The sequence below is a fragment of the Numida meleagris genome, chromosome 3 (assembly GCF_002078875.1).
Source record: "Numida meleagris isolate 19003 breed g44 Domestic line chromosome 3, NumMel1.0, whole genome shotgun sequence".
NCBI classification, from domain to species: Eukaryota; Metazoa; Chordata; class Aves; order Galliformes; family Numididae; genus Numida; species Numida meleagris.
Genome location: NC_034411.1, coordinates 60,614,991 through 60,687,079, shown reverse-complemented (window position 1 = coordinate 60,687,079; position 72,089 = coordinate 60,614,991). Strand labels below are relative to the sequence as shown.

At 35.6% G+C, this 72,089-nt stretch overlaps 1 protein-coding gene and 1 long non-coding RNA gene across 2 annotated transcripts; both read right to left on the bottom strand.

Moving 5' to 3' along the window:
• On the bottom strand, positions 47,181-51,955 carry LOC110396378 (triadin-like). Its single transcript, XM_021392001.1, has 3 exons — positions 51,931-51,955; positions 50,846-50,905; positions 47,181-47,559 (listed from the first exon to the last, which is right to left on the bottom strand). Exons 1-3 carry the CDS (start codon positions 51,953-51,955, stop codon positions 47,297-47,299), a joined length of 348 nt encoding a protein of 115 aa, XP_021247676.1. The 3' UTR covers positions 47,181-47,296.
• LOC110397090 lies at positions 52,361-67,304 on the bottom strand. Its single transcript, XR_002437535.1, has 4 exons — positions 67,255-67,304; positions 59,977-60,027; positions 54,903-54,962; positions 52,361-52,420 (listed from the first exon to the last, which is right to left on the bottom strand). It is a non-coding gene; the product is annotated as an uncharacterized LOC110397090 (long non-coding RNA).

Here is a 72,089-nt window from a genome sequence, read left to right as displayed (position 1 = left end):
TTTTAAAATAGTGCACCTCCAAAATGTGACAGCTAACACTCCCTTTGCTGCCCAGAGTAAGGCTCTTGAGAGGAAATAATGTTAGCAGGTGGCATTTGATCGTTGAGAATTTCCATCATGTGAATGATAAACATAATTAAAGTCTCTTAGAGACCAGTCTCAGTACAGTCTGCTCTCAAGCTAGCAGATGTACCAGAATTCAAAAACGACTTATTATGTAGCAAGATTTGCAGTTAATGTGATATAAGAGAAAGAAATCCAAGATGGCTGAACATTATGAAGTGAATAATAAACTGCTATTGAACATATAGTAGTTAAAGAAGCATTTTAAAGCCTTCAAATATATTGAAATGTACTATGGTCTAGCATTTCTTTTTCTTTTTTATTTACTTGAAGTTATAATTTTTTTTTTCCTGACAAGAGAGTATAAACTTCAACTTCTATCCTGACACTGAAAATTGTTTTCTTCTGAACTTCTTCTTAAAACTGTTGGCTCCATGGCTTTCTAATTTATATGTATATGTTGATATTTTAACTCAATTTTTATAGCATTAACAAAGTCAGTGTCATGTTACCATATCTTGCAGTTTTGGGGTGTATTCTTTTTTTTTAAATTTCAGCCACTTCTGAAAAAGAAGATCCCTGGTATAGTAGCAATTTTTCAGAATGCCTGATCTTTCTGTTTTAAGGTGTGCGTTTTATGATTAAACCTTTCAAAATTTCATATCACAGAGAATTAAAATAATTGTGTCTCTTCAGGGGGATTAATACCTACCAAGGCTCTATCTAAACTACACTTACTAAGATTCCTTTGTTAACATACTTTTCTGAAACCCTAAAATTTGATATAGCTATAAAAATACTGCTCAGAAATACCAATAATTCGCCCACATGGAAAATTCTGTCTTTGTACTAGAACTTGGTTTTGTTCCTTGCCTTAATCACTGGGCAAGATAACAAAGTATGTTGTATGACAATTACTGAAAAAGCTTCCCCTTGACTCTCCGAAACACTTTTGGTAAGCATGAGAAAATCTAGCATCTCAGTAGTATTCTTGGCTGCTTTGTAAATAAAAAAAATATCTGAGTAAGAGTAGTAGTAGATCTAATAGCTACCTCTTCGGCAGAGTAAATGGTCAGGAAATGTTATATGGGGAGATCAGTAAGTTTTGAGTCTCAGACTGCAGGTTTTGCATTTAAACTTCTCCAGGCAGGACAACAAGAGAGGGAAAAGTGCAGAAGACAGTATAGTTTCTGGGCAGATCTGAGAGGAAATGGAGCTTCTGTCAGGTAAATTCAAGGTCTCTCAAGCAACAGGAGACTAGATTATAAGAAAGATAACGGAAAAAAAAAAACTGGAATGTATCAGATAACCTAGAAGATGATGAATATATTATTTATAAATAGAATTTATATCTTCATTTTATCATTAGTGGCTTATTATCTAAACATAGCTTAACAGTAATTAAACAAAATAGAAAGTTTTAAATTTAATTCAGAGTAGCTGGGTACCTAAAAAAAAAAAAGTGAACACTGTTTGGAAAGAAGAAAAATATTCCAATCTTTCCACACTTCGTGGAATGTGCTCTCTCAACACCATCAACCTTCTTTACTTCTAACTTGCAGTAACAGACTTTTTGATCATTCTTCAGTTTCTTTGCCAGCCCTTCAGTTTTTTGCTTCTTCACTGCACTGTATTCTTGTACCACTATGTGTGACAGAAGAGTCCTAATAGAAAATTTCACCTCAAAAAGATTTCTCAAGATCATTTGAAAAATTTATTTCAGAGGCTCAAAAAGTGTAGAGAGAGGCATAAGCAAACAAGTGATTCAGCTGCATTTGTAGTAAGAAACATCCTGCACTTTGGGAACAGCCAACTTCCAGTGTACCAGTGACTCATGGTTCCACTAATTACTGATTTCTCCTTTCTACTTTATAATTGCTGGAATGGATTCCATCTCTCCCACTGCAGAGCAGGTGCAGACATGTTCTATTGCCTTCTGAATTCATCAGGAATGATTTAAAGAAGCATAACTCTAGAGCACGATATGAAATCACAGTCATCCGTACACAGGAAACCGTAAATGCACTTAATTACACATTGCAGTCATTTAGGGAAAAAGTAATGATTTTTCTGTAGCATATGCAGGCGATAACTTTAATTCCTAAAATTTCAGAATCAGATCCTTTCCTGGAATAAGCTGGTATTTGAATTAGTGGAAATAAAACAGCTGAAAATTTTCTTCAAAATTTTTACCTTTTCTTGAAAAAAGATGGGAATATAGTCTTTCTACACCTTTCTTAAGAAAGATCTGCACCAATACATTATGAATTATTCACAGGAGGATATTTTTACAGTCATAATAGGCTTTAAGTGTATGCATGCTATGCATCCTTCTGATGTCTCTCTTTACTTCTTAATTCATTTCAGTTTCTTCATTTCTGTTGGATAGATGGATGTGCAGATAGCATCTGTAGGCATTATCTGTAGGATAAAGATGTATTTTACTTCTGAACATGGATACAGTCAGAACCTTCAAGCTGAGGAAAGGGAAATCTTGAATTATGTAATGTCCATACATTCGTCTTTATAGGTGACAAACTACTCTAATTACACTCTCGTAAGTGAAGCAAAATCTATGAGAAAGCAACCTCATGCAAAATCTACTGCAATCAAGCTGAAAATCAATTCACTTATAACCCAAGATATGTATGGCTCTTCCACTTAAGAGCATCTGCCCAGTCTATTATACAAATCATTCAATAATACTTCTCAGAGTTACATATGGCAAAAGCACAAAGTTGGCTCTACTTCTTGAAAACCAGATAAAGAGAACAAGCAAGGCCATTGGAAACACTTATTAAAAGGTTAAACAACCTTAACTAGTAGTAAAGTACAAAGGATGCCCTATTATAAATCATGGATACTGTTGGTCTATAAACTTTCCTAAGAGAAATGCATCCAAGAGATGGAATTACACTTCGGAAAATGTGTCATGAAGACTTCATCAAATATGTATTCATTAAAACATAGTAAAATAATTTAAATCATAGAATCATCATAGAATCATAGAATGGCCTGGGTTGAAAAGGACCTCAAAGATCATTGACTTTCAACTCCCCTGCTGAGTGCATGGTCACCAACCACTAGACCAGGCTGCCCAGAGCCACATCCAGCCTGGCCTTGAACATCTCCAGGGACAGGGCATCAACACCCCCCCTGGGCAACATGTTCCAGTGTGTCACCACCAAAATCTTCATTTCAGGGTCAAAAGAATACAATTTTTCATGTAAAAAATGAAGTGAAAGAAAAGTAAAAAGTCAGCCTTGTCCAAAACACCAAAGATTTCCTCTGACTTTTTTTAGATCTTCATGAAGCCTTCAATTTTTCCTTTGAATGACAACAGAAAATTGATAGCAGTATGTAGGTATGTCATCACCACCTGCTGATGCGTCTTTGTATGGATGTTTCACGTATAATAATTATCTTAAACATTAGGCCTGCTGACTCAGATGTACATCTTATTTTAAGGGAACAGATTTGTTTCCCTACATTAAAAAGATTAACTTTTTGTTGTTTGTGGCATAGGCATATTCTAATCCTGTTATTTCTGCATGTGACTGGAAAAAAAAGCATTGCATTAATCCCCAGTCCAACATAAACAGGGTTGATGCAATAAATAAGATTCTTTAATTAAAGCTATGCCACCCAGCTACTTGCACAGCACAGGTACTTCTCTGTACATATCTGAAAGTCCAAAGGCAAAATGATTGTTTGGTTACCTGCGTGATATTTAGTTTGAATAAGTATCACCCTCAAGTTTGATATTTTATTATCTAGACTTCTAGTATTGTCTTTCTCCAAAACCTTCTTTACAAAACTGAAACTGAAGAAAAGATTGCCTGACAGACATTAAATTGACTTCTCTGCTTTACTCAAAGAATATTTTCTTGCTAGCTCATAAAAACATGAGTTTGTAATTTAAACCCAAGCTTCCTCCCCTTTGCCTTTATTTATCAAGACTCACGTATCTAATTCTTTGCCAACAAGATATTACCACCATTTTCCTTTCCTCTTTGTTCAGTTGTAGTCACAGATGGACAAGAACAAACACAGTGAAACAGTCCTGGTCTGAGCAATGTTCACCATAGCTTTGAAAGTACTTAACTCACAGGAGTTAGTAAAGGCTGAACCATTGAAAGGTGCTTAACATTTATTCATCTGCTGCTAATATTTCTTGGGCAGAACAGCTCATTTAGAATCATAGAATGGAAAAGAATAATTTGAGTTGGAAGGAACTCTTAAAGGTCATCCAATCCAACTCCCCTGCAATGAACAGGGACACCTACAGCTAGATCAGGTTGCTCAGAACCCTGTGCAGCCTGACCTTGAATATCTCCAGGGATGAGGCATTCACCACCTCTCTGGGGAACTGCCCTAGTCTCACCACTCAGTGTCTCACCACCCTTATCATAAAAAACTTCTTATATCCAGTCTAAATCTCCCCTCTTCTAATTTGAAATCGTTCACCCAGTCAATCGCAATGGAAAATCAATTATATGTTGAGCCAGTTGTCATTATAAGGTGAAGGAGAAACAAGGGAAAGGCAGGACAAAAACTTGTTCCTACCTCTTTGTCGCTGCATTTCACCTCACTTATAGCTCCTAAGTACTGGACCCTGAAGGGTGTAAGTGGTTGCTCTTAGAATAAATAACATTAGTATTAATATTCCCACCCTTTCAATATATAATAACATACAGTATTTTTGGAACCACCGCAGTGACCTTGCAGCCTCTGTACTTTTTTCAGAAGTGGTGGTGGAGGTTTTTAGGAGCTCAGTTCTCACAGAAAATCAATGGGAGTTATGTGCCTGGCCTACTTTGATGTGTTTGTAAATCCCACCATGTGCCACGCTGCATCTTTAGGCACCTGAAAATCTTTGAAATCATGTTGTCAGTCATTGCTGAAGATGGAGTTTAGGATTCAAAGTCCACCGAGGCCTTTGAACCTTTCAGCTTAGGATATACAGGACATCATCTGAGCTACCTTTTGTCTTTTTTCAGTAACAGACTTCCTTAGCATCCAGTCATGCAGAGTCCATGATGGTTGCTTTTCTGCTGTGTTTGCACTGCCCCTCACTGTGATCTTGTTTTTATTCTTCTGTCCTGAGAGATACAATTTGATTTTCACTAAGTAGTTATATCTGCCTCTTGATGTTTTCTGGAAATATCAATTAGAAAAGCAGACTTTTATTTTTAATGAAAAACTGAATATTTAGAGAATGACTATGAATTATGTGCTTCATCTTGCAAAGCATATAAAAATAAAGTAGAAGGGAATTTCCATTCTTCCAGGGAACCTGCAAGACTTGTATTCAACTGCATTTCTGCACTGACTCTCCACTGCATTCTCTGTTGGCTTGTCATGTGTATCTCTGATAGTTTGCATCTATAATGTTCAGGGCTAGAACAAGCCATCAGATTATCTAATCTGACTCCTGTATTTCAGCTAGTTACTTTTTCAGGGGATGCCTATCTTCTACTAGGTAAACAATCCTCTTCTATGGAAACCAAGGAAAGCAAAGCTGAGGTAGTTTATCACTCATAGTGTTAAGAACATGTACCTCATTTTCAGTCTGGAATCACTCAGATCAGCTTCCAGTTATTCATCCTTTGTTAAACTTTTCCTACTAGACTAAAGGAGCTGCAGCAGGAGGAATCTCTTTTCTCTGCAAGTTCTTAGTACCCACAGTAACAGTCGTCTCTTATTAAAGATATGAATACTTTATCCCTCTCTATGATGAATATCCTTACTTTATAAATCTCTTCAGTGACTTTTTTCTACTTCTTGTTCAGTTTGGACATCACATTTACATGCATGTTTCAGTCTCTCTAGTGCCCTGTGCACAGATGACATGTGGCCATGGCCATTGTTCCCTGTTGCAAGGTTCACAGTTGAAAACTGCAAATTCACAGTTGTAGCAAAAAAATATCAACCTCAGCTTTCCATTTACCTTGTCAATTTTAAAGATATTTTGCAGATGTAAATGTAAATGGTAATATAATGCATGAGACATTAAGGAATTGAGCCCCGAGGCTAGAGAGACTATATTTGGGTATCACGAGAGAATATAACTCTGACTAATGGGATAAAATTAAGCAAGGAAAAATTTAGGCAGACTAGAATGAAACACTTCTTAACTGTGAGAGATCTATTAGGTTGTAGGATAATCTGTGGGAATTGATGGAGGCCTGGCTACTTCAGACGTTTAAAACTAAACTGGATAAAGCACTTGAAGATGTTCTGCAAAGATTATCCTGCATTGCCAAAAGGAAGGATTAGATGACCCCACAGGTTATTTCCATCTCTACTTTCTGTGATTTTGTTGTACAAAGCCCCACAAATAGGAAACTGTTAGCAATATCAAGAAATGCCAGTGCACCTTGTCAGAGAAAGAAGAGTGAATAACATCACCTACTGGTAACTATGCAGAAATCCTAATCCAGCATTTCTGTGGGTTAGAGAATGCAACCAGAGCTGAAGACTGCATGCTCAGTTTGTGTCTGAAAGGAAAAACCTCTACCAATGCAAAAATGTCAGGGAACAGCAGGTGAGCTATGAATAGGAAAGTAAAAAAATCAGGATGGGCTTGAGAAGCATAATCGTGTCATGAACAAATTAGTCAGGAATGAATCAGCATGTTGTGCAAGGGTTGAAACCTGAAGCTCCAGTAAACCAGCTGGGAAAGCTAGATATTTTCATAGGCTTTGGTGTATAAGCATTGATTCATGTAATAGTAATACCTTATCAAATGACTGAGACCATAGCCAGTGTCTCCGCTGAGCTTTGTACAAACACACAGGAAGGCAAGCCATGGCCCCCACAGAAAACTGTATGTGGATGAGCAAGCTAAGAGTGAAAACTGTCAGGAGAGCTTTGGTAATAACCTAAGGAAAGATCACACACAGTTCTAAGGTCTGTGTGTGTGATTTAACATGATTTGTTCCTAAACTTGATCTTGTATCTTATTGTTTGCCCTTAATTTTTGCTGTTACAGATTCATTTTATCAGCATGAGGTATCACTAGACAACTCATTGTGTATTACTACTGTTACTTAATTTTTGCGTTTGTCTCTTCTCCCAGTCTTTCCAAACCTAGCTGCAAATGAATATGAATTACAGATACCTGTACTAGTTCTAGCTGGAATGGAGTTAATTTTCTTCGTAGTACTCCCCTATGGTGCTATATTTTGGACTTGTGGCTACAACAGTCTTTGTAGCACACCACTGTCCTTGCTATTACTGAGTGGTTGCAAAGCATCAAGGCTTTTTCTGCTGAGATGCTGACCTTTTTTCCCCATTCTGCCCTCCTGCATCAAGTTATGAAAAACCTGGGAGGGACACAGCCAGGACAGCTGACTCAAGTTTGCCAAAGTGAGATTCCACACCATACGAAGACATGCTCAGCAAGAAAACTTGAGGAAGAGGAATTAAGGGCCAGAAGCACTTCTTACAGTATGCCCATTGCTCAAAGTCTGCTTGGACACTGATCAGCTCACTGGGAGGTGTTGTATGGGTGCCTCAAAATCCCTTGTTTTGTTTTTTTTTTTTCTTTTACTTATTAAGAAGTCTCTATCTTGACCTTGGTATTTTCTCACTTATCTTTTTCTGTTGTCTCCCCTATCTCATTGTGGGGTGGGGAAATAAGCAAGTGACAGTCTGGCTGCTTAGCTGCTGTCTAGAGTCAGCCCTTTTTCATTAAAAAAAAAAAAAAAAGTAAAGAATAAATCAACAAAGTCATTTTTTTCTACGTGTTACAACTGCTGGAAAAATAGACCTAAACAGTCCAAATAGCACCTAGACATGTACCTCAGTTCCTCACCACTGCAGTTTTTCCCTTTTTCTCATACTGTTCTAGTAAGTCAGAAGAAAAGCTGTGAATAAACTTGTTTTGTTTTCTGTTCATGACCAGTTGCCTCCAAAATATCTTGGGCTATCTTGATCTGACTTCACACCTCAAATTTGCCTTTGCAAGCAGCCTAAATTGAGACAGCTGTTGCATCCCACTGGCCCTTGCAGAGCTAACACTGGGGTTCTTCTGAAAGCACCCACCACTCTCCCGTCTGCTGACGTCTGTTGTGTGAAAACTTTCTCATTAGTCAACATGAAACACATGGCAGTGCCCATGCTGGGGACAGCATGCTGAAAGCTGTCAGCACTTCAGCTAACTATGCTGCTGGGAGTGAGCAGGGCAGACTGGGGAGTTTCCAACCCTGCTCTTGAGACACAGCAAAGATATCTTCCTACAGATGTGTGCAAGTACAGCAAGTGTGAGATCAACATCTGGTTCCTGGATGAAAGCATCCAATCCACTGCAGATGGATTCACCCAAAGCACTTCAGGCAGTGTGCTGTGCATCCAGTCCTCTAAATGAGTGGGTATGCCAAGTATAAAATTGTGATATGGTATATTTTCATTGATCTGGAAGTAGTGTTCCTCTAAAATATTTCTTCTGAGAATGGTGTAAAACCCAAATGACACTATAAGACCTTTCCAGACATGACAGCAATAGGATAAGGAGCTGGGTGAAATAAATAAGAGGTGTACCATTTTATCAACGACATTTTAAAATATCCACATTTGAAAACGAATAATAAAAAACATGCAGACAGAATAAAATAAAAAGATAATTGTCCACCAGATGTCACTAGCTCTTCTCTTATGATAGAACTACTTATATCAAATCTGAAGGGATAAACTGAGCCAAGAAAGTTACAAAATTAAATGCTTTCTCTATTTCTTCTTTCTTTCTTGCAAAGGCTGGCGTTTAAAACAAAGTAAGCACAAGTGATGACAATGCATCGTGTCAACACGTAAAAAATCCCTGATTACTGAGAGGTCATATTTTCTCATGTCTGATTATCTTCCCTCTGCTCTGCCTACTTCATACCGCAACATTGCTCCTAGACTGAACATAGACTTCACCCTCAGCTATGTGATTTCACTGGACTAAAGAATAGCGGGAGTGACCTAGCTATCCCAGTTCCTTGGCCGTTACAAGGAATTATTTTCAATTTTTACATCTGAGATCAACTTTTAGTTGATTTTCTCATTGTTACCGTGTAAAACAGTGATTTGTTATAGTGACATAACTACAGTTTATCTTGGTGTCTGTAACTTTAGTCCCATGGGAGCTTTTTCTATTCAGGATGTGAAGATTTACCTAGGCAGTGAGTGAGACATCAACAGTTCCCTCCTCTCCTAACACTGTGTGGTGTGAAACATATGATATGATATCATACGTCACAGATGTGTCCACAACACTGAATGTGCAAGCACTGCAACTTAGCTCCCTGTTTTAGCTACAGATTGCAGTGGTCCTTAATAAGGGCTCAGATGAAAACCATTGATCTATTGGGAGCGCACAAGCACTCACACAATGAAATATGTCAGAGCATGCTTCCTGACCAAGGGTGAGTGGGTCTGCACAACACAGCCCTAACTTGTATTAACTCTGTTAAGGAGAGCTGCTCAAGGAGGCTAATACATGGAAGTAAAGAAGGTGTCTGGAAATTTGGGACATTTAATCCAGCTAGCACTGATTTGGTGTTCAGAACATATGTATTACAGACTCAGTGAAAATCTGGCCTGGATGACATATCTGGACCTGAATTTATGTTTGTGGAAAGTGAGGGAAAAGGCACTGACTAACCTTGCAAAGGAGTTATAGGATTTATTATTGGAAAATGCTGCACAAGACCTAGGTATTTTTACTACCATTATGATTTGAAATTTTGAAGCAATAACTCGAAGGTAAGATCATCAATGACAGCTGAGCAAAGCTTTAGTGAGGAAACAGTGTGAAGATTCAGGCTGACATTTTCTGTGTTTTATGAGCTCCCTTATTACCTATGGTATTTCTTGTGAAAACCAAAACAAAATGGGAAAGGAGTTTGCAGGAATCAAACTTAAAGGCAAAGGTTTCTCATGGACTTCATGAATTTTCAGAAGCAGCAACAAAGCTCAGGACTGTTGGGACCACTAGGAGACGTTCTGTAAGCAAACTGTGTCTAAAAAATATCAAGCTCCACATAACACTGTTTTATTAAAAAAAAGTCTGATCTGACCATACTAGCAGAATTACATTTTACAAGCTCACATAGTAAGCAGAATATAAGAATGAAAGAAGGAGACATCTCTTTTTCTTAGTCCATTTCTTCTTTGTTATTTATGAACCAGGATGCTTTGAGCAAGTTTTCTCACCTTCATAACAATACTCTGTGATATTTCATGCTTTCACAAAAACTTAGAGGCCGTGTTTACTTTCACTCCAGGCTAGTGGTGTTTCTAAAAGTCCCAATTTCCCCAGCAGGCTGAGCACCAAAGTTTTGGAGGAGAGGCTGCTGTTTCTTTCAGACTAGAGGCTGAATCCCTCTGATCCAAAACATCCCTCCTACAGGAGCTGTAGAGAGCCTGGTGAAAGCATCTCTCTGCTCAGGCTCAACATGTCCCATCACAGGGATTTGGAGATGTAACTCCCTCCTTATCCTGAATAGCTCCAGATAGATTTTCATAAAATGGTTTGAAGTGTGACTGCACCAGACCCTTGTGTCTGACAATTATGTTTGTTTAAGCAAGACCTCTGAGTTTGTAACAATGGAATTATCTATTTTTCAGGACAATTAACACAATGTTTTTGTACTAGCTGAAGGTCAGAGGATTAATGTGGTTTTATCTACAGTGCATTTTTAAAAGCTAATTAAGAATCATTCAGTTCATTTTGTACTAAAGACTGAGAACATTTCACATTAGATGACTTTTGCTCCTCTGCAGCAACAGAAGAGAAGAGAGAGAGAAATGGAGAGAGGCACTGAGAACGAGTGAACTGGTATGCAAATAAACAAATACATCACACAGATGCAGCTAATGGAGAGCAAGAAAAAAACTATAGTCTGGTAACACTATAAAGAAAATCATTTCCTGGACAAAAGGGCTTATCTAAGACATTAATCAGCAAAAATATTCAGCATTTGCAGGGGAGTGATGAAGTATTTATTGTTAGAGGAAGAAAGATGGAGAGGCATAGGGGGAAGTGCTGCTCTGAGAGCATTATTTGAGAGAAGTTTGCATCACTCATTGCTTATGAAGCTTTTCCACCCCTCTCTTGTGTTTGCATCCAACAGTCTGTACACCATGGAGATCAATTGGCTGATGGGTCCAAGTTGAGGCTTCCAAGAGTCTGTGCATAGAGGTGAGTAACAGGAGAGGGAGCATGCACCAAGAGGGCAGCTCCTGGCAGCAGCACTGCTTGCTGGCACAGGGATGGAAACTGGTAGTGGTGGGGAGGCAGCATGCTCCTCAGCTCTGTGGATATCAGTGTTTGGGGAGAGCAAAATGAGACAGAACACCGGAGACATTCAGGACAACATAGTGGCTTGAAAACCATGGGAAGGAATTTATTAGGGCCACAGAAAATGGTCCAAGGGATGGAAAACCTCCCCTGTGAGGACAGGCTGAGAGAGCTGGGGCTGTTCAGCCTGGAGAAGAGAAGGCTTTGAGGTGACCCGATAGCGGCCTTTCAGTATCCAAAGGGGGTGGGGGAGGCTATAAGAGAGAAGGGGACAGATTCTTTAGCAGGATTTTTTTGTGATAGGACAAGGGGAAATGATTTCAAACTAAAAGAGGGGAGATTTAGACTGGATATAAGGAAAAAGATTTTTTCAGTAGGGGTTGGTGAGGCACTGGAACAGGTTGCCTGGAAAGGTGGTGGATGCCCCATCCCTGGAGACATTTAAGGTCCGGCTGGACCAGACTCTGAGCAACATGATCTAGATGTAAATGTCCCTGTTAATTGCAGGAGTGCTGGACCAGATGACCTCTAAGAGACCCTTCCAATGCTAAGGATTCTATGATATTCTTTTTAATGTGGTGGCCACTGTATAGCCTTTTAATGGGAAAAATTTAGAATATGGGAAGCTGTTTCTACTCTCTTGTTTCTGGATATTTATCTGTGTTGCTGATTAAGCGCTCTGAGATTCTTTCACTGAGTCTGCCCAAAGCACATAAATTCTATCAGACATGGAAGCTTCTCTTCTCAAAACTGTGCTATGCGCCACTATTCTGTTGATCAAATGTGGCAATTATTTCAGGCTTAAAACCTTTAAGGGATAACAATAGATACTGCCAATCAAAGCTAGAAGATACACATGCATTCAAAGAGCAAACTGAATGAGGAATAACAGCAACATGTGTAGCAAGAATATATTATGGATTATCATCCTCTTACACAAAAGCTAGTAAACTCTTTAAAATGCAGCAACCTTCAGAGCTAATAAAAGGGACAGAAATGTGCAGAAGTCTCGGTTTGTCTAATTTGTGTCTTTTTAGCATTGGTAGGATGACTCACTGGATTTAGCAAACAGCTTGTGAAGATGAACGTATTAATAACTTTGTGCTGCAGCTCTGGCGTAAAATGTAATATTTTTGAATTCTGTATTCTCAAATGAAATACAAGCTTGGAACTAGAATAGAGTTAGGAGAGATATTTGAACTGTCAGCTTATTTTCTTTTTAAATCTGTGCTTATACATTTAAATATGCAACTTGTGAAAGGCTATTCCCTTTCATTGCTATCCCTCCCTCAGTGTGCCACTCCCTACTATAGCAGACTGAAGCATACTCAAATATGGGGCTGCCAGTACAGTACTTCATGGTATTCTGTGTTGTTCTGTGTATTTTTATTTTGTATGAAGCATAAATTAACATTTTTCTTCTCATCCATATATACTTCAACAGGAAAGCTTAGGTAGATCAGACATGACCAAATGGCAAACAGGTGCATATTCAGATTTGCATATGTAATCCACAGAGTTAGTAAGCAATGGCATATGTATCATTTTGCCTTTTGATAAAGTTTGATAGATTTGAATAATTAGGTAACACAGCACAAGGCTTACTTTGAGAATATAGGAACTATAGTCCTGAATCCTTCAGTATTAATTTCAACTTTTTTCCAGAATTACTCTACAGAAAGTTAGAGTTACTCTGCAGAATTAGTCTATAGAAAGACTCATCTGTGTTCTGTATGACCTGCAGAAGATTATGTAGAATGTATTTGGCAAAGTAGCAAGCAGAACCAGTGTCTTTAGGTATTAAAATGATGACCTAAACCACTAGACTGACCCTTTCATTTCTCCATGATTTTAATGAGAATTGATTTTAATGAGACAGCTTAACAGCTATGTCCCTTACTGGAGATATTTTTGTATTTGTACATTAAACCTGCTCACAAATGTATTGAAATAACAGGAAAGAAAAATTACAACAATCTTAGACCCAAATGTTAATTTCCAGTCTGACTGAAATTTGAATCTTTCAATATTAAATACTATAAAACACTATGGATCAATTTAAGGACACTCACTAACTTTATTTTTAACTTAAATATTTTGAGCGTGGATAAAGTCTCAGAAAAATAATTGCCTATTTTCTACTACAGTAAGTAATTCAATATGTAGATGTTACTATTTAATACTTAAAATGAGTTGAATTTGTGAAAAAATCATGCAAAATTCAGTGTACCTCATTCAGTTTTTCCATGCCATGCACTATTTGAAACTGCTTCTTCTCTGATTAATTTCATGTACAGAAGGTCTTTCTAATGTTTTTGTAAAAATTCCAGTCTCACAGTATTGAAAATTGTGTACATGTATATGTATATGTGTACATATATATATACATCTCTATATATATAATGTATATATGTAATATGCATAAAATACTATATATATTTTATGTAATGTAAATACAGTATACACATAGTTAAGATACACTGTGATAGACATATCTAATTCTAGCTTGGATTCTTGATAATGAATTGTGAGTATCACTATCACAAATGATTTTAAACTGAAAGTACTCAAACTAACCAGTCAGATACCTGTTGCTGAGAAAGGAAACTTCATCTTCTTACCTGCTTTTTTAATTTCAGGAGTAGCTGTCTTCTCTTGAGCTTTCTCTTTTTTTCCTTCTTTTTCTAAGATTTAATCAAAGAAAGTCATTTGATAAGCTATAACTCCGAATCATACACTCAAATATGCATTCAGCCAAACCCTGGTGAGCACATCCTGAAAAAAAGTACCTAATTTGGGAGTTTAACTTCGATTATTCCTTTCTAGCACTTGCACCCAACTTGCCACAGAGCAATCAGCCGAAAATGAAAATTAATCAGCATGCATCAACTATGAATGATTTTGACTCTCAATAATTCATCAAAGGCTAGGCGAAAATCATCAGTGCATGAACGTGGTACCTTTTAGCTTAAGTTCCAGTAGCAATGAAATCATTAATAAATAATAAATGACATAAATATTTTTTTCCATCAAATAAAACTCTTAATGGATTTTAGATGCTTCCTGGGAATAAATAATCCAAAATGTTATTTAGATGGATATTAAGGCTTTGCAGTGTGATCACTATAAGTTTTGGTTGTAATTCTGTTAAAAAAAAAATCAACAAATCCCACTATCAGAAATTGGTTCACAGTAAATCAAGTGATATACTGAGTTTAGTAACATGGCAGTACCGTTGCGTATTGTTATTTATAAGGTCTCCGTTAAATTGTCTAACAAGCTCATTTATGGCCACCGATCACGATTTTTTTACTTTTCAGGTAAAGAGTTCAGAAAATATCAGTCATTAAACTCATCAGATGTCAGGTACTGAAGAAGCAGTAACATACAAACGTTGATTAAGGAAATAAAAGAAGAGTAATATGGAGCCAGAAACATAGGACTAACTAAACCAAAACCAGCCGGATTTAAACCAGTAGTGGAAATGAAATCTGAATGAAGCCAATAAGAAACAATACCAAATCATACCTTTCTTCTTAGTTTCAGTGGTAGTCCTCTTTACATCAGTTGTTTTCTTTTCCTCCTTCCTCTCTAAAAAAGGAAAGAGAATTTTGACTATTTTCATATATATGTGTGTGCGTGTTTGTGTGTATTTGTATATACATATATAAATCTGGGATGGAAATTCTTAAGCGACCGTAATAGGTTCTAGATTTGATAAACTGGTCACTTATTTAGCAGTTTAATATCAGCATCTTAGAAATACAGCTTACTTCCCAGAGAGTATATGTGAGGTTAAGAATAGAATTGGAACCAGCACATACATCAGATACTTACTACAGTAAACAGTAATTCAAGAAATCATGTCCATTATCCTGGTATAACTAAGAGTTTATTATGGTGATTCAGTAGCCACGCACCCGTTCTGCCCAAGTGTTTCTTTATAACATCTGACTTAGTGGCAGCAAAACTGATAAATGATACTCAGGAATAGATGCATAATGCCATGAAAAACCTGCATACATAATATGTCTTTATAACTCTTTTAATGAATTGAACCTTTGAAACTGTCATTATAGGACTTGATGGAGAATTGCAGTTAAACAATCATCTACAAAAGAAAACGATTCATTCTTAGAAATCATCTGCCCCAATTTTGTCAAATAATTGGACAGAGGTAGAAATAAGGATAATGTTTTTTCATTTTCTACAAAAAGCTACAACAATTTAATTACTTATTTCATGAATGTTATTAATTAGAAAATTGTGAGTTCAGCAGAGGAAATGAGGAAGTTACAACTTTTATTTTTTCTTCCTGGAAATGAATCCCCATTTTAATGGGGAAGAATAAAAAAGTGTCAGAATAGCTAAATTAAATGCTTTTTTTTTTTTTTTTTTTTTAATTCCTTATCCACATAGAAAAAGGAAAAATTGTCATCTTCAAGTTGTGCTGCATGGCTTAGGATGTTGATTAAGTTAACAGAACTATAGTGTTATTTTTGTGATACTTCACTTTTGTGAACGTGGATAAGAAACCAAGCTTTATTATCATAAAAAAATAGCACAAACACAGGAGCATAGGCCTTTAAGTGAGAGTCTTTTCTTTACTTGAAAATTATTTAAGGTGTAGGAATATTTCCTGAAGCTGGCAGGTCGAAGAAGCAATTATACTATCATCCCTTGCATAAATTAACATGAAGATAAAGGGAAAATGGAGGAACTTACTTTTCATTTCCCTAGCTACCACAATAGACATTTATTCTTTATGAAAAAATACATACAAACAGGGAATGAAAAAAATTAATTAACATGCTGTACAGTGTGCTTCTTATGCCAAAACAAATGTATGCTTGATAGAAAGAAATGATATTTTCATAGAGTACATGAATTTCACAACATGTCCATGACGGTTTCATAAATAGTTTTTTTGCCTACCATGGAATGGGTTTACCAATATCCAGGTTTTCTTCTAACCATACTTGTGCTGAATTTCTGACTGTGATGTTTAAATTAAGCATCATCTTACTGTGTTTCATTTCTTTCTTGTTTGAAACATGATTTTTCAAAGCATTTCTCATGTCATTGTTGTGACAAAATGAAGCAGAAAATCATTGCATGTGTTTTTCAGAATAGTTCTCCCCATGTTTTGTGTTTAAATCTATGTGCTAAATCTGTGAGCATACTGGACTTCAGGCTTCAGATTCCTATGTGTCATGAGTGCACTTCAAGATACTCATGTTTCTTAAGTACATACAGAGTGTCAGAAGACTCTTTTGTTTTGTATATTTTAATATTCTTGTTACTGTCTAGCTGTAGGGTTCCCAAGAGTTTCTGTCTCTCGCTTTGAGATACTGTTCTAGAAACCCTTGCTAGAGACCATGGACATCTCAAAACAAAATACTCTTCAGGCTTATATTACACAATAAACAGTTTAATAGCTCCGCTTTCCTATGCTACGTATGATATTTAGTGTTTCCTTTCCACATGTAGCCAACTCTTAAAATTTCTGAAGCATGATTTGTTTGCTCGCTCCGGCTGATTTAACTGAAAATGTTTAACCTATCAAGCCTATCAGTTACTGTCAGGAAAAAGCTTCCTTCTGTTTTCTTTCCTCTAACCTTTATTCCTAGTAACCACAGAGCGAAGTGCTACTGGTATTTCTGTGTTTTCTCTTCCATTTTTTTCTGACTCCTTCTATTCTGGTGGAACAGCTAGATTAATTGTTTTTGTTTCAACATATTTCAAGTTTCAGGTGGCACACAGGAAGCAATGTAACCTCAACTCATCACAATCAAAAAGCTCTTTTTAATCAGAGACCATTTCTACCTTTGACTGTGAAGCATGTCACAAGGTTCTGGGGCTCAACTGTGTCACATAAAATCTACTCCAAATATCACAGAAAGATTCAGAGTCATGTGTCCTGACAGCCATGAACTGAGACATGAAGCTTTGAGAAATAGAGCTTTGAATAATAGACGTATGGTAGGTAGCAAGGACTTATACTGCAATTAACTTAAAGAGCAAAGGGAACATATCCCTGGCTGCAGAGGTTTTGTTGCTGAATTCTTCCACAAATTAATTCAACTGATATAATTTTCTAATATGAGGCTCTCAAGTAACAATGTTCAGAGTGCCCAGTGAGCCCACTGGCACCTGTACTTGTTATGAATTTTCTAGTGGATGTTTACAGAGAGGTATAAAAGGACTATGGCTCCTAATTACCACTAATGCTGCCCAACGCCATGTATAATCTTGGACATAATCTCAAGAAAAGCAGTTTCAGGACTTCCTTCAAATTCTCAGTTGCATCTAGCCCCATCAATGCCCCTTACACTTACTGTTGACAAAAATTTATGTAAATGAGATGATAAATTTTGTAAGTGTGCATTATGTAAAGAATTATTTATGATTTAAGTTAAGTTTTCCATTTCTTGAAATAATTTATTTCTCCTTAACTTGAGTAGTTCACATTTAGACTATGGCATATATTCTTCTAAATATGTACACAGCTATACTAAGTGGCAGAGCAAATAAATAAATAGGAGATTTGACAGGTCTTTTGCACTATAAGCTATGAACTCATGTTAATTGAAAGTACATTTTTTTTTTTAAAACTAGAAGTAGCAGGACTACACAACTCCATGGATCGGCTACATAAAGAGGGATCATCATATGCATAAACAGTGGGTTAAATAAGAGAACACAAAATGTTTCTGATGATTCAAGACTGACTACAAGATGTATTCAACTGTCATTGACTTTTGAAATATCTGTTGTTATTACTACTGCTACTTTTAGCTGATAATGTAATTAATGCTGTTTTTTTTTTTCAACAGGAGCACTAGATGAGGCTGATGTCTTTATGTGGAGGTGTAATAGAGATGCAAACATAAAGACCTCACTTTTAAAAGCCTGAAATACTTTTTCAAGAATGAAAGTGAGATACTAGCTGATGGCAGAGCGTAAGGCAACAGAATCAATCAGAAAGTCAAGCAATGGACTTTGCAATTTATTTCATAGAATCTATGTAAAATTGGACTTTAGTTTACAACAAGGAGGAAACTAATGAATTTAAGATTCATTTAAAGCAGCTGTATGCTTTGGGAACTTTTTTTATTGGGAAAAGAAATATAAAGAAGTCCATATAATCTTCCTGAGACTGGGGGAATGTGAACAGTTCTAAAGAAAGGAAGCATCTGAGATGGAATGACTTATTTCTCAGGAATTGATGAGGGGCTGAGGGCATTGCTTGAAATCCAAGTGAGATTCAAAACAAACCAAGAAAGAGGCATTTCAGTCTGAATTACCTTTGACAGTCTTTGTGTTATTCACAAGGGACTAGCTAACTCTCGGCCAGCACTGGGGTGGGAGATAAAAGAAACATGCTAACAATGCTCCACTTGAAAACAGGCATGGTAAGACCAGTATGCTATTGTGGCAGAACTGTGGGGACAATCTAAATTTAGGGATACATGTGATTTATGAGGCATGATTTCACGGGAATGCTGTGTAGGCTCTGAAAGAAGGTGCTCTGAGAATTTCCTCTCTATTGTTCCTGATGCTCCATGTGCTTAGGGAGACACTGACATTGGAAGGACTTATCAACGCATCCCATCCCCTCTGAGAGATGGAGGTAAGGAGGGCAGCAAAGTACAGCCACAGATACCTTATTGAGGAGAGGCACGAGCATAACAAAATGAACTAGCTGAGTGATTGCTGCAAGTTTGGAGATGTTTTCATTCAGATAAGCCTTCTAAAGTTCAGATGTTTATACAAGGCCTATCTGCATTTATCTAAAACCCTGTTGTCAGGAAATATTGGGAGAAAAGCTCTTCTGAGAGACCTTTGATATTGCCTGGCTTTGTGAAATATTACAACAGCTTTTCTTGCCTACTGATTCTCATCCTGACAGAAACAAGAAACAACAGAGCTGCACGTGCACTCACAAATATATAAAATAGAACAAAGCAAAAGTTGATTTAATTTCTACAGTGAAACTATAATTCAAACTGGACACAACAGGTAAAACTTAATTCCTTTTTTCTACAACTATGTCTATCCACCTTAAGTTGTCATAGTCATAATTTTAAATTCCATGAAAAAAATGTATATTTTAATTTCCTTATTAGTTTTGAAGATATTACAGCTATTCTTCCTTTGTTTTAATTGGTGACTGACAACCTTTCTCTGCTGAACTCAATGAAAGATTTGCTGTTCATTTCAGTGGGATCTGAATTTTCTTTTAAATATTAAAATGACTCATTACCTTTCAGGTTTTGATAACATCTCTTTCCCCTCTGCATTTTGCTTGGGGTGGAGAATGTCACGGACTAGTCAGAGATTTTTTATATTAGTGTCGCATGCATTCGCACAGAAAGACACTTTTATGGTTGGAAACTCTTAGATGAAGAAGGCAAAGAAACACTTCTGATTGGTTTAGAATGTCACAGAGATTCCAAATTTTTCAATTAAATTTAAGTTTCATGTCAAATTTGACCTCTGCTATCTCTGAAAAAATCCCATACTCAGTAAGAGTGTCCATGTAGATGCAATTATTTTCAATGTGAGAAATAATTTTATTTCGTCTTGGCCAAACTACTTGGCCAAAGTCAATAAATATCAAGAAAACCTAAACAGAATTAATCCAGACTTCTTAGAACTGATTCTTCTCACACAAAAATACATACAATCACACATTCTCCTTAACTTACTGGTGAGAGCTTGGGCTAAATTTATGCACGTTTTCTTCATCGCACTCTTCCAAACTGCATCTTTTCGTTTCAGCAGTCTAATGTGATGCAATTTGTTCTCTTATTGAGCAAGTGAAAGGGAAACACAGGTCATTGGAGATATAGTACACTCTGATGTCCCAGGCAATCTCTACAACCTGATTTTGCATTTTGATACCATTTCATTGTTTTCAAATCCCAATCTGAAACAGTATTTGGTAGCTTTGAAGATTCCTTCATGGGGATATTTTTGAGTTTTTCAGATGTATGTTCAGTATGCAACAGCAATATCATGATTGAAATTCCTAGTGCTTTCATGTGACCCACATAAGTATTCCTCATTTCTTCCTGGAGTGATTACAGGCTTTGCAGCTCTGTTAAGTGCCAAAACTATTTGCTAATAGCATGGGGCCATACATTGCCCTCACTAAACAGCACAGTGAGATTTGTTAATAGCATGGGGCCATACGTTGTCCATACTAAACAACACAGTGGGGAGCAGAGAAGTACAAATACCAGTGTAATGAAGCCATAAAATTCGTGTCAAGGGAAAAAGATGGCATGCCAACCTCTATGGCAAGACCTGCTTTAAAAACTCCATTGCACAATGGTCAATGACAAATACAGTGCAAATATGATAGCGATGAAGAATTAAATTCCTAGGGGAACACTGGCACGTTATGGTACTATCTTCTTTGGCAAGAGCCATACCAAGAAAGCTAAAGCAGCAGGGCTAACCTTCTCTGTCCTCATGGCTGACACTCTTACTAGGCAACATGAATCAAGGGTATCACCAATTGTGTTACTTATTTTGGGAAAGGTTTTGATAATGATTTTTATGCAGCATACTTTTGAGTAAAAACTTCTGAGGTTTAGGAACAAAGGACGACCAGGCAATGCATGATCTGCAAGGCTTTGCCTCATCTTTCCAAAGCAACGTGAAACTTCTTCATTTGAAATCACGGAGAATCTTGATCCAATTAAGTATTCTCCATTTGCAGTTGCATCACAGGCAAAAAGCTATTACTTACAGGTAACACTTTAAAAAACAAGTCTCTTAGATAATCTTCAGAATTTTTTAGTTTTGTTTTATTGGGTAGATTTTGATAAATATATATTTTTAGATGCAAAATTTGATATTGTAATTTGGATAAATAATATTAAAGATGAGAAGATATAGTAATATATCCAATCAAAATATATATACCTTTATAATTTAATTCATATTTCAATGTTCTGGTAAGCATTTCTTTAGTGCCCATTTAATCATTTTTCTTATGCTAGAATAAAAGCAGTACAGAAGAGCCTAGCTAAATTACCTAGATTTTACTGCTTAAATGTCTAATCTAAATCATTAGATAAATCATTTGAAACCTTGTTTAGATGATTTCATCACTTTTACTGTCTTCTGTACAGACTCATAGAAATGTAAGGCACATATTTCTCAAAAAAAAAAAAAAAAAAAAAAGCGTCAATCCAACCCAAACCTTTGCTTTTATTCTGTATATACAGCACCTTGTTTAAGATATCGGACCTGTTTTTTATAAAAAGCTAGTTTAAAATCTAGCCCATTGCCTTATGATGTTTCTGACAAAAACATTTTTCTTACTTGCTTTTATTCATCCTTGGATCAGAAAATTATCAGACAATGGACTGTTATCCAAAAATAATATCAATATTATTAAAAATGTTCTAAATTCTAAATAAAAAAAATCAAAATTCTGCATTGTTGAAAGGTTTTTAGTGTATCTCTCATTAGAATGATTTGTTTTAAGGATAATTTATTTTATAACAGCAAAATATATTTTATACAACAATCTGTGTACAGAACAGAAGGTCATTGATAGACAGAGGCAGATTGATTTGTACAAGATTTATGCACTTCTGTACATCAAGGAAGCTTTGTCAAAATGTGTATGGGCTTCAGTAATTTAAGCACTCTTGGATATATCCCCTAATGTTATATTCATGAGCTGAGATATAGAATAGAATTTCTTCCTAAAATAGTCAGGTAGTGTACATTCTATGCAGATTTATATTTCAATGTGAGTTTAGCCTCTGCAGGAGTTGTACAGGAAGCTAAAGAAATGTATTTCACAGTAATTCAACTTACTACATTCTTCAAAATTTGTAATTGAAGAATTCAAACAGTGATCTAGGGAAAAAATTTTTTTGTCACTATTCCTCCACAGATGTTGGAGAGAGATAATTTTTTTCTTTTTCTTTCTTTCTTTCTTTTTTTTTTTTACTTTACAAATTATCGCAAAGAATAACAATATGGCAAAGAACAGGCAGTCAAGGGAGGGAGATATTTTAGAGCCTATCATGATCCATTAGCAGATCAGAACAATTATGTTGATCACTCTTCTGTAATAAATGCTCTTCCACTCAAAGATACAAGCTTTTTAGGACAATATAACTTGGAAAATCATACTCAGCTACAATGCTGAACAAAGCATTTTTGTGATACTGTGCTCTTCAAAGTACTTTTGCAGTACAAAGCATGCTATCAGAGATTATAGGTAATGTGCATTAAGATGCCTTCCATAGAGAGGATTTAGATACAGCCTTCTCACAAAGGTACTTTTATGGAAAAATGAAGGCATACTTCTCTGTAACAATTAATACGAAGCTATACTTATAACAAACTAAGCCTCTGAGCTTAGTTTTGATATTTCTTGTCTAACTGTAGCATCTTCCCTAGAAATTGCCTGGCCATATCAGATAACACAGCAGGGGAGGACTGTCTTTCTCAGGGGAAGTAAAGAAAGATTAAAAACTCTATGATCTGAGCAAAAAAAAGTCAAGACCTGAGAAAGCAGATTTGCAGAGAACCAATATTCATTGCAGAGCAGACATAGGAGGTCAATGGATAACAAAACACAAAAAAGTCACCGTTAAAAGAGGTGGAGAAGACAATCACAGGAGATGCATATTAAAACCAAAAGTTCGGAGAATCACGGAAAACAGATTTTTTAATGTTAAAGCTGACACCAGTCTCCGCTCTAGATAGCAGCATCACAGTGTAAGTTTGAGAGTGCTGGGAGTGAAGCTTCCAGAAGAAGAGTAAGAGAAAGGATTTAAAATGAGTTATTTTATTTCATGGTTGGTTAGGAAAGGTTTTGAGACTTGGAACTCAAGTAGAAGTTTGAATCAATGTCTTCATCTCCACAAATTCCCTTTCCCTCTTTCTGTTATTTATTGTTACTGGATATTTTTGCCAGTTTGTTTTCCTTTGGTTTATTTTTGTTTACTTATTCTTTTCTGTTTGTAACCTAAAACTTCAAACTCTTAGTTGAACTTTGAGTGTAGGATCTCAGGATAGCAATGCTTTTTGAATAGAACCTAAACACCATGAAGTAGGACAGTAATGATCTAGTCTTTCCCTTCTAAATAAATGAGTACAAAGAATTTTACTTTCCTACCACGATATAACTGAAAAGTTCAGTTCATATGTATGCCCTTCAATGCACTGTATTTCATACTGAGAATACAGTATACAGTTTAGGATTTTCTTCTCAAAAATGTCTTTCTACAGAGATGAAGGAAGAGAGATGGATGACAAGAACAGACTGGTCAAGATTTAAAACATAGCAACAATGCGCTGATTGTCTAAGGCCTCTTAAATTCGGCAGAGCATGATTTCTACTCAGCATTGGATATTATCCAGGGAAAGCTTTCTATTTTAAAGTAATGAAATGCATACATATATTAGAGACATGTGGTACATACTGCCATTTTTTTCACTTTATCGGAAATCAAGAATGGTCTATGATTACCTAAGAAGTCAGGGGCAAAACAGAGCAATAATAAAAACATCTTCATCTAGAAAAAAAAGAATCAAATCTTTTCAGTCTTTTCAGGGCTTGTCAAAGGCCTTCCCTGAAGTACAATTCTCAATTAGTGAATGATTGTACTTGTTCACTATCCTGAGAAGTTATACTTTTTATTTGGAATAAAAACAATATTTTGTTTCAACCAGTCCTTTTGGTAATATTTAGGTATGTACTACTCATAAAGGCATGATAAACATTAAGAAGTACCAGGTAGATCTCTCTTAAACTCTTCCAGGGATTACAATTTCTCAGACTACTGTTTTGTCTCCTTTCTGACATTGTGCCACATATTCTCATAAATTACTTAACTGTTTTCCCAACGGCTGAAATAAATCTTCAGAGTTTAAGGCTCCTAAAGCCTTTATACATGAAAATATGTATTTGTTTGCTTCCCATATTATATATATATATATAAAAACATACAGTACTACATTATAACAGCTTTTAATAGCAGCATTTTACAAGTAATTCTTCCTTTGTTCTTTACACCAAAAATCTTGCATGGGTGTTGTATCCTAGTGATAGGCCTTGAGCCTTAAATTGAATTTAGTTGAATGATTGTGAGCATAAAATCTGCCCCCCAGTTTGTTTGCCAAATGAGTGTCTAATTTACATTCACAATTAACTCAGTTGCATGCATAAATGAGCTAATGAAACACAGAAATGTGTAAATGGTCATAAATACTCATTTCCATGTGCAATTGCAGTAATTGCATGCACCTCATGATTTTGAAAATCAAGAACTTCACGCTAATTTGTTGCTGGTTCATGTTGCGTAACAGTTATATTTAAAGATGAAGCTTATCACTCAACAAATGCAGCGGTCTTTTTCTACTATGCTTTTTTTTTCCATTATGGCTAATTGCTGGATAACAGTGTTTAACATTGCATGGACTTCTTTTTGCTGATAAGCAGAGTTTGAACATTTGCCTCAAATAGGCAGAACTGCAAATCTATTTATATACTGTATTGTGTCACAGTAACCACCGATTTATACTCCTTCAAACAGTGTGTCTATCAAGAAATACCGTGTTTTGTTTTGTTTTTCTAAGGTAATAGCTAAGTCACTTGACAGCTTTTATCCAAACATTCTAATTCACAATAATCACCTTAGAGAAATATCAGATTATTTAAGTCCTTGTTTCAATCGTATGTTTTGCCAAAAAACTCTCTCTCATTTTCCATTTACAAATGCAGGCAAATCTTGTAGCTTTTGTTAGTTATGATGCAGCTATCCTGTTTTTTTTTTGTTTGTTTGTTTTTGTTTTTTTGACTGCAACTTATTTCTGAATATATTAGAACTAAGACCTCTATTAGAAAATTCTGTGGCATGACCAAGTGACTTAATTATATGAAATCTGCTAAATAATTACATAAGAAGACTAATATATTTTGTATTAATAAGTATTTTGGTGTAGTGACCAAGAATGCATGTTGCAGTAGTAGTTTTAAGTCATCATACATAGTCCATTTTAAAATCTAAAGGTATATTTCAACAACTTCACTGATATGATTATACTGTAAGCAACATAATTCGGTTGAAGGGTTATGTTTTAATCTTCTGAAAGTAAGATCTGACTTTATATGTACATATTATTTTTTCAGTGGTTTTAACAATGGAGATAACTATACAGCCAGAAATATTATCTTCATTATTGTAGAAAGTACACAGAAGAAGTGCCTGAATAATAGCTCAAAGATTAATCAAAGTAAATTAATAGGATAATGATGGTTATGTTTTACAGTTAGATGGCAACATATAGCTGGACACTATCCAAACCATTTTAGAGACTGTGCTTCAGTTTGCAATCTTTTTCATGCAGACAATCCCCTGAGCCATCTGTGGGATGACTGAAAGTAATTTTTAGGTCCTGCAATGCAAACTTGTTTACATCATTCATTCTCTAGGCCTAGACACTTGACGGTTTTATGTTATATATTTATAAAAATAATAATTATTGAACAGAACAGAGCATCAAGTTAATACATAGAAACCTACAAAGGAGAAAAAAAAAGACAAACTTGCCTTCAATAGCTGCTGGTTTCTTTCTTGGGCTATGTTCTAGAAGAAGACGAGGTGATACCATTTCCTTATGTCCTGCACATGAATATACAGGTTAAGAAACATGGAAAATACATTAACTAAAAGTTTGAGCAGATTCACCATGATGATTTCCCTTCAGAATTGTTCATGTTTAAAATATTACATTTCACATAAAAGCTATTATTGACCAGATGCCATAGGAATAAAATGTATTTCTCAAAAAATGTAGTGATTTAACTTTAAGAGATACATTTTAAATCAATAAAGACCAAGTGACTGGAGCATGTGCTGAAATGCTTACTGGTCCATTTTTCTTCACTAGATTAAAAACCTCAGAAGAATAATACTATAATAATAAGGTTACATATTCATGATATCTATTCTACAGTAAAAACATATTTTCTTCTGTGAGGCAAATGATCTTCAGTTTTTCCCTCTAGTCCACTTACTATGAACTTCTAGAAACACTGCTAAAAAATATTATGCTTCTCATCCTCAAGGACTGTTCTTAGTTATCCAACACCAAACAGGTTGTGCACTTGTAAATACTGCCTAACTTCTGATTCCAACTGCCAAGTAAAATATCCCAACTCTCTTGGAGTAATGAACTGTACTCTCTCATAGACTTAAACTGGGACTTTCCGTACTAACCAGGTGCCCAGTTTCCATGCTGAAGTGAAATATTTTTCACTTCCTTTCTTCAAATATTCACGAACAGTTTTACTGCACACTTATGTTACTTATATTTATTTTCTGGTTTTTAATGTCTGAGGTTTCCCAATTTTCTTCTATTTATTTTTTTGTCCTTATATTTTTATTTATTTTTATTAGCTACCATGTCATTGTCACTTGGAAAGCACAATTTCTTGAGTATCCCATGAAATATATTTATTAGTGAAATACAATACAAATACAGTCATATGCACCAGCATACAGTGCACCAGAGCCCACAATCTATCAGGCTGTTAGATTTCAGCTCCAGCTCCACAACAAAACTCAAAGGCATGCCTCATGCTTGGTGATAGACTCAGAAGAGAAATAAAGATTGAAACGAGCCTTGGAAACTGCAGTATCATACTTACCCTTCTCATTTACAAAGGTATGTATGCTCATGGGGAATGTATGAGAAAAACATCATCTTGAAGACAGCAGTGGGATTTGAGCACCGTGAGAAAAACATCATCTTGAAGACAGCAGTGAAATTTAAGCACCATAGTCTCAATGTTGTTTTATCTCATCAGCATACATATGATTACAGGTGAATAATTGCCAGCTTGTAGGTTAGATCACCTGCTAATTCATATAAAATATCACACATGGTGCTACTCAAACTTGACTTACATGCCTGAGCCACTGACAAAATTAATGCACTTAAGGCACTATGCAACAAATGGTAAAAATCTCAGGTTTTACACATAAATCTTGTCTTGGTAGTAATCACAACTGAATGCTTACTGATCTCATCACAGAATGTCACTAGCCTCTTGTGACTGAAATGAACAGTAGGCAAACTTCAGGAATCCAGATGTCTAGCCATAATTTTCCAGTTTGTGATTCAAAAAAACATCATGAAATTGCTAACTGGACTAACAAGATGCTGAATAACATTTGTTTCCAATGCAAACAGAAATGTTACATTCATAACCTCTGCAATGTACAGAAAGTTCATTAACTGAATTCCTAGTTCAGAAGGAAAACCAAAACAGTGTAAATCTTAATGAAAAATGAGGAAATAATCTTATTCTTTCAGCTAGTTTGGATTAGAGGTTTGGACTATTGGTTGATATTTGTTTTCATTTTATTTTATATTTAATTTGTATTTGTATTAGGTCAGTATAACAGATGGAAAAAACAGTAAATGTTACAATTTAGACCAATTGCTTTGTATTAAAAATAATAAAGTGCAGTGCCTTGGAATGTTGAGTAGGTAAGTAAGAAAGAAAGGTAGCCAATAATTTGGATTCCAGTGTGGTATCTACTGTGTAGAGCACTGACCTAATAGCTTTAGGTCAAAGTACAGGATGGCCCCATTATTTTCCTGTTCTCTGCTGTAGCAGCAGTTTTCTAATGACTGTACCAGTGGTAGTTGGTATAACGCCAATGCAATACCACTTATTGCTAATGACTTGTCAAGTTCTGTTTTACAGTTTTACAAGTTTTAAGCAAATCATTTATTTCATGCAAATTGATCACATGATCTAACATGAGAGTGTTTTAAGCACCAAAATCTTAAGATTCACAGATCAAAAACTTTCCCTTAGGCCAGAGTGTTTGTTCTGAACAGGTTCCCATCCACTCGGATAAAAAGCCTCTTTAATGTTTCCATGTGTTATTAAATGTATCTCTATTCACTTTGATGGGAATGCAAAGGACAGTAGCTGAATAAATATTTTATCCGTTCTTTTGATGAAATATGTTAAAGTGGATACCCTAAGTCAAATTTCTTTTCTCTTCCTTTTTCTTTCCTCTGTAAGTTATAAAGCATATATGGCTTTCTACACTAAGGAGAATTCATAAATTGAAAATGAAGAATGAGCCTCAGTAGATCAGACCATTAGGATTAATGGTGTCTATTTTGACTCCAGCACTGGCCAGCTGGATATATCTACGCTGTAAATAAGAGGAAGACAGGATATGTTTAAAGATCCCTGTAGATGACCAATCTAATTCATGAATTACAAGAAGTCATTACACAGAATACTACTGTTATTACTGGACATACAGTTACCTCTCTGCTTTAGAAATACAGCCATATCATATCTCCGGCATTTATAAGCTGCATGTTTGTTTGCTCCTCATTTCACACGTAGTCTTTATTCTTCCACAATACGATAAGCCAAATAATTTGACAATTATTTATTAGGGTTTGATTCCCCAAAAGGCTTGTAGTTGCAAACACAAAAGTGTGCGTAAATTTCTATGCCTAATCTTTTCATACAGTTGAGCTACAGACACCTCCATATAGGATATTGTAAACAGCTATCTGAGAACATATACAGCTGATGGAGACTGATAAAGAATGAGATGTTTTGACTTTAAGCTCATTGGAATGTGCTTACCAAGGGAAAGTGTCATTTTAAGACATGAGTATCTTCCTCTACTGCCTGAAAGGAAAAAAACATGCTGCAAAGATGATTAGGAGATGTAAGACACTTGCTACTAAAATGGATACTTCATTGAAACTAAGCTACAGTTGTCATGATCTGTGAAACTTCTGTCATCAATGTTTATTAAATCATTTGAGATGTGATAAAGAAATTTCTTCTGACTTGGTTTATGAATATTTTAGATTTTATACTGCATGATAAGGAATGCAAGACAAACTTTAATTATCTTATTTTTCTCATTCTAGCAAGCATCTTTCCACATGTGTCAAAAATATCACGCCCAAGTGTTGAGGATATATAGATTTCTTATGATAACAGCAAAACATACAGGTTTTCTTTCTTCTCTGATCTGTCAGTTCAATTTTGCTGCAATGACGTTAACTGGTAAGTTTAACTTTCTAAATCAAAAGATAATGCAATTAAAGAAGATACTTCTGAGAGTAGTATTATTCTAAAACAACTAAAAGCACTGTAAAGGGTGGAATACTGCAATTGCATACAAGGAGAAACGATACCATTACGGAAAGCGAGATGATGACTGTAAACTTCCCTATATCATTGAATCATAGAATGGCTTGGGCTGAAAGAGATGTTAAAGATTTCCTTGTTGCCACCCTCTAGATCAGGTTGTTCAGGGCCCCATCCAACCTGGCCTTGAGCATCTCCAGGACTGGGGCATGCACAGCTTCTCTGGACAACTGGTTCCAGTGCCTTACCCCTCTCTGAGTAAAAAAATTCCTTCTAAAATCTATACTAAATCTCCCTCTTTTAGTTTAAAACCATTCCCACTTCTTCTATCACTATATGCTTGTGTAAAAAGTTGGTCTTCCTCCTGTTTATAAGCTCCCTTTAAGTACTGCAAGGCTGAAATGAGATTTCCCCGGGGACTTCTCTTCTCCAGGCTGGACAAGCCTTTCCTCATAGAAGAAGTGCTCCAGACCTATGATCTTTTCTGTGGCCCTCCTCTGGACCTGCTCCAACAACTCCACTCATATCTTTCTCACATCCAAGCCTTGGTTATCTGAACATCAGGAATCCTACAGGCCAGTAGTACCAATGCTTTGGCAGCATCTCTCAAATAGGGCAGAAAAATATCTTCAAATAAATCTTGACTTGCCCAGATGTGGTATTTTTCCTTAATGATAGTAGAAATAAAAAAAAAATCAGGTAAGTGAGCTCTTTGCAGAATCATTTATTATGAAACATAGATTCAGATCAAATGTTTCATGAAGCTCAGAGAAAGAAATGGACTAGAAGAATGAGATAAGACTGCCAAATATGCTTTTAGAGGATTGAAATCTTAATGGAATCCCGCTGTTCTGTCTAGGCTTCCAGTTTTGACATGTAAGTTACTTGAAGTTAAAGTTGAGCTTCCCTTGTTGTTAGTCATTATTCTTCAGAAGTTGGGCTTTCACTGTTCTGAGGAAGGTTATTGCCACAGTATATGTGCATGAAAAACTATGAGCAAATCATTTTCCATTGTGATGGAATAGCTGAAGATCAAGAGACTGTGTAACTGTTCTGAATAATGCCAATACTCACTTTGGGGAAGGAAGGAAGGAACTGAAATGCAGGTGCCCTAAATAGGCAATCTTTCCGAGAAAAGAACACTTCTGAATACATGATAGTTTTCTGTAGACTAGTAAATTAAATGGTGCCTGGAAATGTTATTGGGCTCTGGAATACAAACACACATAGCATGAAACATTTTTTGAATGATACCTGACAATTTTGATCTGTACCAAATAGCATCATCTCAAACAATTCATTGGCTCAGTTTGGGAGCTGGTAAGAGACGGGCTCCATTCTCAACAGACAGATGGGATAAAGCCAGCCACTTCTACCTAGAGGAGATGCAATGAGTGTGGATGACTATGGCAGAAGAAACAAAATCCAGATAACAGTGGTGATCGAGTTTAATTTAGTTACCTAAATTGAAAGTGATAAGAAAATATTGTCAAATGGGAAAAAATAGTTTAAATAGAATCTTAATGGGCGTAATGGATCTCAATTTTTAACAGTTATGATAAAATTAATGTATAATAAAAGGAAGATTTCAGGGAAGTCTGTCCTGGTAGACAGCAAGTATTTCAGTTTTTCGATTACACTCAGGTTATGGGCCTTTATAAGTGGATAATTGCCCCATACACAGTGAAAAGTCTCATTTTGCATGGGGTTGATATCAACTAAGGAAAAACACTTTTACAGTATGTCTACAAATTACTAGTAGCTTTAAATTTTCATATTCTGTTACCATATTCTGGCTATTTGCCAGTCATTATTATGATGCATATGAAAATGTTAAAACTCTGTGTTCCACTTGGATTTTAAATAGTGCAGATAGTATTGGAACTCAGTGTCTAACTTGTGCATAAAGCATGTTACTCCTCCCTCAACACACAGATAACAAATCCTAGCTTATTAAAAGTAACCTAACAGCCCTGGGAGGTCAACCACCTATTAAGCTAAAAGCAAGGACAGATAGGTTAACAGTAAAGGTGCAGGAAGGATGGTTACAAACTGATAATCTAAATGCTTTTTAGAATATAGTAAGGTGAAAGATTAAATTTCCTTTCTCAAGGAGCCTACTAAATAGCAGCAGCAACTTCATAGTCTTCTATTTTTAATATGTAGATATTTGACTTCATCCTTTATTTTTAATGATGCATTCCCAAATGTAATTACACATTTACACCTATACAATATATTAGGTACTTGTGCATGTATGAGCACATGTGTACATATGCATGCACATATGCATTCAAATCCATGTAGGTTTTTTAATAATGTTTCTGAAGAGAAAATATTTGTCTTGTCCAACTTAGTTTAATAACTGAATGAGAATGAATTTCCGTTGGCTCATTTTCACAGAGCTTGTGTGAACATCAGTTAGTACATTCTCATGCAGCTACCAAATTCACAGGTGGGAATTTGCCTGGTATTTTTTTCTTTGCCTGTGGGTCTGTATCTCACACAGAACAAATGTGCATGAGAAGTATAAAAGTGATGCAAGCAAGAGAGACAAGGGTAGAGCTATGGGAGTGATATTCACTGTTTGAACCTACAACCAGCTTTACTGGTTCCAACCAGAAATTTATGTAACATATCTTAGTTGCACCAGAGAGCTGTGCAGTTAAATTCACTTACAACAATGTACCTGCTGAGAATTCTTTTCCAGAGATTTTTACACACGGAGGCTCCAAAATCCCTCTTTCACTCAGTCTGTACCTTGTGAAAACTGTTCATATTTTTATGTTTAAAAGATTGAAGTTTTTAAGGAATAAAGTTTAACTTTTTTTTCAGTACACATTAAGTCACACAGCCTGACATTAAAAGGAGAAAACTGAATAGAAACATCAGACTTATAGTGCTTTAGCATCCCATTTCATTATGTCACCAGTAATTGCACCATACTTCAGCTGTACATTGTGTAAAAAATTTTACTCAGCGTGGCCAAGAGTCAATGAATGGGAAGTTTATTTATATATTTTTGTGTGAGCTTGCTTCCGTACTATTGTCATCATCACAAGATACTCATCTCCCACTGCTGACTCTACTTCTTCCCACTACTTATCATCTGCATTTAGTGGGTAAAGGTAATCCTACATACTATGTTTATAAATATTTACAGCTAAACAATTGAGTTCATGGGCAGTGAAAAAGATGAGTTATTCTACTAAAATAATGGGCTGCTATTGTTGCATACTGGAATGCAAAAAGACTGTACAAACAGATTATAAAATGAAGAGACATATCCAGCTTTTCCCCCTCTCTCTAAATAGCCTTTAATAAATTGGTATAATATCCAGTGATCCCTAGTATAATTAACATGAATATCTGGAGTTGGTACAGATTAATACTTTTCACAATATGAAGTATCCACAGGAAAACAATTAAAACAGAGAAAAGAAAACAGCACAATTAAATATTTTCTGCTAACAATTAAACAGAATGGAAGGGTCTGATAAGCTGTTATGGTGAAAGGCAATAGACTGACTATGCCATGGGATCACTGCTCAGTAATTTGTGAATTATTTGTATTTGGTTTATCTGTATGTACTGTTGTTCCAACTGTCATTAGTCCAAATACACTTAGTTCTAAAGTCAGGAAAGCTAATTGGACATTACTTCAGGACTGCAAAAACTTTATGTTGTTTTCAAAAAAGTATGCATGTGCAAAGTCTTGTTAAACAATAACGAAATCAAGTTACAGATGCTATCATCTCTCACTATAATCAGAGATATTTGCTAATAATGAATATAATTATTACTGAAATCACTGGAAATCCAATGGAATCCAAATAGCTGTGAGCACAAACCAAGAAGTTTTCCACATCTCTGATTCTTTTTCCAGAAAGAAAGGAAGAAAATATTAATGACTGTTACCTGACCGTCACCAAAGAGAGTGAATCTATAAGCATTTTTCTGCAGTTAGTATTTCAATAATGCAATTTGCAGTTAGGGAGAAAAGAACTGAGATTCTATTAGATGAAATATCAGGACTAGGGTCCAGTTTTGCAGCGGTGTTTGCTACTAACTCCTGTTTGTCACTCCCACTGAAATCAATGTTAGCTAAATATTAGGTAGGCATTAAGTTTATAATACCTTTCAAGGTAAGACTCTTTGTTATTAATAAATTATCATATTGATAATACAGAATTTTTAAAATTTGAGGCTAAAATTTGCATCCCTTAAAACGTGATGGTGTTAGGTTTAATGCAACACTTGTCATCAAATGTTGTTTCTACAGCACAACAGTATACAAGGCTTGAATTATTTCAGGCTGAAACAATTTCCATTGAAGCTTCTGCTTTTCTGTAAAGGCTAAGAAGGATGGTGAGATACTCTGGAACAGACGAACTCTAATACTGAAGATAATCATCACTTTATCCAAACTGATTCTGCTAAAGTTTGATTCTTCTGCTCCCTTTCCTTTTCCCAGGAAAGATTTTTGTTTCCTGTAGGAGGTTATTTTTAGGATGAACAGTCTTGAGACCTGCTTTCATGAGTTCCATTCCTTGTGCTGCAGGACTTCATTCTGGTTTTTGGGAAACTGACTTGACTTACCATGCCTACATATGAACTCACATAACAGAAGTTTTCTGAACTAAAGGAATGTTCTAGGCATAGAGAGCGTAAAAATTCCAAGTGGCTTAAATTCAATTAAAGTCAAAGCAATAAATATTGTAGCTTTTTTGTGTGTGTGACAAGGCTATTTAAGCTTCTTTTGTTTGGAATGTTCAGAAAGTGAATGCTCTCTATATACTTCCAAGAAATTATTCTTCTCTAGTTTTCCTTTTCCCCTTCTCTCATTTCCAAAATGCTATTGTCTTTTCTTCAACTTTTCATACTTTTTAGAGTAGCATTGCTGACTTCTTGGCTGAGCTAACAGCTGCTCCTAATAATGCCATTTGAAATCTTACATGAAAACATGTCATTTTATGCCTTTATTTGAACAAAATCGTTGATTGAATATTTTTAGCATGCTTATTGAATGTTTGCGGGCTCTTTTTCAACCAGCTTTAGACTTTTAAAAGTTAACTTTTAGGCAGTTAAATCTAGATAAGTCACCCGAGGGATCCATTTATAGTCAATGGAAAGAAATTGGTACCTTCAAAGGGTGATTCATCTTTTCTATCTTAGGCATCTCTTTTAGGATTAAATCGTTCTCTGGAGGCTTCCATTTCATACCATTGGCTATAAAGACATCTAAAGGTTAGAGTCTGGCAATTAACTTTTGGATATGTAAGTGAGATGCAATGAATTACAAACATTTTTGCAATTGTACTTAAATATGATGCTATATGCCACCAAAGTATTTCAGGACTAAAATTATGAGCCATGCATGCCTATTTCCCCCACAGAATAACTGCAGCCTATTAACACAATGCTTCCCCACCACCTGGGAATTGTGTAAATGAAGATCATATGGAATGAAAGGATTCTGTTGTCAAGACTAACAGAAAAATACAAAAAAATTATTGATGTTTAATGCTTTGTGTGGGCATTGAGTGTCTTTTGAACTCTACGTGCTATTTGCTCTGTCAACTCTGTTGCATAACCATGTATTGAAAGACTAAGTGGAAAAAGGGGAAGGAAACTTCCATCTTTGCTAGAAGAATAATCTGTCAAGATAAGGTTTGAACTCTACTAACTGAAGTTTTTCAGAGGTATTTGCTTTAGTAACTTTAGTAACAGACTTTGCTACCAACCTTGCTTATAATGTGATCTTAGCTTTTTTGATGAAAATCATTTGTAATCCTTACAAATAACTAATTCTATATGTGTTTCAAATACAGATGCCATCAGCAAAACCTGCAGTATAATTAATCATTAGGTTATTTTTAATATACTGATTTTTAAAAGCTACTCAGTCTAGGACTGAATATGAGCCTCTTTCTTTCAGTTGTGTTTTTCCCCACATTTGAAGTCATTAAACATCTAGGAAACAAACATATGATCTTAAGGCTGATGCTTGTTTTTTTAGAAACAAAGATTTGTTGGATTTTTTTTTTTAATTTTCTGAGTAACTTACTTTCAAAACTAAAGTGTCTGAGTTTTTTGATTTTAGGTTTTTCACATATTATTAGAGAATTTTTTGAAATGACCTTTGATTGGAATTTCTGTTAATGAACTACATGAAATATCTACATAAAATAAGAGAAGATTGCTCTAGTTATCCTAAGTTTGCCCAGAGATATGATAGATGTCCCATCCCTGCAGACTTTCAAGACGAGGCTGAATCAGGCTGTGGGTAACCTGGTCTATCTGTCGATGTCCCTGTTCATTGCTGGAGAGTTGGACTAGATGACCTTTAAGGGCCCCCCCAACTTTAAGGGTTCTATGATTCTATGATTCTAAGAGGAAGAATAAAAAAGCAATAATACTGTGGCAATAATTTGTTAGTATAGTCTTTCATATTCAATTGGTTTATTTCAATTAAAATCAAAAATTTAGCCTTGTAATGTCAAAGGTTTTGAGTTTACACTATACCACATAGCTGATTCCACAGAGTGACTTGCAATGAACTATTAAAGAAAGGAATCAGTTCCTCTCCACAGAATCAGAATGCCAAGCATTCCCTGGGTAGCTGCTTCTGAGACAGTGAAAGTCATTTGAAATTATTTTTGGCAAAGTTACAATAAAGTGCCATAAGAGTGTTGACAGATGCAGCTTGGTGTGCCAGCATCTGGCACTGATTCACAGTGGGATGATATAAACAGGCAGTAATAGATAGCTGATTTGCCACACTGGGATGGTGTCAGGATTGTGTGCTGATAACGTCCCCATTAGAAGATCAATGTCACTCCAGAATTTACCCAAATAGACACATCTACTAGAGTGAGAAGGGAGTCACAAAGAAGAACCATACTGAAATGACACCAGAGGACATCTTCTCATAGTTTTGTATAACAGAATTGAAATGTAAAGAAGCAATATTTAGACACTTAATGACAGCTAAAACTATTGCAAGAATTGCTAATTAATAAATCAGTTGACATTTTTCAACAATTAAAACATAATTTCAATTTATTACTTCTTTCTTTTCAGACTGTACTTGGAATTCTCCCAGGAGATCACTAGTGGAATAAATGCTTCTGTCATTGAATCATCTCCATTTATGTCATCAGCAGAAACAAATGTACTGCCAAGTTTGATCATATGAACATTTTTTTTTCATAAACAATTATGGATAATTAACTGCCAGCTCTAAACATCAGTCTAAATGAGTCTCCATAACTTTTGGGGTACAGCACTGCCTTGAGAGGGAGAAGGTTGTCAGGTACCTTCCCTGTTTAAAAAGTAAAACTGGAAAATTTTCACAGCATACAATCTTTCCCTTTAGCATTTCGCTAATGCAAATACCCATTTTGCTTATTTTGTACTCCAGGGGAGGGGACTACTGAGTAGGGAGCATCAGAAAACTGCTCTCCCCTCCGCCAAATAATAATAATAATAACATTAACAACAACAACAACAACAACAACAACAACAACAACAACAGTTATATATATGGGTTTTATAGTGTTCTCCTGCAAATTTGAAAGACTGTGACTCTGCCAACAGTTTCTCTTGCTGAATTTCTCTAAACAAGAAGCAAATATCATGCTATTTTTTATTGAATTATTGTTTTTCCTGCATCAAATACCCTATGAGAGGAACTGCACTTGTAACAAAGTTTCCCCCATGTAAATCTGATGTAACAAAGTGAAAAGTTGTCATTGATATATCCACAACACATCATAGTCTTCAGTCAGGTAAGAGTGGCACTTAAAAATAGTTCAATGGTTTAAAGAGTTTTGCTATCTGAACAGAAGAGTGAAAGTATTAAACTCCAGTGCTATAGCCTCCCCACAGCAAATGCAGGCATCTTTACTTTCAAAATTATTTACTCAATACTCTCAGATCTTACACAGCAATTTTTTTTTTCTCCGTGATCTTAAAAATACTGATGTACATTTATATCAGTATGTCCATAAATCATTTTGGATATTAAATGGTAAGTATCACACTGGCACTGTCTTGTACTTCTCTTACCACCTTTATATAATATAAATAATCCTTGCTCTACAACTGAATACCTCTTGACAATGGAAAATAGGAGATAAGTATTGTAAAACCATTATAGACACGGAGGTCATTCAGTCTGTCACTTCTTTCTGAGACCAAGCTATCTGTAGGATTTCTTATGGAATCTGGTCACAATTTGTCTGAATTTGTTAACAGTCTATATTTCATGTACGTCTATATATCTACTTCTTGTTAACATATAGCACACTGGGCAAGACTTGGATGAATTTTTAATGAGAAAGTGGAGTGACTTTTCCATTGTAGGATATACACTCTTGCAGTATACATGCGCCAGAAATCTTGATGAGATCCTCCTTTGCAAATGTTATGTCAATAGCATTACATTAGCAAGACTGTCTACTTTGGACTTTGGAAATACGCAATAAACATACGAGGGTAGATTGGTGAAAGAAAGTGTTATGGCCACATACTTTTGCAGTACAGCTATTTTTGGATATGGTCATTTGATGGTATAAGCTTCATAAGGTAGCTGAGTGTAGTAGTGCAAAGATTTTAAATATGCTAAACTGACAATAATGTCATATCTAAGCTTTCTGATTTATCACTATCGTTGTTGTCAATGAGCCAACTTTAAAGATCATCCATTAGTGAGGACAAGGTATTGTGAAATGCAAGTTTTTTAACAGAAACTGGAACACAGTAAAATGAATTCAGTAAAGTAAAGGAAAACTAATCCTTCACATATCTAAAGGGGGCTATAAGAAAGAAGGGGACAGACTCTTTAGCAGATCCTGCTGAGATAGGATGAGCGGAAATGGTTTCAAACTAAAAAAGGAGAGATTTAGACTGGATATAAAGAAGTTTTTTTATGATAAGGCTGGTAAGACACTGGAACAGGTTGCCCAGAGAGGTGGTAGATATCCCCTGCTTGAAGACACTCAAGATCAGGCTGGATGGAGCTATGAGCAATCTGATCTAGCAGTAAGTGTCCCTGTTCAGTGCAGGGAAGATGACTAGATGATCTTAAGGGACCCTTCCAACTCAAATGATTCTATGATTCTAAAATTAACTGAAATAAACTTCCAAGTAATTAAAATAAAAACAAAAGCTGAACAGAAATATTTAGTATATCTGCAGGAAACAAAGGTGCCAAGTTAGCATCAAACAACAAAAAGATGCTTATCACTTAATTCAGCAGTATGCAGCATGCAAAACCACATGCTGAGATAGGCATGCAAAAGGAGAGTCATACAAATAATTGTTTCTTTAGATAGTTGCAAAGAAAAGATCCTCACTGGAACAACTTGATCTGCCAGAGCAATGCAGAAAATGTCATTTATGGTATTCTGGATAAAGCATGTGGTAAAATTGCAGAGAAAGCAGATGAGTAGAGTATTTCAGAGGGTGAAGAAAATAGAGTGGATCCAGTTAACTTAGAGTAATGTACTATATGCTAAATTAGTGATCAGACACTATCACTGAACTGCCATCCGTGTCAGTGAAGATTTCAAACTCCCTAAAGGCAAGGAAATATTTATAATGATAAAATTAAAGATGTGTACTAAAATATAATCTTCTTTCCTACCAATAATATATAAAAATATGAAGAAGAACACCAGAAATATCACTCAGAACAAAATTCAAGAATACTAAATTAATTATCAAATACATGGAACCGACTTTATCCATGAAACTAGCCAAAAGAAATTCAGAGGCCTTTTAAATCAGAAAGGGTATCTTGGGCCTCAGAAGTATCAGTGTCAGTAAAAGAATAGAGGTGGCAGACAGAACAAATCTGTCGCAACATCTATTAAAAAAACAAGTCTTCCTCTGAAGGTCTTAAAGCTTTAGAAGTGCAACTTAGAATCCTGACAGAAATGCAAATTCAGTCATAGGAATTCAAAAGGAATAAAAAGCAATTTGGATAAAGCATTTTGTTAATGCTCAGACAATACTGTCCATACTTGGCTGCAAAACTGTTATTCAGTGATAAGTAAGATCAGAAAGCCTGTCTTTTGGTGGAAAAATTGTTCAACAGTCCTTCTGAAAAATTGCCACACATGCTAGTTAGACAGAAAGTAAAATATATTCTCAAGCTCTGTACTTTCTCAGATAAAATCAGAAAGTTGATTTTCATCCTGTATATAGTAGAGCTCAAGACGGTGGTATATACATTTCTCAGAAGAATCCAGACTAGGCCACTGTTGCAGTCAAGATATTAAAAAGCTGGACTTCTGATCTAGAAAAGCCTATCTGTGGTAATGGCTAAAACTCCACTGATATCTGTTCTAAAGGTATGAGGACCTCAGATACTCTTTTACACTAGGTAAAACAGAAATTTTAGAAGATAATTTATATTGATATAATTATTAGGAGTTAAAGGAGGATTTGCATGAAACTACTCAATGTCAGGGACAAATACTGATCAGAGAAACAAAGAAGTGACTGTGGATGCTTCATGAAGCAGCTTAGCAAGAATTCTCCTTTCTACGGTGTCTTACAGATCCATCGTGTACACTGGAATAATGGAATGAATGTTTCATTCATTTTTTTAGTGCTACATCTACATTAACAATGTAAAACATTGAGTAAATGAAAAAAATTTCAGCCTCAATTTTTGAAAGCAAAGCAAGAACATAAACTTATCTCCAATATATTGTTCAAGTGACTATCAAAATAAATTAAGTGATTTAATTTGAAAAGGGTATGTAATTCAGGAAATGTAAGAATATGGGTGTTGCTTTTAACTATATGATCACTATAAAATGCTAAGCTAAGTAGTATACTCTGCTTTAAAATAGTGTATACATTTATATAAACCTAAAATTTTTTAATATTGTCAATAATTAATATGATTTTTTCAGTAATACAGATATTCTGTAAGTACAAACAGAGAATAAATACTGAATGGAATTGCAGTGATTGACACACACAAGCCCTGATTTTAAAGTATTGCAGTGTCAGGTTGACTGTAATAAAATTCCTTAAATGGATCGCCCTTGCATTTCTTTGTTCAGATAATGTAATTTAGCATTACATATATAAAACAAAGAAAGGATGAAATATATCACATTGTAAAGTAATTGGTTATTAGGGATATTAAAGGGATTTGGTGTTTTCCCCACACCTATCTATTCAAGAAAATGAATTATCATAATTCAGTTCACAAAGGCCAGTGTGGAATGGGCGCATTACATGTGAAAAGCAGTAGCAAACGCTAAGTGTTCAGTGGCATTCAGCAATTTCTGTAAATAGCACAAAACTAAGCACATAGGGCCTTTACCTTGCTTCTCAGAAACATGGTCTGAATTTTTCAGCATTTTTTCTCACAGACTGTGAGTTGACTAAATCTGATTTTGAAGGCAATATTTTATCCTAAATTTCACAAATATACGTCATGTTTTTCCACAACAACCATTCACAACATTTAAGTTTTCATGTTAACAAATGACTTAGCAAGTCAAAAAGCATCTGTTTCACAGGTGGATTCACCCTGGACTTTTGGAAACCCTAAGTTATGGAGCTACCTTCTTCCTAGAAATCAGATTATTTAAGCACCTTTATGATTTGTTTCTGCTTTCTGAGGCCTTGAGCTGTCTCTCTATTTGTTTACCTGTAGAGGTAACTGACCATCCAATGACCACTGAATATCTGTTCAGCTATGCTTATTCTGTGATTTCTCAGCACAACTCTGTCATAGCACAGTGAAGAGGTGCATGGCAAATATCAGGAAGAAAGAGCAGATAGCTGTGTATTTTATCTTCTGAAATTCAACTCACTACAGACACCCCTGTCTATCCCCATGCCTTCCTTCAAGGTCATTCCAGTTTTCTTGTGTCTGGAAAGGTAAAAACTGGAAAGCAATCTTCTCCAAAATGCCCTTCCCACAGCAGGTCTGCTCTGCCTTAGGAGAGTGCCAAATAGCCCAGGGAGCTGTCTGGAGAAAGGGCTCTGACACATGTCAGAGCTGCTTGCAGACGTCAAGAGAACTCCAAGAGAGATCTCCACGTTTTGTTTTATTAATGATACAGCAGCGTAAAGCCAGAGACTGGGTGAATCACATCTGGTACAGGGAGTTATTTTGTAAATTAAAGCATAAATGAAGGTCTCTGGAAGGTTTTCTAATATTTCTCACATTCTGAGCCTAGATGAAGATCAGTCCATCTATTTATAACTAACTGCCTTTAAAAAACCCAGAGGTGATATAATATTTTTCTCTCTTTTAATGCAACTATGACTCTCTCCATGTCATTCTTTGAGAAAAGGCCAACATTCACCCTTTAACATACCAAGGTTATTCGTTTTCTCTCCGCAAATAACTGTGTCCTCACCCTCCCCATTTTGAGAGACTGCATTTCTCAGCTACATCCTTAGGGTTTCCTAGCTTTGGCTGTACCAGAGCACATCAAGAGAAGAGCAAGGGTACAAAGTAGAGATAATGAAACACAGACAATTCGGATGAGTACCAGTGGAGAACTTCTTGTTCAAATAACGACAAAACAAAACTTGTAATGCTTAGGATGTATCTTCATGTTTTATCCCTGATTCTTCATAGATACGATTGCTTATAGTTTCTAGGATTATGTCCTCTCTATCATGTTCTGTTGTGTTGGATGATTTCCATTATGATTTCAGAAGGAACAGTGTCAACTAAATAAGGTCTGGGCAAATTGATCTAAAATTATGAGACGGTAATCAGTCATGATCAGTAGCGTTAGCTACTTTTCTGCCTAAGAACTTTGTGTGTTAGAATGGATAAGCATGGAGATGTGGGAAGAGGGAAGATAAAGCACAGAGGTGATGGCTCAGCTAAGATATTTCGTATACTAAGAGCAACAACAGTTCATTTCTTGAAGCATTCCGTTAAGGTTAAGGCTTGCTATTTGCAGCATGGAATATTTTAGCAATTTCTGTACCCTTCATTTGACTCTACTTTTAACATAACCTTAATTTTAATTCATGCGTAGAAGACAGAAAATTAAAAGCTTTAATAAGACAGCCAATAGATCTTATGCTTTATTAAAACTATTTGCACAATCTTTTTTGCACTTGTTTGACCTTTCAGCAACACAAATCACACTTTCAGTGCATAAAGAAGCAGAAATTCTCAGGAAAACAGAAGAATGTTAGAAGTTCAATGATGTAGGAAAGTACCTGGATAAAAATCCCCGTGCGCAAACATGTCAATCACATAGCGACAGAATGCATATTGATCTAGTAGAGCAAAGAGGAAAAAAGAATAATGAAGAAAGCAAATTAAAATGTTGTTTCTATTTAATGGTGAAGATGAAGTTTGGCAATGCAAAGACCCATTTTGGGGGATATTCTTACTAGGTTTTTTTTCCCCTGGATTTGACTTCTACACATTTTTAGAAAGAGACAATTTACTGTTCAGATATGACAGCAAGCCACCTAGTCAAACACTTAAGAGCTACCTCAGAGCCACTAACTCTTCTTCTTGGCCTGCAGTGTGTGGATCAGCTCAGCAGCGTACTGCCTTGTTCCCCACAGAGGCATGGTGCAAACTGCTGTATGGCCCAAAGACTATTTCATGTCCTTGCAAATCCATTTTCTGTTGTCTCAATCAGACAATAGCAAAATTCAATAAACTTTTATATCACAGTATTTTGTTAATATTGTGTTAAAAGTATAATCAATATGTAAATTCATTGAATAGAAATATAAAAAGAGCTCCGTGTACTTACACTTCTGTAGCAATGTGATTTTCAACAGAATTTTATCATTTCACTACACAATTATTTTCCAAACACTAATATTTACATATATGTTTACATATATAAATATAACGTGTATATTAAATTTGGTTTTATATAGTAAAATTTTGCTATTCAGAAATTTACTCTTCTGTACCCACATGAAACTCAGAGTTCAGAAATGTTGATTGTCTACTGATTTCTTTTATATATAAGCAGAGAATAAGACTTCGATCAAAATTGCTAACATTAAGAATGGTGAACAACCATTATAACTGAGTGCAAATGAATTGCAATATTATTGCTGGACTCTCCATTTGGACAGAAAAACACATGTTGTCTCAATTGACTGCAGAGGACATTATCTTCCAAAGTTAATGCTGATGACTGAATCCCAGCTCTGGTTAGTTGTGACAGTTTACAACGGCCCCTGAGTAAAGGGGCTGAGCAAATTAATCTGTCTGTCCTAGACTGTTACCCCATACTTCCAAGGTTCACAAGTTACATGTCTCCATCTCCAGTTACATCTCATTCCTACGCACCTATAAGGCCACTTTCTTTGCCAGCTTCAAAACAATACGGACATTGAAATGCTTCAAATGTAAAAAAAATAATAATAAAAAAACAAATATAAAATAAAATTCTTAAGAATATAGAATTTTATTATTTACTTTCTTACGGAGTTCACTAGAGCACCAGTAGTAGTTGAACCAGTTGTTTCTAGTAGTCCATAAGAGCCCATGCAACTGTTTTCTGTAACTAAAGACTCAAGGGTAAAATATTTCTAGTCAGCATTGTAGAACTTGGACCGAACTTGCCAGAACATACACAAGCCCATGAGTGCTTTCAAAGCTTTTAATGACTATCCATAATAGTTTCTGATTTTGTATTTAGGAATCCAAATTTATCATTTTGGTCAGCTCCAGTCTTGGATTCCATCCTTAAGGAATTTGAACGTTTTGGCTGAAATATCTGTACTAAACCTATGGGCTAATTTTCTGTCATGGTTGGGTTGGGGCTGGTGATGGAGGAAAGTAGAAGCAGAAACAAGTGTGTACAGCTTTGTATTCTCAGTAAGCCCCTCTGAAGTCAGCAAAGTACTTGCACTGATTTCAACATGCTTGGAAATAGGGCCTCATTGAGTCAGTCTATCAGCTTATGTCTGTATAAAAACATAAAATAGACCAAGGTTAATTGTTTAGTCTGAGAGCAAAAGGCAGGGGACAGCTCATGCCCAGAAACCTGAATTTTCCTTACCCCTATTTTGCTAAAAGTATCTGTCTGTCTTCATCCATGCTGCCAATTTGGAAGAGCCTCTGGATTATTTCCAGGCATTGTGTAATAGACTGCTAAATGGCAATGGGACTAAACTGTCAGGGGACATAAGCTGTATGGGCTGTCACAGGACAGAGTACAAGCTTGTGCTGAATCTATTTAAGTTACGATACAGGCATAGCCTGAGGGACTTAGCAGCTCACAGCATTTCCTTGATAGTAAAATAATATGTTTCTTAATGATAGCAATACAAACAAGAATCAAAATAGACATTTTTTTTCTCTGATAACCATAAAAGCGTTATTGTTCTGGATAAACATAAAAAAGAAGTGATAGTCTTGATTACACCTAAAAAGAAAGATTGTGTATTAATCTTCCCATTGCAGTATCTTCTTAGTAACTCAACTCCTGAAAAATGGGATTTGTAAAAAAATTGAAGGCAGAATTCTAAACTGAATAATAAAAATAGCTTTTCTACTGTATATGAAATAATAAGGTGCACAGTAACATTCCATTAAAGTTCAGTTCTGCCAACTGGCAAAGACTGAAGCATAAGGAATTTCAAATGAGTATGATTTTCCAAACAACATTTCATGGCTAAAAATTCATTTTAATTTAAACTCTCCTGCTCAGATGAGAATTTCATATGATAGTTTTCACCTTGTAAGTCTATCCTAGTGATACTAATATTCACCTCATGATTGAAAGTTCATCTCAATGTTTGGAAATAAATTCTTATTAATAAAAGCAGTCATAGATATTTCTTTGTCACTTGACTTCATTGGATTTACTTTGCGAGATGAACTATCTTTTTTAATTTTAATTTTATTAAGGAATGATATAACAGTGGGAGCATCATAATAATTCCTTGTGATTACTGCAATGCTTTTTACATTGTTCCAGGAAATGCTGGCAAAACTACTCCCTTGAACAAGGAAAAGTGAGCACTGCAGGATGAGGAAACATTGGCTAGAGCATTTTAAATTAAAAATCATGATCATCATGGGTCACAGTGAGTCTGAAATATAGATCTGAATTTTCTGAGAGTATCTGGTTGGATAGCATCCGTTTGCGGTGAAAAGGACAGAAGTGAAAGAGGCACCATTCACTGAATGTGTGTAACTACCTCCAGTGATAAGGACAGTTTAAGAGACTCCTTTCTTTCTATGCTCCAGCTGCTCATTTCCATGTCCACCTGCTATGGTTCAGTGCACAGTGCACAGTCCCTGGGGTCACAATCTAAAGCAGATTTACAAATAGAATACAAAATGATATGTTAATATTTGATGTTAAGACTGATCATTTTACTAATTTTTATCAGTTAAATGAGAAACAATCCACACCCCACCTCTATCTATTGCTCTCTTTGACCCCAACTCACTTTAAACATGTTTCTATCAAGGGAGTAAAGTGCCTCATCTGCACAACAGTTGCTTTTTGAGAACTTTAACCTGAATAGTATGAAGTGGATTCCACTGTGTACCAAAACCTTGCCATAGCAAAAAAAAATTGAAAGAGATTTGCACCTCCCAAGAGGAACTCAACAATTTGCAGAACTTTCTCCTTCATCAGAACAGCATGAATGATGCTTCTTTGATTTTATACCTCACAGGCTCCAGTATTTCAAGTGAAAATCAAAGATAACTAAAATACAAATACATGTTAAAAAATACTCACAGGAAACTACGTATGTCAGAAAGGGGGCTATGTCTCAAAAACTCTCCCTTCGGATTTCTAGAAATATATAATTTAGACAACACCTAAGGTGTCCAGGACTGATGACTACAGCATTCTTAGAGGATCTGTCCTGTTAGATTCAGATATTCAGACAGAGATTGCTGTGTAGCAATAGCTGTTTTGATGCTCAGCGGTAATAATATATCTGTGGTTATCAGTTGAAATGATCAGATAGGTGTGCTATGCAATGCAGAGCTAACTGTATTGATGTCAGAATAATCCTGTGTCTGCAGCGGCAATTCTTACAGAAAGCTAGGTCCTGATTCCTTCATTCATACAAAGTTGTATCTAATTCGCTAGAATAGTCAAGGGGTATCAAGGCACAGAACATTCATAGCAGCTTGGCAGTGTAACATCCCAGGCTGACTCTGAGAAAGAGGAGCATATAGCTAACAGTTGCATTTTGTGTTGATGGTTACTGATTCCTTATTTTATAATTTAATTTCTTCCTTTCATCAAGGAAATGGCATTTCTTTCCTTTTTAGGAAAAATTTGGAATGCACTCACATCAGATTACATCAGGCAGGCATATAATCATGTCATACATGATTATACATGTGGCAATGTCTCATATACTCTGATGCAATACAAATGATTGCACATTCTTTCATTTGTTGCTACTTTAATAATTGTTAATGAGGACATACAGAGATATAGAAAATAAACTGAATTTCCAACAGGTTTTTGGGCAGTTGGTATTTTCCGAAATAAATTTACTTGCAATACGCTACATAACATTCTACTGAAATCCATGAAGACTCCAGCCTACTGGAGACATTGGTCCTCGGTAAAGGAGGGTTCAAACTGAAAATGAATCTTCAGCCATGAAAAAAGCAGTAAGAACATTTTGGTTATTTCAGTTAAACTTATTTTATTCTTGATAGTTTCCATCTAGAGACCTGAGATGCAGCTGGAATTTGTTTTGCTCTTTTCTTTTTCATGGGTGTGTTTTGGTCCTTGCCAGTTCTAACTTCATTCTCTCTCCTTTTTGTCTACTATTTTTTTAAGATCTTCGTCTGTTTCCTCCTCATTTTGTTTACCTTTCTTTTCCGATTTAGTAAGAGTCTGAAGAGCTTTCTCCTCCTTAAATTTTGGTTTGGCCTTTATTAACCCAACTTCTGTTGTTTTAGTCTCCGTCTGCTTGACCTTCTCAGCCATCTTTGCTTCTCCTTTTCCATCCTTCACTTCCTTTTTAACTTTTGTTTCCACTTTGGCGCTCTTTGCTTTCTTCTCCTCTGCACGTAATCAAGAAAAACTTTTAGTGTCATTCTTTTCCCCCAGAATAATAATAACATTTTGTCTTATGTTGTGTAGTTACTAATGAATATTTTTCATCATCAACATATTGCTCAGATTTGATGAAAACTATAATTCCTCCAAGCCATACAGATTTAGACAGAAATACTAGATGCAAGCATTTTTGTTTTCAGTCTTGTAATTGTAAATAAAAATAGTCTAATGACAATATGCTAATTTTTACGGTATAAACTAGGGGGACAAATATTTGTCATAAATCGAGCAAATATAGAAGGTACTACCAGATTAAGTCTGACTAACTATAGAGTTCAGAGTGAAACTCTGCTCTAAAATCTAGGTATGGTTGATTTAAAGTATGATTATTTGTGAGGGTAGCTTTTTTGGATTAGCTCTAGGTTTCTGACCAAGTAGTCTTGTGTTTTTTGAGTCTTTCTTTGACCAGTTCCCCAAGTTGAATGACTAGTCTGAGACAGGACAATTCATAATGTGCCCTGCAGCAGTGAGGGGGTTTCCAAACAGAATTACCTTATAGTGGCCTTTCAGTATGTAAAGATGGAGAGTGAACCTTTACATGGACAGATAGTGATATGTCAAAGGGGAATGGTTTTAAAATAAAAGAGGAGAGACTTAGGTTAGATGTTAGATGGAAACTGTTTACTCATAGAGTCATATGGCACTGGCACAGCTTGCCCAGAGAAGCTGTGGATGCCTCGTTCCTGGAGATGTTCAAGGCCAGGTTGGATGGGGCCCTGGGCAGACTGATCTAGTGGGTGGCAAGCTTGCCCATGGAAGGGGGTTTGAAACTAGATGATATTTGAGGTCCCTCCCAACCCTACACTCCTTGATTCTTTGGATTTCAGTCATTGAAATTTCAACAGGTTTTAAGTGGATTATGCATAGAACTAACATCTGGTTGCTCTTAAAACATTTTAATTCATTCAAATTTTTGTGTCATGTAGATGATTTTTCATATACATTCTATTCTGTGCTCCAATTAAATAAAGTTTATTAATTTTGAAGTAAACTCTGGTTAAAAAAAATGTATAAATAAATACCTTTGGGAGGAGGTTTCTTTTCAGTTCTTTCATGTCTTTCAAGTTTGTGTTTCTGAATTACTAGAAATGAGTACAGTTGTATATTAGGAAAATAAACAAATAAATGAGAAAACTATTGCTAAAACACAGCAGTATTCCTAGACATTCCACATTTCTTCATGACTAATGTTATACATTTTTTTTGTAAAATTCTTACTTCTTTTTCTCAGGTTCACAAAGGTAAAAACCTCAAAATATCTGCTCAGAATCACTTAAGCAGAAGACAATGCAATCATACAGAAATGAAGATTTTTAGGAAATGTTTATATTGTATATTCCAAATGACATAAACTTGCTCTGCACAAGCCCTGAGCAGGCATAGGCTTGTTCTTCCTGTATTCAAGCCAACAGTAATCTGTGTGACCATACTGGTCTCACTAGTCTTACAGAAAAAGGGGTTTCTTAGCTTGGACTTGCTATGAACACACCCACAAGGTTGCTGCTCACTTCAGAGCTCAGTCTGAGAGAGTTTATGTCTGTACAAGGAAGTCAATGTATTTACACAGTGGATGTCCCAGAAAGGCAGTCAAAACCTTATGAATTGACTTCTATCTTTCCTTGTATGCTTGCTATCCAGACACACTGCTGGATACGAAATAGGCTTGACAGTTAATTACTCTTCTTTCAAATGATAACAACCATCCTAACTGAATTCTCACTTGGAATTGCTACCTACATGTCTCTATGACTGATAGTTTTATTTTTATTTAATTTTATTTTTTTTTATTTTTTTTTTATTTTTTAGGATAACTGTGTCTTAGATGATCTCTTTAAATATAATTCATATCAATGAAATTTTCTGGAATATTTAGCAGGGATTGAAGAGATCTTTTTTATTGGGCATAGAAAAAAATCTCCTGACAATGGGGGAATTAGATACAAGTCTTCTAGTATATTTTTTATTTGTTCCCTGAAGTTGGCCTTGAGCATCCTCATTTCCAAGACGTTAAAATGTCTGTCCAACATTGCTGATAGATGCTGCAGTTCAGAGGAGACGCCAGACAAGACGGAGATTAACCTGGCAATGAATAGGTCAGCATGTTGTGGGCATAAACATACCTCAAAAAGCAATGAAAGCAGTGAGTGTCTCTGTGCACTAAGTCCACCCACAGGGATTTATACTGCATATAGACTATTTAAGACTACGGAAGCATGCCTGTATTTCATAGTGCAGCAGCAAATCCCTCTAGCTACAAATTGGCCAAAGGAGGAAGAAGAAAAATGTTTCATAAATTTTTTCAGCTAGTAGACAGAGTTGTGACTGCTATTACATTACTATTACTATATTACTATTACATTAAATACATTAATACTACTATTACATTTAATAAATTAAAGCTCTGAGTGATTACTTGGTTAGCTAACAGAAGTGTAATGGATAAAAAGACTAGTTGCTCAGTAGGAATACCTCAGTGATTCTCAGAAGTTATTTAGTTTTCAAAACTACTCTGACACCTAGGCATTTATTTTCTCCAGATTACTTGTGTGTTATTTCATTTTATTAAAAAAAAATCCTACACTTTCAGGTTGTATACTAACAGTAGAAGGATCTTCCAAATATTCATTTTAAAGATAGACTGGATGATGATTTTTATCTTTCAGAGTCATTTAAGTCTTTATGTCGTTACATTTTCTCTCTTTTCATTGCCACCTGAAGTTTTGACATTTGAATCTGTATTCTCTGAACAGATTAAAATCAAAGCTAATAGATTCATGTGTCATCATCAGATTAATCATCATCAGATTAATTCAAATGTCATAAAACTAAGAGACAAAGACTAGAATCTGACTCCATTATAGAAATATATAGTTTCAGAGAAAAAAGCATAAGAAAATGAAGAAAGCTTAAGAGCAAAAAAATACCAAACTATAATAGATATTAGTCCTAAAAAATGAGAGCATGGGGAAAGCTGATTGGATTTTCAAATCCCCCTGATTAAATCTAATTACCTCTGTGCATCTAAACAATAGAACTAAGCAAGAAATATACGCTGTACACTTCACTTAAAGGTTGATTAAGATCTGCTCAAGCAAAAGTGAGAATGCCCACAGACGGTACTGTGGGGACTAGAACGGTTTTAAGCTTTACATACTCATCTCCATGTGTTCCCCAACTACATAAATGATAAAAATCTAAAATTGTACAATATCCAATAACAATTGGCATTACCTTTAGAAGGCACTTTTTTTTCTGGCTTTTCTGACTTTTCAGATTTCTCTTTGTGAATTGCTAGAAATAAGCAACAACAAAATTAACTGATGTTAAAAAGGAGAAATGTTGCAAATGTGTGAGAAAAAGGAGAAAAAAGGATTAAGAACCACCGAGGCACCATGGTTAACCAGAAAGATTGAATCAGCTGCCGCTGTCTGCTGCTGATGTCAAAACACATGGTCAGAATTGTCAAAGATTCATGTAGTACCTTTGAAGTTTGTCGCTGGCTAGGGGAAGAACGGCCTTTCTAGCACAAATGTAACCTAATGATGGAAAGTAGTCAAGAAGAGTTATGAGTATTTTTATTTACTATTTTTGTGTAATGGTTTACTTTGGTTCATTCTTGTTTTTGAGCTTTCTTGTTTATTACTTTGTTGGTTTTTTTTCTGAAGGACTTTCTGAACTCCACATAATGACTAACAGTTTTTCCAGCCACGAATGATTGAACACTATAATTAATTACAAATCTAATTGCAGTGGCATTATAACTAATGCTCTTTGGAGCTTTTTGTTTGCTTTTAATTTCCACTTCACAAATTGAAATAAAGTACACTAAAGTGACAAGGTTTCTGGTTAAAATACACCTGAGTTGTGCAGCAGTCATTTAGTGGTGCGTAGTTAGGAATATTTTCCAATGTGGGTTCTGACTTTTTTGTTAGTTTATGTTTACATAGTAACAGAACTGATATCTATGCACATTCTTGTTCACTGAGGTACCCTACCAGGACCAGATGTGTGAAAACATTCAGCTATTTGTTTGACTTTGGCATATGTGTTTATACTCAGAATACAGAAATGTATGTGTGAGAATTGTTATTTGTTTTCCAGGCTTGTGATGATGTTTCAAATGAAAATTAGAATTGTTGAAGATAAAGAAGTCCTAGACACCTATTTATTGCAAGTAAATGCTTAAAGTATCAGTTCTGGTCATTTCAATGCCTATGAAACGGAGCTAGTCATTGTAATTAAAATGTTTGTTTGTTTCTATTCTTTTCTTGTTTGTGTTTTTATTTATTTATTCCCCACATTGTTTGCTTCGTTACGTTTGTTTTCTTTTTCTCTTTTCATGTTCGAGGTTTTTCTTGGATGACGATATTTTCTTAGAAACCATATTTACTGTCAATGCTGGACACACTCAGAGATTTCTGAGAAATTATATTAATTCGGAGTATAAAATATATTCTCTCTCTCTCTCTCCAAAAAAAACCCCAAAGAACCAAACAAAAAACCCCAACCATATTCGCACACACAAAAAATAAACACGTCAAGGAAACCAACCTAAAAAAAACAGAGAAAAAAAAATGCATGAGGTATACAAAATTCTAGTCAGTCCATATGTTTGCAAATCTTTACAAAACTTCCACTCAAATTTCTATCATATTTTTTCCAATTTCAAGAATACATGAATGGAAGTGAAGCGGAAAATTATTCCTGGTGTACACCAACATATGAATCTTGACATTAAATTTATACCTGTATGCCTCTCCCTTTTTTCAGTTCTTTCTTGTCTTTCCAATTTGTCTTTGTGTGTCACTAGAAAAGAAGAAAAGTTTTCATATAAAAAAATTGAACAAGAAACAAGGATAAAAAATAACTGTGCCAAGTTAAGCCATCAGAGATGAAATGACAAATCGTGTTATCCTATGCATATCTGCGCAGCATACACCATACATGATTATTAGTAGGCAACAGTGGCTAATAAGTTACCGCTTCCAAATCATAGTAACATTGCCCAACTGTTTTCTACAGTATGAACATCTCTTGCAATTGTCTGTCTGTTCCTGAAGGCAGTTTTTCAGAAAACTGTCAAGAACAAAGACAGAGCTCATAGCAAATGCTGCTGCATGCACTAGAAGCAGGAAATCATCGGGACCACCCCATTGTCTTTCAGGCAGAGTCTTGTAAAACTCTGGAATCAATCTTGGAGCACTAGAGTGCCACATGCATGAATGGAACTTCTGTCACTTGCCAGCTGGCTTGAGATGGATAACTAGCAATGGATATGGATAGCTAGCAGTAGATATGAATAGCTAGTAACACTAGCTGAGATCACCTGCTGACAAATGATGATCCCAAAGCCATAATTAGCTGCCTGGTACGTGCAAAACAGAACTAACATTTTGACAGTGGAAACTGGATTATGATATCCAGCCATTCACATAATATTTCCCACTCACCTTTCTAAGAATTTCAAGCAGCAATTTTCAAGACAATGGAACATAAGCATGGGGATTTAAGAGCACTTCAGCACTTTCAGCCATGAAACTGCAGGCTGGCTTTAATTATATCTCCTGTGGGAATTTCACCCCAGTTGAGTAAAATTCCATTGGCAAACATGAGCAAATAAGGAAGATCTTTAACAGTAGCTTGAATTTCGTGTCTGACTGGAAGCAAAAGAAGGGCAGGGAACACTCAGGCTCTCATGTTTTTTTAGCAGTACAGCAATGGAATACCTCAGAGTGAGTTCCTGACATAGCTGACTGAGTCATTTCTAAGGGCAGCTATTTATTCTCTGTGTCATTAGATGATTTTTCTAAACTAAACTAAAGAGAAGTTGGTTAGAAATTAGACTAGGATGCTATTTACTCTCTATATATGCTAATCTTGAAAAGTGAATATATGAAAAGTAGAAAATAATCATTTAAAATACAGGGATTCTGTGAAAATTATGGGTTTCTTCAGGCATTCTACAATCAAATGAGCCTTAGAAAGACACATATCCACAGTCGTAATTTTAAAATAAAATATATCATCTAAAACAGTCTTCCTTAGTGAATGCAGAATATCTATACCCACAGTAGCATTATGGGAATAATTGTACCAATAGTTCACTAGAAAAAACTAAACTATACATTCACCTTCAGATAGAATATAGCAGACAATAATATCAGGTAGGCAGAAGGATTTAGTAGGAATCATAAAAACTGAGAGAAGCTTAACAATCCTTATCCTTCTTCATTTGCTCAGGTATTCTTTTTTTCCCCATCCTTAGAAACATTTAAAAACATTGAATTTTCTTCTCATTCAAAGGAAATAAAAGAATTTCTCAAGTTTTCTGCAAAAAATAGATGTCTTAATGACACATTCATGTTGTAATATGAGACATAATAATCTTTGCTCTGTCATTTTGACAAATCTAAGAAAAATATTCTCTTGTTACAACTATTCCATTTACTAGTAATAAATATTCACTCTAATAGACACCTGAAGTTATGTGCCTGCCATTAACCTCTAGTCAGGCTTTCTAACTCAGCCTTGCTATTTTAAATTATTTATATAAAATGGAAAGGCTCCAATTGGAGACAACTAGAAAGATAAAATTCAGAAATTTCAGAAAGTGCATATTCACTTTGGTTGTGAGACTTGTCTTGCTCTGAAATAAATCAGCCATGCCTCAATATTATTAGTCTTTCCTTATTTTGGGTGATTCTTTATGGTCATACACCTATTTGTTCTTCCAAAGTGGGTTACGTCCTCCACCCTGACACTTCATTAATCAGAGTTTTATGTAAAAGTCATGTCCATAGAAGGCTTGTAGTGTTTTGACAAGTAGGCAGGTTTCAGCAAAATACTGGCATTCTCAGATCTTCTCTAATGCTCTCCCTTTAGTATCTCCAAATGAATCTGGGGAAAATATTACTAAAGGCAGGTCTCATACCCTGTATGTTGTGATTTAGCCATTACATTTTGCTCAGAATTAAGCCTAAAGAAAAATATTTTTCTTGGATTTATTCAATGAGAGTAAAAGAAACCTATTTAAGCTCTGGGCATCTTTTACATAAGTTAATAATACAGTAAAAACTTAGTCATTAATTTATGAGTATAATTTTAGCTTTTCTGCAGAGTGCTGAATCCAAAGTGCTTTTAAAAACCTAATTCTCTTTCTACAAGGCTTTCACAGCACCTCCTCTGCCTTAAACGTAATTGGGATTTACAAAAGGGTCAAAGAGTCAACAAATCTGGCAGTTTTGAGACTTTGATAAAAAGAAAAAAAGATTAAGTGTTAAATACATACCTTTCAGATGTTCCTTCCTTTCAATTCTGTCTTGTTTTTTAGGCTTTTCTCTGTGAATTACTAGAAATATAAAAACAGCAAATTAAATGGTAAATCTGTAGTCCCCAGGTATTATGTACGCATTTTATTCTATCAAAGTAATCAAAGAAAATATTTGTAAAAGCAAAAAATGAATTTTATCTCTGAGTAACAGACACTAGATCTTGTATAGAGTTTCTCGATGTCAATATTTAATTCAAGGATCAAGAGAAATATTCTTTGAGTAAGTCTTCAGATGTTGGATCACAATTTGTCAAATGAATGTGATTATTCAGCAACCTTCATATATAGGATCTGGTTTTGTTCCATTACACAAGCACAGTGGCTCTAAGATTTCTGATGGAGGAAATTATTTTCAGTTCTTGACAGCATTGCTTTCTATTATTAACAATAAATGGCTAGCATATTGCTTTCCATGCTCTTTTTTTTATTATTATTATTAGATGTTACTTCAGCCACAAGATGGATTAATAGGAATATGTTTCTTTTAATAAAAAAAGTAACTTCAGGAGGAACAGCTGTTGAAAGAAGGTACATGTCCTGCTAGAAGCAGGCAAATTTGGATCATTATGGACTCTATCACCCACTCAACTTTCTGATCATATTTATGGATATGGTTGTATTCCACATCCTAATGATTCAGAAAAACATATTCCTTGTCAAACTCCACTTCTAAAAGACCAGTGCTTTTGATAATTTCTGTGGGAAGTTATTTTCTTTGCAATACTCAAGATTCTGTACTCAAGTAAACCACAGAAAACATAACCCTGGTTAGAAGACAACTGTGAGTTTTATACACAAACACAGTAATATTTTTGCATACACTCATTTCACCAGTTTGGCAGCAAATGTAATTTAATAGAGGTGCAAACATATTTTTTCTTGGTTAAATATTTCCTCATTAAAATATAGGTTCATGTCTTTAGGAAAAATCATTCCAAACATTCACTAATTACATTATGTCTTCACATGTGTTTGCATTATCTAAATACATTTCCTGTCATAATAGGTAAATAATTGTTGATAACAATTAGCAATACAGTAGAAACAAATTACACTGAGATTTTTCAAAGCCTTTATGGAATGTGGACAGTTAATTTACACTAAAAAACAGGCTGTGAAGAACAAAGTAGCAATATGTTATTGCATGAATGACAGGCTAGCTCATTCAATTATGTTAGGACACCTAATAGCATACCTAAGAAAAATGCTCTGCTTTCTCCTTACATCCAGAGAAGGTCTTAGGCTGCGAATTTTTTGCAGAAACTGTAGCATGCTGTTACATCTTACATCTGTATTAGCAAGTGAAAGCACTGTGCAAAATACTTCAAGGCAGCATGTTGTCAATTTTGGATGGGACAGGAAAACAATTAGGCAATAGCTCTATGATAGTTAATGGTATTTGGTAGTTAAACACGAACTTATATATACTAGACAAAAGCCTTTATAGTTTCTATCTCAAAAAACATAGATGAAGTAAGAATGCTTGCTTTTACCCACTGAACTTGCGTAAAGGAGACAAACTATCCTTTAAAAACTGTTTTATCCTTTTTATTTTTCTCTCTAGCATCTTTTATCTTTAGAAGAAACCAAAACAAACCACAAAATTTACTAACTGAATCATACCAGGCATTAAAGTGGTCAATCCAAAAGTCATTCTAGTCATCAAAATCATATAGAAGGCTCAAATGCAAAGAAATATTAACATTTTTGTGGACTCTAAGGTAAAAACACAAAGACGTCAATTGGCTCCTTCTTCAAAAATAAAAGTAGCTTGATGTATCTGAGCAGGGAGCCTGGAATGTGGATAAACAGAGACAAGGTTGGAAAAAGCATAAACTATTCTTCTCTTCCCCATGATTGGCTGAAGTCAATCACTAGTAAGTCCAAAATTTGCTAATCTCAGATTGTAATGTTTATCATTATTTCATATAGACACAGTAAGAGCTATGGCTTTTGGATAGGAACTTATATGGGAAGGGCAGATGTTTCCAAATATCAAAGGGTTCATGTTTCATAACTGTGATGACTGGCCATTTTTGCTTCCTCAATCACAGCGCAACAGGGACTCCAAAGTCCACTGAAGCTTTTGATTTGACAAACTTGAATAAGATTTTTCCTTTGTGCATTAATTTTTTTTTTCCTTTCAAATGCTTTCATGTTCAGCTTAATAAATAGTCCTGGACCCTCTGTCATAAACAATATTTCCTCGTCTATAACTTTTTTCCATATTTAGTTACCTGGATATCTATTATTTTTGTGAATGTCTTAATATATCCCATTTCTCAAGCCCTCAGAGATTAGGTGGAAGAATTATGTTAGGATTAGAAATAAGCCAAGTTGGCCATATGGTGATGTTTCTGAAAAACAAACTAGCGTTGATAAAAATGTTTGTATATATACAAAATAAGAGAAACTATATAAAAATGTTTTTAAGCTGGTTAAGTCAAGCACTCTTCAGCTGAAAAATGCTGAATCTACAGCTTCCCATTCTACTTTAATTCAACAATTTTATTTGCTTTATCACAGACTTTGTAATTAAAATATCACATCTTTTTTTTTTTAATAGGATGCTGGATTCACCCAGAAAACGAAAATAAGAAGAATGAAATCTCCTTTTGTAATAAATGTCTAAGTTGAAATTTTCCCACAGATAAAAGAAATTAGCTCGGACTTCCTTGTAAATACAAAAAAAAAAAAAAAAAGCATAAGCTCAGAATGGGCCGGTGTTAGCACTGAAAAAAAAACCCAGTACCCCAACATAGTGCTCACTAACCTAGATTTTGGAAATTGCTGACACATTTTTATATGCATTTGAATGAAAATTTGGCCTGAGGCAAAAAGCCAAGCAAGAAAAATTTTGTCCTCAGTGACTGGAGTGTGGTAAATTTATAAATAAACTAAAATAGCAGCTTATAATGGAAAAATTTAAGGCAGTTTAATAATGTATTCTGAGTTTAATCATATAAGAATATTGCTATTTATTTCACATAAAATTAAAAACAAGAAGTGTAGCATATATGTGGGTTTTCCAAATGTAAATCATCTAATATTATATTTGATTTAGCATCAAATGGAAGACATAGTGAAGGGAAATGAGACTGTTTTTCTTAATTAGAATGTCTGAGACAGAGTATTGGTTAACATCTCCAACCTCAATAAAAATAAGTGCAAAAAGAAGAGATGAGGAGGAACTGATTCCACACTTAAGCTAAGTAAAAATAGTTTCCAGCTGAGTAAGTCTTTGTCCACTGCTTAGTGTAAGGCTAAGTGATGAGTGCAACAAGCACAAAGTAGAGATTGCTTGTTCCAGCTAAGTGCTTGTCCACAGATCAGCACTCACAGAAGTTAAGATAAATGGACTAGTACAATGAAGTTATAGTGCATTAGTCAGAAAGTATTAAATCTCTGTGTAGACGCTTTCATTCAGAATCCAAGTAACCTTAGATGGCTCTAACATTATCCTTCTTGAAGAAATCCTCAATTTAAAGTTAGGTTTAACTGAAGCAGTCAGATGGTGTTACCACCATCTGAATTGAGGTTCAGCTTTGCCATCTGCTTGTGCTGGTCAAGCCACCTGCAGTGTGAGATTTATCCCAGGCTGCCTTCAACCCATGTCTAGAGAGAAGTGTCCCTGTCTATAGCAGGAGGATTGGAACTAGATGATCTCAAATGTCCCTTCCAACCTAAACCATTCTATGATTCTGTGAAATGGAAAAATTATATTTTCAAGAGCAGATTGGATAGGGCTTTGAGCAACCTCATCTAGTGAAGCGTGAGGTTCACTAGGGAGGTTGGAACTAGATGATATGTAAGGACCCTTCCAACGCAAAACTTTCTGTGATTCTATGAAACATTAGAAACAAAAGTAAAGTAATAATAAAAAAAACTGTCCTGTGCTTCAGTAGATCAAATAATTAAAGACTGCATTATAAGACTGCAGAAAGAGACTTAACTAGTAACACTTCAATAGCTTTCTTTCTGGAATCTTATAATATTTTTGTGATCATCTTTGCCACATTAATATTCCTCCATGTAAAGCAAAGCATTTCTGTACAGATTATACTGTACACAAGAGGTAGTTTTGGTCAAGGCTGCAGTTTCATCTGTAGTTTTAGAATACAGAGCTTGAAAAGTCCCTAACTAGGATACTTTACTAATGGATCTGAGTTAGTTATTACTTAGCTAACCCACTGGCATCCTAAAAAATTCATTTCCATACTACATGATTCATTGTGTACTGGGGAAGAGATTCTAGGCACTCCACATGACCCAGATTAGCACAGAGCTGGAAAGTTACCACTAGAGTTGTAAAATACTATAAAAACCTATTAAGAATATATATGTATATGTAAAGAATATAATTGTGTGAAGGAGAGTGTATGTATATACACGTTACTTTTAATAAGACTTCCATTGCTTCCTCCTGCCATTACTGAGCACAGCACTGGTACATCAAAGAGATGCTCATCAAATTTCATTTGGCCTAAACTTTCCAGAGGAGGATTCATTGGGTAAAAAATCTGCACATATCCCAGGAAATATATTTGTTTATTTGACCTCTGAAAACCAGTTCAAACCAGCTCCTCTGAGGATTTTTGGAAAGTGCCAGTTAGAGGACATTAAACACTCTAAAAAAGTAGGTTCTTATAATGGAGGTTTTTCTTATCTCTGATACACACCTTGCTCACTCTTAACTATGCCTAACTTGGATGGCACCCACTGGCCTATAAATATACTTTCTTTCTTGCCCAACACACTTATGTGTTTTGCACCAGAGGAAGTTTGTCTGCACTCTTTGGAGTGCAGTGGACAAGAAAATTTTATTATGAATTTGAGTTTACAGTATAACCCCACAACTTCAAAATGACACTATTTGTTAATTCCAAGGCATAAATGAAAATTTCATTATTTACAGTCTGTGCCAACTAATCACTGGATTATTTTATAATATAATAATGGTAACATATGCAGTTGGCAAATACAGCATATGTTACATACATGTATGTAGGTAAATAGACAAAAAAAGAATTACCTTTCGGTGTTGTTCGTTTTTGATATCTCTCTGTTTTCTCTTTATGAATTTCTGAAAACAATGCAATGCAGAATTTATTCATGAATATTAAAGTAATTTTAACACAGGAAAATATCAGATTAATTATTTTAATAAAAATAACTAAGTGCTCAAATATTATAGCATGGTCATGACTTTATCATCTGCATATTCTTAATTATATACAATAAAATTCATTTATCATTTTTCGTTTCTATATGCCTATATATATGCACACATACAAAATAAGTAGACAAAAATCATAACAGTAAATTACTTTAGTAATTATTCTGATTTAAATTGAGCAGCAGTAGTACTTTTGAAGTCAAGAACAAGTTTTTCACATCAGCAACAGCTATATGGTAACATATGTTGGTTATGAATCAGAAAAAAAACATGCTTTTATTCAGCATTTTTCTCTTTATATCTCTAGTTTCGTGCCAGGATTAGTATTTTATATTTTCCAAATTAACTTTCAAAGGTAAAGTTAATTCAAAGGTAATGTTTTCACTACATTTTCTAGATTTCAGATTCTCAATCAGTGACTTCAACTCACAGTTAAAGACAGACTCAAAGCTGTACACAAATTACAAACAGATATAAAATTTGCCGGGTTAGGATCAGAGTTTCTAGGAATGACTCATTTTAATCATTTTGTATACTAAAGCACATTTCATAACTTCCTTTTGCTAAGAAATGCCTTGTTAGAAGAGAAAGTGGTAAAGTGTTTATCTGTCCTTGCTATGCCATCCCTTCTAAATAAAATTTCTCACCTGGGACATTGGTACTGTTACTACTGCTGCACAGCTTCATAGCTTTTTTTTTTTCCTATGGTTCTTATTCTGCCAAAACCACAATTATACAGAAAATGAAAAATGTGGTAATCAAGCTTTCATAGCACTGTTTGCTTACAGTGGTAGAAATTTAAAGGCCATTTATTAGAGGTGCCAGATAAACAGAGCATCTGGTTTATGGCAAAACACATATTTTCCTTCAGTGGAAAACTGATATAAAATTCTGGATCAAACTGATCTTTGACAAAATCGCATACAAATCTCACCAGAGTTCATTGCTTCCTTTTTTTTAGGGTTAGATTTGATCCTTAGAGTCTAAGTAACAAGTGTTCTGGCCCTCAAAGTAATATAAGAAAGAAAAAAACTGCATATTACTTCTCAACTCTAAGGAGCTACTCTAATATTTGTTAAAGACAGTTGAAATGTTCTATTTATCTCACTAGTTATTTGCTCCAGTTGTAACAGAACATACATTGAGAAAGAGATACAGTAGCAAATGGTATTTTGTCTTTCCAACACTCTGATTTGCGCACTATAAATAAATATAGAATGTTATTATTGGATGGTGTAAGTTGTCCAAAACAAAGATTTTGCCTTGTTCGTGAGAAACAAAACTATGCTACAACATCAGGCTATGTAGCTTTCAGAAAGGATCTCATTTCATGGAGATAAAGGATAACAAAGGATAAAATATGTATTACTGTTAGCTGTCTATGTATGGCAGCATAACTAAGCTAATTATATGATGTCAATGAGCCAAAAGGACTTTTGTTCTATTTTTTTCTTGTACTTTGCAGCCTGGGTGTGTAGTTCATTTTTTTTTCTATAAACCTCAAATGCTGTGATTAGGAAGAAATCATGTTATATTGATTTACTGTATTTCAGCTGAGCTTGGATTATTTTTCTTCATGCAACTTTATGAAGATAATTTTTCCATCTACTGAGAGAATCCTGCTGCTGGATTTTCAAATATTGCCCTCTTGTTCCTCTCAAAAGGATACATAAACTTGTTTCTGTAATGTGATCAAAGGAATAGTGCAAGACAAAGATTATTTGCAGCTACAGGATTCCTCCCCAGTTCTGAGCATATCTGAGAAATTCTCCGTGCCACTGCTCCAGACTACCTTCCTTACAATGCATTTAAAGAAAGTTCAGTTACTTCCTTTGCACAACAATATAGATACCAAAGTAATATCTCAGCCATCTCAATGATCATCCTACATAAAGATATGATTGTGGCCCACTAAGTGACAAATCACTTTCTACAGGGACAAATATAAGAATAATAGAATCATAGAATCCTTAGAGTTGGAAGGGACCTCTGGAGGCCATCTAGTCCAACTCCCCTGCAATGAACAGGAACATCCGCAGATAGATCAGGTTGCCCTGCGCCTTATCCAGCCTTAGCTTGGAAATCTCCAGGGACAGGGCATCAGCCACATCTCTAGGCAACCTGTTCCAGTGCCTCACCACCCTCACTGTAAAAGTTTATTCATCATAGAAACTTAGAATGGTTGCATTTAACACTGTCCTGCATGACATCCTACTCACCAAATTGGAGAAAAATTGATTTGATGCATGAACCACTCACTAGGTAAAGAATTGGCTGGATGGCCGCACTCAAAGTGGTCAACAATTCAATGTCCAAGTGGAGACTGGTGATGAGTGGTGTTCCTCAGGGATTTGTGCTGGGACTGGTGTTATTTAAGATCTTTGTAGGCAACATAGACAATGGAATCAAGTGTACCCTCAACAAGTTTGCAGATGACACCAAGTTGAGTGGGGCAGTTGACAGTCCAGAGGGAAGGGATGCTATCCAGAGGGACCTGGACAGGCTTGAGAGGGGGACCCATGAAAACTTTATGAAGTTCAACAATGCCAAGTGCAAGGTTGTGCACCTGGGTCAGGGCAATCTCAAGCACAGATCCAGGCTGGGTGGAGAATAGCTTGAGCACAGCCCAGAGGAGAAGAGTTTGGGAGCGCTGGTTGATGAAAAATTCCACATGAGCCAGTAATGTGCTCCTGCAGCCCAGAAGACCAACCATATCATGGGTTGCATCAAGAAAAGCATGACCAGAAGGTCAAGGGAGGTGTTTCTGCCCTTCTACTCTGCTCTTGTGAGACCCCACCTGGAGTACTGTGTCCAGTTTTGGGGCCCCCAACACAAGAAGGACGTTGAGCTGATGGAACGGATCCAGAGGAGGGCCACAAAGATGGTCAAAGGCCTGGAGCACCTCCCCTACGAGGACAGACTGAGAGAGGTGGGTCTTCAGCCTGGAGAAAAGAAGGCTCTGGGGAGATCTTATAACGGCCTCCCAGTACCTTAAGGAAGGCTACTGGAAAGCTGGGGAGGGACTTATTACAAGGGTATGCAGTGACAGGATGAGGATAAATGGTTTTAAACTAGAAGAGGGTAGAAGAGGGTAGATTTAGACTAGATATTAGGAAGAAATTATTTACTGTGAGAGTGGTGAGACACTGGAACAGGTTGCCCAGCCAAGCTGAGGATGCTCCCTCCCCGTAAGTATCCAAGGCCAGGCTGGATGGGGCTTTCAACAACCTGGTCTAGAGGGTGGAATCCCTACCTATAGCAGGGGGGTTGGAACTAGATAATCTTAAAGGTCCCTTCCAACCCAAATTATTCTATGATTCTAGGGTTCTATTATATGACCCTTAAAGATCTACAAGAAGGGTAGAATGAGGATCCAGGGAACTATGGGCTCAACAACCTTACCTCGGTACCAGGAAAGGTTATGGAACAGATCATCTTGAGTGAGATTGCATGGCATGTGCAGGACAACTGGGGGATCAGGTCTAGCCAATGGGTTCATGAAAGGCAGATGCCGTTTGACTAACCTGACCTCTTTCTACGATCAAGTGACTCACCTGGTGGATGAGGGAAAAGCTGCTGACGTAGTCTACCTGACTTCAGCAAAGCCTTTGATGCTGTCTCCCACAGTACTCTCCTAGAGAGGTTGGCAGCCCATGGCTTGGACAGGTACACTCTTTGCTGGGTAAAGACCTGGCTGGATGGCCGGGCCCAGAGGGTGGTGGTAAAGGGAATTAAATCCAGCTGGTGACCAGTCACGAGTGTTGGGAGAAAACGTCCATCTTCTTGGGGGTAAGAAGGCCTTACAGAGAGATCTTGACAGGCTGGATTGCTGAGCTGAGGCCAATGGAATGAAGTTCAACAAGATCAAGTCCCATACTTCGGCCACAACAACCTCAGGCAATGCTACAGGCTTGGGGCAGAGTGGCTGAAAGACTGTGTAGAGGAAACAGACCTGTGAGTATTAGCCAGTGCTCAGCTGAACATGAGCCAGCAGTGTGCCCAGGTGGCTAAGAAGGCCAGTGGCATCCTGGCTTGTATCAGAAATAGTGTTGCCAGCAGGAACAAGGAAGTGATCGTCCCTCTGTACTCAGCACTGATGAGATTGCACCTTGAGTACTGTGTCCAGTACAAGTCTAGAGTACAAGTCTTATTATGAGTGGTTGAGGGAACTGGGATTGTTTAGTCTGGAGAGGCAGAATCTCAGGGGAGACCTCATCACTCTCTACAACTACCTGAAAGAAGGTTGTGGTGAGGTGGGAGTTGGCCTCTTCTCCTCCATAACTAGCAACAGGACTAGAGGGAATGGCCTCAAGTTGCACAAGGGGAAATTCAGGTTGGATATTAGGAAAAATTTATTCTCTAAAAGAGTAGTTAGAAACCAGAACAGGCTGCCCAGGGAGATAGTTGAGTCAGGAGGTGTTCAAGAGACATGTAGATATTGTACTAAGGGACATGATTCAGCGAGGAAATACTGGAGGTAGGTGGGCAGTTGGACTGGATGATCTTTGAAGTTCCAGCCTTGGAGATTCTATGATTCTGTGATCATCTGATCATCTGTGATCATCTTCTATTCAAACAGGCTGCACAAAGCTCCAGCCAGCCAGACTATGAACCCTTCCAATGGTTCATTCACAATCTCTCTCAGCAACCTCTTCCCCTCTCTCACCACCCTCACTGTAAAAAAATAATAAGTATGTCTTCTTTATCTCCAGTCTAAATCTACCCTTTTTCAGTTCAAAACCATTTACCCTTGACCCGCCCTTACTTGACTCAAGATAACTCAGCTCCACTGGGTTCCCACTATCTTTAAAGTATTTCTCTACCAAAAATCCTTTTCTTGTAAAAAAAAAATGTATAAATTCTTATTTCAAAAAAAGTTTTTAAAATTCTGTAATTTTAGCAAATTTCTTTTTGTTACTTTTGACTGCAAAATGTGTATGGAACAATGACTGTAGAGGTGGCCATCTAAATCAGTTTCATATTTTGTCAGTAATTAAGTTTATTGACACAAGCTCTGCAGTAATGCACATACAGAGATACTTGCTAGACAGGAAGATTGAGAATTTCACCAAATTTTCTGCTACAGTTAGGATTCCATATATTGCACAGACTCACTTCAGAGGGTAGAGTTCATTTCACTTCCTTGAAGTGAAATACATCTTCATAGTACATGTGTGTGTATACGTATTTTTATATACTGCAAAATATGCCATCATTAAAATATCTTTTCAAACTTCCTATTATACTTAGAACTATCATAAAGTATTACAGCCTAGAAAACATCAATTCTATCATGTTACAACCTAAATTTTCCCAGCACAAATAAATCCAGTTTCAATATATACTGATCTTGATTAATTTACAAGACAGAAAATAGAGACTGTTGGCTAACTCCAAAAGATTTAAAATAAGTAAACACATTAGATTATTCTACTGATTTTTTTTCTGATCAGAGTTTTGATACTGCCTCATTCTTTATGACAACGAGCTTTAATTTTCTAGTAATCACATCATATCTTAATGATGAGTTGACAAACTGGCTATAATATCATAGAAGACTTACATGGTCAGTTTAAAGTATGTAATTTGTCTCTATCAACGTGACACATTGTTAATAAATCCTAAATATTATGAATTCATGTTTAGAAAGCTGACAGAATCAAGTAGCAGCAAGGATAATCTTCATCACCACGGCAACCATCCTGATTCTTCATGAGATGACAGCACATTTTATAAAATTATTGCAAAGGAGTATGTATTTTAAAGCTGTATTTTATTGTTTTCTTATTTTTTTATTTATCAAGCAGATGTGAAAATTACCTTTCCATTTTTTGTTTGTTGGGCACTGAATGGATAAGTACTTTATTTTCTTAAATATGAGCGCTGCTTGACACCAGCTTCTCAAGACCTTGAGTGCTGTGTGGATATTCAGAACGTGCATGTTTTTTGTTTTAAATAACTTGAAGAAGGGAAGCTAGTAGACCTCTAACTGACCATTTAAAGATGCTTAAAGAAGATAGGGACATCTATATTTTTAGCAGGCCAATATATCTATATGCTGTTGACCCAGAACAGGCCCTCAAAGTCTGCTGAGGATCTGTACTGCAGGCAGCTTTACAGAAAATTCCTGCTGAAAATGCAGTTTGGACACTATCTTCCCCCATCCCTCACCAAGCTAATTTCCACTATCAGCAGTTTGCAGTGCCTAACAACAGCCTGGTATTGGCTATGCACTGTGAAGCCCCAGGTCTGGGAAAATCTGGGTTGGAAAACGAGAAAAAGAATGCAGTCTTCTGACACAGCATGGGCTCAGCTATCTGTGAATTTACTAGAGCATGACTGAAGAAGCACCACCCCTGCATGGTTTATCACAAAGAGATTCTTCTGTTTCTGTCAACACGGTTCCTGCTTTTGTCTGCTCTCTTGTTGCTGAATTTGTATTTTGCTGGTTACTTATTTTGTGAGGTTTTTGTTTGTTTGTTTGTTTTTAAGGTTATATGTCAACTGTAAGGTGGAAAATGAGCAGGAGGAGTGGTCTAGGAGCAGTCTAAGCAAGGCCAATTTGCTTTTCGCAGCTTTTGTGATTAAGGGGAGCAGGGACTCGCAGGTGCTGCCATAATACTGTACTATAAAAATAGCCTAAAATGAAAGAATAAAACTATAAAATAAAATAATAATGCTATATATTATACTATGTTAAAAAGAGAAAATAACAGAAGTCAAAGTGTCATTGACATAAGACCCAAAGTCAGGAAGAAATGAATTATTGTTCCCGTCTGAAAACACTAGACAGATTCACTCAGTATAACTCAGGAAGTCAGCAAAAGCACTGGTAGTTTAACTCTGATTCATGACATTAAGTATTATTTCCTCATGTTTAAGCAATCCTTTTTATACTTAAGTATCGTAGTAAGCATGGAAATTAGTTTCAATGTTTCCACTGTTTAAAGGTGTAGTTGAACTGATGGAATTTCATTTGAAATGGTGATGCTCCTTTTTTCATTTTTCCTAAGGAAATTTTACCGGTTGGTCTTCTTTTTCATATTCACTCACAGGAAACACAGAAATATGCACCTTTAGTGCTTTGACAGTCATAAATACTGAAGTATGAAAAGGAAAATGAGTCCTACTCACAGTTCTGATGTACCAGAGGTTAATAATTTGCTTTTGAGAAGTCAAAATCCTCACGTCTATTGCCAGTAATTTAATGGGACTATATCTTTGCTAGTTTATCAAGACTAATTAGTAGCAGGCAGCTGATTATCCTGAAGAGATGATGAAAACAGATACTGAGGGCAAGGCAAGAGTGGGTGGTGTTAAGAGCTTTGGAAGATGAGAAGAATGTCATTTCTAATATGTTTCTAGATGCTGTTTGTATGAAGAATTATAATCAACTCTCCTGCTGCTGGTATCCTCAGGAGAAATTTGCAATTGTGCAGCTGATGTCTATTTTTAATCTGGATAGTACCAGCTGGCGAGGGTGACAGTTAGCCTTATGGGGCTAGGAGGAGAATAAAGGAATGTGTGTGTTTGAGCAACTTCTAGCTAACTACTAATACATCATGTAGGTGTAGTCTAGAGGGAAAAAAAATTGCAACAAGCATAATTGGGAAAAATATAAGAAAATAATAGGAAATATTTAATTGGGGAAATTAAATTACTGTATTGTGCATATATCTAGGAATCAAAACCAGATAATGTTACAGGAGGATTTAAGTACTAACATTCAGTGCTGGGAAGTCTGAGTGACACACAGGACTAATTTAGGTTACTTCCCTAAAGCTTACTGGTAGTATAGTCTTATCCATGGTGTTTCCTTAGACCTCATCCTGTTCTGGGGACTTACAGCAACTTCAGGTTGGGGTACTGAGCAACTTCTGAAGTCATGCAGATGTGACAAGAAATTAATTGTCTCGTATCTTATTTTATTGTCTCTTATATTATTTTATTTTTAGCAGAGTATTCATCAAAGGGACACATTGGGAAGAAGGCATTTTCAGAATAGTCTGTATGCTATTTTCACAACAGAAGAACACCCCAGCCCACATAAAGATTTTATTATAAGCCACTATTCCAAAATCTCCATAATTCTCTTTTTAGCATTATATTCAAGACAATTTATTATATCCTTATTTTCCACACTGCTATGTTTGAAACATCATTACGCATTGCTGTAGAATTAAATAGCTTTAGCAATTAGTGGTGAGTAGAAGTGTATCACTATTATTACTGTGGACTTATTAAAACAGTTTTATTTCAAAATCACTGTTGAGTGTCATTGATCTTTCACCTTATTTTTTTTTTAATATATCTTGGTATTTTCTTATTTTGTCTATTATGGCTGCTTAAAAACTTAATCCTGCATAATGTTTCAATATAAAATTGTCTTTTAGAAAAATAATAAAATATTTATTTTTCCTGAAAAACTGAGATGAAAGAGGAAGTTTGATAAAAGCATCCAGGGCTGAAGAATTAGCTGTAAACATGGGAGCTGCTATATAGTTCATTTAAGAATTTGTTTATTTGAGATAAATCCAAATGTTAAGCTACAGGCTCCACTAACAAAAGGGAATGGTTGGGGTCCTAAGAGATGAAGTCCAGCTTGAAAGCTCCAGTTTACCAGATGGGTGAGTTCCACATGGGACTTGACATAGTGTCCAAACTTTTATTTTAGAGGTTTTTTTTATGTTTGGAGTTTTTCTTTTCCCCTCTGGTAAAGTTTCAATTTGCAGCTGAAAGATAAGTTCTTAACGGAAGGGTATTAAGGGGTGGAGGGTATTGTAAATTGTCTTTGACTTTTTTGTAGCATTAAAGATCTTTGATCCTATAAGCTGCATTAACATGTTTCAAGAAGACCATAGGCAGACAGGTTTTTTTTATGGAGGAATTCTAGTGACTGGATTTTGGAAAGAATTAAAAGTGGAAGATAGCAGATTCTCACCCTATACGTAGTTTACGTATATTTCTATTCCAAGTAAGTAAATATGCTAAGACTGACTTATTGTTTTTTGTTTTTTGCTCCCCAATTGCAATTTTGTATCTTGGTTGTGAAATAAAAAAGAAATTTAATGAAACTTGGATTTTGAAAAGCACTACACAAAGATACAACCCACTCCCCTAAAAAAGAAGAAATGAATTAGAGGTAGAGCAATGTGATCAAAAAACAGGTTGTTCTTTCCTTCCTGTAAAAGTAAAATGGTTGTGACAAATTTCTTTTTATGAATTCCAACTCAAACAGATGTTATTTGACCAGTTTTAAATGATGTTTTTCATAATCAATTTTATCATAATCTGCACTTAATTGAATGGAATCGTACACAGACAAAATGCAAACAATATCTAATTTTGTGTGTGTGTGTGAAAAAAAACCACACACAAAAAGAGTGAGAGGAATAATCACACTTCCTATACTCAGCTTTAAAAATGTCAGCTATGCAAATCCTGTCTTAATATATTATCCTGCCAATTTGTATTATTTGTTTCTAGATTCGCTAAGAGGTGCTTTTTTTAGGGTCCTGGCATGCAAGAGAAAGATGCTGTATCTAGGGGTCACAGGCATATGGCCCCACTTCCTATAGCCTCTCTCTGGGACAGTTACAGGGATTCGAGTTTGTTGAAACATGTAGGACCTGGAATTTTGGTACATTAGGTGTATCTGTGTTTTGAATGGACTTCCAACCTTATTCCTTTTTTTGTGATCTTGCCAGATAATTTCTCAATGAACACCTTTATAGGCCATGGAGATAGAATTATCTGGAGATGAGGAGAAATCTAATACAACAGAAACCTCTTTCCTCCTGGAAAATTATTGGAATAAATTTTACATATATATAATGTATATATATATATTATAGATATATATCTTCTTCCATGTGTTCTTTCTTAGCTCTCACTTATCAGATCAGACATTTTCTCTGTCTCTGGTACAACAAGCTCCCAGCCAAGTGAGAAATATGCCTAACACTCCTCTCTTTTTGAGTAAGATCATCCTGAGGCCCCACTGCTGAGATACAAATGTTATCCACTATGATAACATGGGTAGCTTCACCTAAGATTTTCCCTGATTTAAGAGGATAGCTTAAACGTCTGAAAACCTCTGCTACACTTCTGCTCAGGATTGAACAACTTCTAGCCTTGTGGATCAAAGTTCTCTGTATCACTTTGAAGAAATGGCCAGCAACTTTGGATTAAAATGTTCCAACTAAAACTGAAACTCAATCACTATTCTTCAACAGGGAAAAGAGCAATGATTGAGCATCCCTATTCCCTAGAGGTATGCAGTTTCATTTCACCTAGATAATATGAAAAGTATTTTCCTTATATTATAAAATGCTATTTCATGTTGGATTTGATATTACTATATTGATAAGAGTAAGTAAAACAAGACAAGATTGTTAAAAGAACATTAACAGAAATGGATGCCAGAAAAATGCAAAGAATACATATCTGGGAAAACAGTTTAACATCTGAGAATAGAATCAATCAAGGATTTTCATCTTTTAACACAGGGTGTACTTTACACAACGATACACCAAATGCTTTGTAGAAAAGTGCAGCCTAGGGAGACAGTGAAAGCCTTTTACAGAGATCTGTAATAGCAACTCATACACAGAAAATTGAACATTACCATATAGCAACATAAAAGAAACTGAATTCAGAAGGCATTACCAGTACAAATAGATATATACTTTAGGGATGAATGGAACTGAATAATTAATTTCTAGGATATAGCTACCACACCAGCAATTCAGTTTTCAGGTTGCATATATTTTACTTTAAACTTCTTTTCTCTAGTGCATTTCCAACTTTTTGGTTGGAAAATACTTATTTCTTTGTATAAATATTTTCTAAACATGAGTATTATTTCCAGAAGACTGATTTGCTTTCTTTATATTTCCAGATTTTTTTTACTGTATTACAAAAGGACTTCTAGATGATAGAAGCTGATGTTCTATTTTCTGTATTTTTCCCAAGAAGAAGGGGTAGTTGTGATGTTAGACAGCAATGTGAGTTTTTCTAGCTATTCTAGAGATATAAGCTATAGTAAGAGTAAATTATTATCTTCTATAAGTTATAGTTCTTTTTCAAAATGTAGAAAACCATTTTAATATAGGCTAGCAATGCCATGCTTGATGTAAATATATATATAGGCAGATTTCTTTAAATCTATTTTGTGATATATTATTTTCATGGAAATATATGTGTGGTTTTTTTTCTAGTTTGAGAAAAGATTGTTGCTCTGTGATACCAAGTAATAAGTAAGAGTGAAAAAACTAAAGCATACATCATGTTTTTAAGGTTAACTGATGAGTAGGGCTAAATATGATTTAACTAATCATCTGAAAATTTGAGTAAGAAAAATATCTTCTTCAAAATCTTACTATGAAACAAAACTGGTTCCAACAACTTATTGCCACAGTGCTTTTGCTCCCTAGTGTTAATGTACTTATTGTCTGTAGCCAGAAGGATAAAAACAAACCAGGAAATTATTACTGCATTTTTAACAGCTCTTATATCCTTGTGTAGACATTTGCATAGGTCACTCTGAGACAGCAATAAGGACTTCTGGCACATCCACTGGGTGAACTGGACTTTTTGCCTGATCCTATATAACAATTGTTATTTACTTAATAGATAGATAGAAACAATCAGGCACACATTAGTTTTTGGAATCTGGTCTAGGGTAACCGCACCTTGGCAGAGCTGCAGAGGATAAGTTAGTGAAACGAAGAACTGTGTACTTAGAAGTTGCCATGTCTTTTCAGAAGACCATGAATTGCATGTTATCAGCATATTAATTACCAGTCTAATCATCAGAGAAATACATTCTCAGTTAAACTGAAGACAGGGTGAAAAGAAGGATATAATGCTTTCCAGAAAATTTCATTTGTAATTAACAATGTTTCTTGGAACCAATAACAGAAAATTCTGTTTGTTTTTTTTTTTGTTTTTTTTTTTTTGTGGCTTCT

What these genes read in the sequence shown, in the direction of transcription:
- LOC110396378 (XM_021392001.1), bottom strand. Translation starts at nt 51,955, where the DNA reads ATGAAAAGAGAAAAAGAAAACAAAC. An exon ending in AAGAGAAAAAGAAAACAAAC is followed by an intron (nt 50,906 to 51,930) that starts GTAACGAAGCAA and finishes GCTTATTTCTAG; the next exon opens with CAATTCACAAAGAGAAATCT. An exon ending in AAAAAAAGTGCCTTCTAAAG is followed by an intron (nt 47,560 to 50,845) that starts GTAATGCCAATT and finishes GATTACGTGCAG; the next exon opens with AGGAGAAGAAAGCAAAGAGC.